This window comes from Poecilia reticulata, chromosome 2, assembly GCF_904066995.2.
Source record: "Poecilia reticulata chromosome 2, P_reticulata-male-v2, whole genome shotgun sequence".
NCBI lineage: Eukaryota > Metazoa > Chordata > Actinopteri > Cyprinodontiformes > Poeciliidae > Poecilia > Poecilia reticulata.
The window spans coordinates 18,261,266-18,328,870 of record NC_088831.1 but is presented as its reverse complement, the minus strand read 5'-3'; the positions used below and the strand labels follow the sequence as shown (position 1 = coordinate 18,328,870).

The following is a 67,605-nucleotide window of genomic DNA, read 5'->3' as shown; positions in this document are numbered from 1 at the left end:
ACTAAATATCACAGGGTGGTGAGTAAAAAAAACAAAAAAAAATCAAGATAAACAGGGTCACACCAAGGTAATAATTGTTTGCTGAAATGCAAAAAGTTTTGCTTGAAATCCAACTGATTCCAGTAGAGACATGTTTCACTCACGTTGTCTCTCCTTTCAGCATGAGGACAGATTTATCATTGCAGCTCTTTTTTTTCATTGGACTCCTAAAGCTGCTGAGACTGTGAAGGGTTTTGGTTTTTAAAAGATGTAAAGATTAATTTACAAATCTGTAAAAGAAACAAACAACCAAAAAAAACCACAAAAACCATGGATCTAGCTTTTTATACATATTTAAATATAAATATATTGATGTGGTTATGAACAGAATCCGCTCCAGTCTGAAATCAAGATGTCAGAATTGATTTCACTGGACTTGTTTCGAGCGATTCTTAAATACAGGCAACGAGATGCTATTAAATTTTAAATAGGTTTTTATTGTTTTACACTTGTGTAAATGTATTAATTAGTTTTATTTTCTAACCAGGTTGCTGTGTGTTGCAGATTTCTGCCCAGGTCCCTCCTGAAAAAGAGATCTAGGTCTCAACGAGGTTTACCTGGTTAAATAAAGGAAATAAAAAAAAAAGACAAAAACAAACAAACAAACTAACAACCAAACAAAAAACTATAATGGAGAGAGCACCAACATTTAAAAACAGCTGTGAATGAGAAGCTACACAAAGGAAATCACAAAGATGACTTTGAAAAGGAAACAAAGCTGAATTTTGAATGTTAAAGAAATACATTCATACGTTTACAGGAACAAATATCCAGATCAGAAATGTAATGGTCAGAACTAAATGTAAAAAAAAAAGAAAAAAAGATCACATTTCAAAATTATCATTTTTGTTTTAATCATCCCATTTGAAAACATATGAAGATAAAAGGTCTAAATACTATGCAAATTATTTGCAATTCATTAATTAAAGTTAAAAACATTAATAACACTGAACATAAGGTATAAACACTATATTTACAGTTAAATAAGAGCGCAATGATTATGGAATAAATATGTGCCATCAGAATTTGAATAAAAAATGCATCTGAAACTTGAATGTTGTATATTTGTGCTTACTTTTTCAATTAAAAAAAATAATTGTCATTATTTGTACATGTTTGCAATTTTCATTTGTTAAAAAAATTCACATTCCAATTTCAAAGTGATGAAATTTTCAATATATATATTTTTCAGTGTTTAAAAAAATTCAGCATATAAAAAAAAATTCAACTTTTAAAAATTCGAATGTACTATTTTCAGTGTCCTAAAAATTCAACTTGCTCAAATTCGCTGTCTCAAATTCAGCGTCTAAAAATTCGCTGTACAAAAATGGCGAGGTTACTTCAGGTCACAGACATTAGCAATCGTTGTCAGATTTCAACACCCAGCCAATCACATGACGCAAGTGTTATATTGAAGAAATACCAGCATCACCGAGGCCAGCGACCATGGAGGAGAGGCGGTGCTTCACTTGTAATCCTGACAAATAAGAATAGCTAAGAGAAGTAAATAAATAATTACAGTAATAAGAGGACATCGATTTGTTCACTTGAATTATTTCCTTTAAATGTGTTTTAAAGCGCAAAACTGACACATCACCTCTTCAAATACTTTTAAGAAGTGCAGAGTGAGACAGTGCAGTGCTGTGCCTCACCTCTGGTGGCGCTGTTTCACACGGTGAATGAAGCAGATGGAAAAACCCTGAGCCAACTGACCATCCTCACCATGAGACCGGAGACCGCTACGGGAGGTCGTTCCTGCCAGCAGTTTTGTCATTTTTTACTAATTTGGCCATAAAAATATATAAAGACAACACAAAAACAAAAGTGGCATAAACGAACAAGAACATCCCCACCTACATTTCCATCGGACCTGCATCTCTTAACACCAAAAAACTAAAGTTATTTTCGTCTCTGTTCGGCTGCCGTTCCTGAGACTTTCCTCCCCACTGTTACCCCGTGCTTGATCTGGCCAGGAAACTGTTAAAAAGCTAGATTAAATGCAACCAGATAGTTTTATTTTAAATACTTTTTTACTGTTTTACCTAAATATGACTATTTTTAATGGATTGAAATAGACTCTCTTCCTATTGGACTTAAACACTAAATGACGGGAGGAAACTTGACATCTGTAGTTTTTTTGTTTTTTTTTGCAAACTGTCTCAAAATGATGTTTTGTTGTTGTTGAACTTTAACTGAGTCCTTTTTGACTTGTAAATATCCTTTTATTTTAAAGTAGTAACAAGTGTGTGTGTGTGATTGGCCAGAAATCAAACTTGAACCTGTATAGATTGAAGTGAAGCTGAGCGACGTTCACACGTGATGAAGGTGTCAGCAGGTTGGAGTGAGCCACACGGGGGCGCTCTCCTCCAATGCTGTCTGCAGGCTCTCTTCCTCGTCGGCTCCCGACTGTCACACAAGTAAAAAGCACGCTCAGAATCAAAAAACAAACAGGAAGGAAAAACAACCAATGTAGCGTGTTTCCCTAAATCTCCGCATTCTTCTTCTGTGTTCCGCCTGAGTCACGGTGACTGTTCTGACAAATCATCAACAAGAAAGGTCAGCTGAGCGGCTAATTTGAAGCAGCGGTCAGGTCCTCCCACGGCGGCGCCTTGCAGGCATTCCTGTCACGCTTTTGACGCCTCGAGTTTCCGGCGTGGAGCGACTCTCCTCTCTTTTCGGTTGGATTGGCGGTCTGGACGCGGCTGTTGACGATGAGCAACGATGACTTGCCTGTAATAAAACCCAAATGTTTTGATAATGGGCAGGAGGAAATGGACAGGTGCTGTTTGTTTAGGCGACAGAGCTGCGCTCTTCCTGACAGGTGCTCTGCAGACCGGGCAGCGAGGGGAAACTCCGCTGCGCCAACGGATGCGAGCGCCTTTTGAGGACTCTGTTGACATAACATAATCCCATCACTTTCTTTTTTTTTTTTTTTTTTTTTTTTTTGAGACTCTGAGGTTGTGCTTGAAGAACCTGACTCTGTCTTGAAGATGATTCACTGATGTAGCAGAAAGCAGGTCGTTTTGCATGGGTCAGAACTGATTGCTGTGTTTAGAGAACAAATATGTGTGTGTGTGTGTGTGTGAGAGAGACTTCCTTTTAATAACATACCACAACATTTGGTCATCTGAAGTGCCTCCAGGACTCATCCGACTCTCCGGTCTTGTGGGAGAGTTTGGTGCTTTCCAGCCACTAATGTTGGATCAGTCACTGGTTCCTGATTAACCAGAGCTGCTCCCATGTTTCCCCTCCTACCAGCTTCTGCGGTAGGAGGTGTTTTTGGTCTAGTTTCTAGTGCAAATATATTGGAAAACTTGAAATAAATCAAAACTAACTTACAAATAACTTTTGAGCTAGATATACGAGTTTATTTTAAGTGAGTAATTCTTCAATATTGATGAAAAAGAACTTGTTCCATTGGCAGACTATTTCACTTATAACATGGGGAAATATCTTGTAAGTTATCTGTCAATGGAGCAAATACTCTTTCATCAATATTTAAAAATGATTGACTCCTATATCCTGCTGAAAAGTTACTTTTAAGTTAAGATCCTGGCACTGGAAACTAAACCAAAATTACTTGGTAAGATTCTGTGTGTGTTTTTAATGCAGTGCTCACATGACAGATGTTGTTCAGCAGCTGACCGGCTCCCGGCTTCGACCAGCCGTTGTCCCGGTGCGCGGTGACGCAGGTATTGCACAACATTTTCCCCGGTTATGACTGCCGTGACATCACCGGCTTATCTCCATGTCCACCATCTCCCAGAGCCCCCCTCCACCTCCAACGATCGCACTGTTTTGTGTAAACACAGCAAATATATCAAAAATGAACACTTGCGCACACACACACACACACCATCACCACTGCCTCGGGTCCCGACGTAACCAAGGGCGCACCTGTCGCACGTGACGTCACAGATGAGTCAGGTGAACGTATGCATGCGCGTGTGAAGCGGGTCGCTGCCGGCTGTGGGATGCTTTCATAATCGGCACACCTTGGTCACAAGGTAAACTTTCCACTGTGTCAGAGAAACTGGACTCCCCTTCACACTCCAGCAGTCTGATAAAGGCAAACTCCTTCCAGATGGGACTGACCACAGGTTCCAGCCTGGCTCCTTCCTGTCCGCACATCTTTGCGATGTCGTGTCTTTGAATATTTTTTTTGGCGTACTTTATCCCATTTCACTGTCTTCATTTTTCATTTTCAAGTTTATTTGTGTTTCACATTTTGGCAACGAGGCAGTTCAAAGTGCTTCCCGTCATACAAACACCAAAGTCATCAATTGTGAGACCAGCAATAAATATTACATTTTGTCCAATGCCGTCGTCAGAATCATCAATACACATCAAATGTGTTGATCAGTGTTGCAACAATGTTTACTGCTAATCCAAGACAACTTGAAACAGCTGGGGTTTTAACTTGATTTAAAGGAACTGGGCGTTTTGGCTGTTATGCAGTTCTCTGGAAGTTTGTTCCAGATTTTTGGTGCATAGAAGCTGAATGAATAGAAGCTGAATGAATAGAAGCTGAATGAATAGAAGCTGAATGAATAGAAGCTGAATGCTGCTTCTCCATGTTTGGTTCTGGTTCTGGGGATGCAGAGCAGCACCAGAACCAAAGACAAAGTAGGTTTTGCATCTGTGTTTTATGGAAAATTGCGCTTGGAAAGAAATGTTGCTACATCTCTACAATTAGAGACTGTCCGGTATGTGTCGCTTGTCTGAGGGATCATGTTCATGTACGGTTCTTTACAAAAGAACTACTGTAACAATAAGACTGTCAAGCAGCTAAAAACTCCTGGATGGAAACTGCAACTTCATTGTTCTCTGAGTTTTGTCTGTCTTGGTAAAAGCAAAACAGAGGAGGTTGAACTGCGACATGTAGGGACATGATGGGTGTCCCCCAGGTCGTCCGCGCCAGAGTATGACTGGTGTGTATGAACACAAACGGTCTGTAACCATGACATAACTGTGGAAGGCTTTACACTCCAGTAAAGATTACTGTTAGATCAGCTCAAGTGGTTGGAGAGAGGACATCTCTGGCTACAATAACCTCGCTGAAGGACAATGTCTCTCACCCCAGGCATTAAGCTGTTGCTAAACTCGAAAGCTTCTTCAGTTGGTTGACAAAACGTACTTTTATTTAGGTGATTTCACTCAGGATGCTGCACAAACAGACAAGGATGCAAACTAAACTTGACATTTTACCTTAAACCTTTAGATGAGGAAAAAAAAAAAAGACTGCGATGGGCATCAGCCGTTCACCATGACGACCAGCAGTTTTCAGCAAACACTTTATCCAAGATAAGTAAAAAGTGTCTTTTACTTTTTACTTCATTAGTATGTGAAGTTCATATACTACATTAGTAAGATGCAATCAAATGTTGCATTATGGAGAAAGTATGTGTCTAATCATTAGGAACCAGAAATGTAGCCCACCACGTACAGAAAAACTGGTTAGCATCTAACCTTCGATGACCTAATGGAGTGAACTCAGGCAAAGTCGGCGATCTGATCAAATCAAACGTCTGGAGGGTGAAAGTGTTGGTCGGTTTCTAAGATAGCTATCTATAAGCTTCTGACAGATTAGCTCAACTGGACCAAGAAGCAGCCATGACTACACTGACAAAAACAACTTGACAAAACAATCGCAATTCTCCCGTCCGTCACTGCCGACATCCATCGTAGCGTCTCAACATGATTCACTGACATAGTTGCAAAGGGTCTATAACCATCACTGCTCCAGACGAGCTCCATAAGTCTTTACGTCCTTGCTGGGATTGGCACAGTGTTTTTATTCCTTTCAGATACGCTGCCATGTTTTTATGAACAACTTTAAAAAGATCCTACTCAGTTGCACGTTTCTTGTTAAACAGAATATCCTTGATTGCACATTGTTATTTCTTCCATCCTATTTCCTAACATCACTAGAGGATGTCTTGCAGTGGGGAAGTTGTGGGTTTGATTCTTCCTCCATGCCATGTGTTGATGTTCCTCTGGGCAAGACACTTACTGTAACCTCAAGCTGCTTCTCTGTACATTGGTGTGTGGAGGTTTGTTAGTGTGACTGTGTGGATGTAACATTAGTGCCAGTCCATGTACTCTTTAAACTTAAAAAAAAAAAACATGGATTCTTTGGATTGAAACTAGTGCTTCTAATATGACGACTTAATAAAGCATGAATACTTCAGCTAGCTGTGTGTGTGGAATATTTTATTCTCTTTACCCAGATCCTTCGGTTGAAATGCATTCATCTGTTCTGCAGCTGCTTCTAGGAAGTCAGAATTCCTACATTTCTTCCACTTCTGTTCTTCCCAGATACCCTGAAAACGTTAAACTCGAGCAGCGTCCGCTTTAGGAGATACCACCAGTGCCTTGTCACGACTTAACCAAGCGACTAAGAACGGGATCCAACAGGAAACGCCGAACCGCTTTGTAATCCGATCAGCCGGCTGCTAATATTTCTTCTTACTTCGGTGGCTAATTGTTTTAGCAGTAGGTGACCTGCGGTTCACCTGGCCGGCAGACGTTAATGGACCTGTTGTGAGCCTGGTTGACGCGCACAGAGACCCGTCTGTTCCGCTTCTGTAAATGATCATAAGGCCGAGCCGAAGCGTCCAAATATAGACGGGACAAATTAAATTTAAATGACTCAGACGCCTGATGACTGAGACGAGCCAGTTCCCCCGCTTTGACCGCTCGGCAAGCGCGCGCGCCGACCCGGCCCGATCAGACCCGGCCCGGGCGACGACCTGCAGTCACTTATTCCTCTCTGCTGCTGAGGAAGTAGGCTGGGTGAAGGAAGGGAGGGGAGGAGAGAGGCTAAATCAGTTGGTGGGCAGGAAGCTCTGTCATATCCAGGAGGAAGTGTGAGTCAGTGCTCGAACATTTTTGAAAGCTGATTCAGCTCGGCACAGGAAGAGGGAAACGCTTACTGCTGAGCTTTGACACGGGGTGGGAAACAAACTCATCTGGGGTGGTGTAACCTTAAAAAGGGTCCCCCACGTAAAAAAACAAAACAAAACTGTTAAAAGGGAACAGAAAAACCAGAGTGAACAGATGTTGAAGGAGGAAAATCCAGTGACTTGAAGGAGGATTAAACGAGAGGAGATCGGTAACTCTAATGCAGCGGAGATTCAAGAGAGAAGAAGAAGAACGCCTCTTTGTACAAACAGAAGACGGGCAAAGAACCAGCAGAGAAGATGGGGCCAAAGGCTAACACTAAGGGTCGTCACTTTTTTTTCTTTTTTGTCTTTTGTCCTCTAAAATCTCCCCTCTCCTGCTCCCATCACTTCTCAGATTTCACAGTTCCAGGCACGGTGGCTTAACCCCTTATGTTCCGATGAAACGCCCCTCTGCTTCAGCTTCTCCTCAAACGACAACCAGTCAGAAATCTGGGGCTGTCAACGCATACGATTAATCTGAAAAGTTTAACATGTTAATATGACGTAACGCAGACTAATCGCGTTACATATTACATATACATAAAAGCCTCTCTCTGGCAGAGGGCTACGTAGTTCACAGCAGTGCGTTGCACTGTCTTGTACTGCGGTCAGTATTTCTGGGTCGCAAACGTGAGTGAAAAGATGAGCGAGGAAAGTCAGACTGCTGTGTTTAGAGGAAAAATAAAACTTTGCTTTAAAAACACAGTGGTTAGAGCGGGTTCAAGATCTCAATGTAGCCGTCATGAGTCTGAATCCTGTCCTCAGTTTCTCTGGCGCATGTCTTTTTGTCTCCTTCCTGTTAGATTTTTGTCCAATGAAGGCAAATAGTGCCAAGAAAAATCTTTTTAAAAAAAGCACCAAAGAACATTAGGATAAAAGTATTATAGTATTGTAGAACAATGAATTATCCCAAATCTTTTGTTGAACAGTACGAGTTATTTTTTTAATTGGCGTGTTTCACTTAAGCAAGTTTATTTTCATCATTTTGATTTGCACAATTTTCTGTTTTATAAATACAACAGCTACCGACTGAGCGGCTTGGTTCACTTTGTCTGCTGCCGTTGCTAAAGCTACAGGCAGACTACAATCATGGAACAGCACAAAAACGATCATCATCATCGTTCAAGCCTTCGGTTCACTGATTGGCCCGGTTGAAATTCTACCGGAGAGAATCCACTTCAATGGAAGAAATCCCAGACGGAGATGAGAATTGAGTGGAACTGTGTAGAAAGGTAACGGCTGGGATACTTCTATCAAAACCACAGTTAGAAAACACATAACAGTGAAAACCGTTCTCATGCAGGAGGTCAGAGAAGCTAAGGCCAGAGGTCACAATTCAACAAGAGGATAGAGACTAGGAAAAAGATGAAAGCACACAGGCAAAAAATTAAAATCACCTGTGTTTTGCATCTGAGCAAGTTAAACTCTGAATGATTACGTTTGTCCATTCATACATGGAGAGGTTTGTACTTTAAAATACTGGCATCAGAACAAACAAACAAAAAAAACTCCTTTTGTATCTGATCTGATTGTCTTTGAGATAAATCTGTATGATCTGAAACATTTGTTGCTGTAATGGAGCAAATGCTTTTTGTATTTTTATTTTTTTTATCCAGCGCCGTACATGTCAGATCCAGACCCGGTGACATCATGGTCGTATACAGGATGTCCCCCCTCTCACCTCACCCCCTCCCAGGTCTGTCCATCCGTGGACGGTCCGTCCCAGCCCAGACTTCCACGGTCACCGGCTCCGTCCTCGTGATAAAAAATGCCGGCTTATCACCCACTTTCCATTCAGCCTCTTCCAGCTTATGTAACATCGACCCGGGGAAGAGGTGCTACACACTCTCTGGACGAGGAATGCATAGGCGTTTGAGCCCGAAAACATGCGGGAAAAAAGTGTGACGACACGAGTGGAATGAGTTTCCGCGTGACTTTGACCTCACCAAACATATCGGAGTGGAAAAAGTGTTCTCAGCTGATTAGTGCAACACACAAGATCAACTTGTTCCCCGGTCTCCCTCACACTCCTTCTGAGAACACACACACACACACACACACACACACACACACACACACACACACACACACACACACACACACACACACACACACACATCCCTCTCACACTGTGTCTGCCCCGTCTTACACAAAACCGTGTTGTATTGTGAGGGTTGTTGCTAGGAGACAAATTCCAAACCTCTTGAAACAGAGGGACTTGCTCCTCATTTCCAAGCCGGCGTGTCGGCGGAGAAAAGAGAGCGAAGCAGAGGGGAGCAGAGGGACGGGATGAAGGGAAAGGGGGCTCACAGAGGGCAGGGAGAGGAGCTCTCCCACGCACAAAACCTTTCACTCTCAGCAGGAACAAGTCCGCAGCTTCATCGGTCTCCTGTGCCGACGTCCGCTCTGAGTCTGAAGAAGCAGCAGAGGGGCTGAGGGTACTCAGACGAGGCATCAAAGTACTGAAAGAAAAGAAAAAAGAAAAAAAAAGAGTTCTTTGGTGCTGCTCCTCGCAGCCGTTTCTGCCGCCTTCCTATGCAATAACGTTCGATTCTCATCTCCCATCAATTCTCCGTCAGGGATTTCTCCCATAGAACTAGATTTCGACGGTTGAATTTGAAGTTGGTTGAGTTTATTCTGGCCGACTGGCGAACAGTACAAAGTTGTGGATGATTTCTGCTCTGTTTTAGGTAATGGCGGCCGAGGAAGTGAACGAGGCAACTCTTCCAAATATCGAGCAGAAATATTATTTAACAGAAACACCACAATTGTGAACTTTAGTTTTGTCAACATTAAAGGAATATCAGCAAAGTTCTGTGCACATTTGTAATAGAGACAAATGTGTTAAGAACGAATAATCAGAGTGGGATGCTGGAAACTCTCCCAGTGCTTCCAATAAGCATACTGCACCTGCAGAAAATGAACATATTAACTAAATAAAAAGTAATTGATAATCACTCTTCAGAATAAACCCTGGTGACCCTCCTTCACCAGACAGTAAAATCTGCTGTTAGATGTAAATCCTGGCAGTGTTAGGAGCTTACAGAGCCGTGACCGGCGTAAATAAATGCCTCGTCATTCTTCATCAGTCATGCTTCCACATTCGCTCAGCACGAGCAGAGCTGAGAGACACTTTCAACCTCCTGTCATGTGCTTTTCTTCCCCATCAGGCCGTCTCTTCTGCCGCTGCATGTCTCTTTGTCTAAGTGTGGAACTGTCACAGTGCCTCAACTCAACGCCCCACAGTGTGTTTCCCTGCCGCTGCCCCTCCGGTCCACGATGTCGTGACGGCCCGAGGTCATCCGTCTGCCTGACATCGTATGGAAGAAGAATCCTTCATCGGAAAATTTGAAATACTATATCCTAAAGTTAGGGGTTGACGTGAGAGGCCAGTAAAAGGCTGCAGTAGCTTCACCTCTGACTCCTACCCAGGGGTCACCTGCCGTGGCTCTGTGTCTGTCCGTGTGTCACCTGCAGGGTGGAAGTCGGAAAAAAAGAAGCCCTATTTTTAGGCTGGTATCAGCGGACCAAGGCTGCCGCAGACATCAACACCCATGACTGATTTCTTCCGTACCGGTTAAAGTTGCAGTGCTTGTAGAGTAAACTCCTGTTACACAATGATAATTATAGCAGAGCCTTCTCGTTCCGCCACGTTGGACTTCAATGCGCCACCGCGGCTCTTAGCAGGTGCGGATGATTTGGAGTCGAAGTAGAGGTCATGAAAACGACTAAGGGACAGCTGCATCATTAGTCTGAAATCAGCAGCACATCCACACGTTTATATCCAACTCCAGTAAACCTCATTCCACTTAGACGAGTGGTGATCAGCTGAAGACACCAGTGATGTGAAAGGCTGGTGTGGAGCATACAAAAGCGGCGTTTCCATTACAAATGTGTACAGAACTTTGTATATTAATATCCCGCTAATGTCGTAAAAACGCGATTTGTAGTGGCGGTGTTTCTATTAAATACAAAACACAATTAAAATCTCACGTGAATAAGTTTGTTCATGTGATAAGTCACTAAAAAAATCATGCAGCGCCATGACCCTCCTACCACTTCCTGTCACCGTCTCCGTGGTTTGCGCCAGTGGCAACATTCAGTTGTTGATGGATGTTGCCACATTTTTTTGTGTGTCATGTGAAAAAAGTACTTCCATTGAGTTTTTTTTTTTTTCCCAAAAATTGGCATGCTTCCATTAAGCAAATTTATTTTCGAAACGTGAAATTGTGCAGTTGGTCATTCATTACCATCTTCTTGCCAACCTAAACATTGCTACGTGGGTAGAGAAAATGGATGAATGTAGACATTTCAGCGATAACTCGAACAGAAAAATGGATCGTCATGTTTTGTGGTGGCGAAGGGCTAAAGTGGTAACAGGACACATGTGAGAAGAGTTCATATTTTAATACACTAAAAGCTTAATAGTCATCTCCAAGGGAAGATGGTCAAAACCAGCCTGTTGTTCTACGCTCCGCTTCGTACAGAGGGTCTGGACTCTCAGCTACAGAGAAATAATTGTTCCTGGAAGCATGGATGTTGAAATGTAAAATTTTACCCAATTGCTAACTTGACCTTGACATGTGTAATGTCCCAATTTGATGCTATGAAGCTGACTGTGCTTCTCAAAGACAGAAGTGAAAAAACCAAACAAGGTGACTGTTAACGTTAATTCAATATTTGGAAATGTGGCCGACATGGACTGGACCAACGGCTTCATTCACTTCCTCCACTGCCTTCGCTAAAACTAGCTAGCAAACTAGACTACAGTTCTAAAACGGTGCAAAAAAACAATCTACATCATTGTTCATAACTTCTTCTGCTCACTGATTTACTGAAGAAATTCAACAGGAGAAATCCAAGTCAATGAGAGAATTTGAATCGAGTGGACTAGCGCAGGAAGGCAACGGCCAGGCTAAGGGAAACACGGCAACCAGGACAAAGATAAACTGACAGACAACTAGACAACAATCAAACACAAAGTTAAATACCAGAGGGACAAACTGAAAACACAGTCAACAAGAACACAAACAGGTGTAGATCATGATAAAAATGTCTTGAGTGCTGTGTCTCACAGGTGTAAGTCCATCGTTTTGCACACTGATCTCCCCGTCCAGTAGATCCCCTTTGGGATGTGGTGGAACCGGAGGTTCTGAATGAGGAACTGTGTGGTCCTCTTACATCAAAAGGGACCAAAATCTCATTTCCAACATCTTGTCTGACATCTTCCATGAAAACTGAAAGCCCTCCATGAAGGTAGAGCGGGGGTCTAACCTGGGGGTCGCGAGCTGTACCTAGTGATGCGTCTGGTGAGTGGACGTGTCAACAGTGATCCGGCTCGGGTCGGACAGCAGATGGGTCTCACACACAGTCCTTCCTGTGCCTGAGTCACCGGGTCTGGTATGTGATAATGAAGCAGAGAGGACGCTGCTATTCGCTTGACTCACCACTACTTTGAATTTCTGGCGGTCCAACAAACGTGAGCACTGGCAGAGTATCTGAAGCCAACATTGCACTCCAGTAATTACCTCTCCCTCTGGTTTTAATCGTGGCATTGTGTTACAGGTGATCCTTTAGTCATCGGTTCTGACAGTCTTTTTTTTTCTCTCCTCTCATGATTCAGCGTGTGTCACGAAGGATCAAAGGCGTTGACGCTCAGCCCAGCAGCGCTCCACTGTGTGTACGGACGACGTTTATTTATTTAGACGCAGATGTGGACGACCACGTTTACGTCCATGGTAGCCCTGGACTTTTCCAGCTCCGTCATGGAATAATTACACTTTAGTTTTATTTAATGTTAACTTAGAGCTCTACAATAGTATACAAATGATATCCTCCCCTCTACACACACTGGGAACTCAGTAGGAACCAAAGACAATGAATACTATTTTCTGTCGACAGGCAGATTTTTTTAGTATTTGTGTAATTTCTAAATGATAAAAACTAAAGCTCCTTTATACCACTGAAAAGTCATGAAACGGCCAAAGGCGACATTTATGTTTTTTGAAATGGCTTTTAAAAAGTGAAAGCAGCTCAAACCCTTTTTAATGTGTATAATGTGTTGCCATGGTAACGGTCTGTTTCCTGTGGTTCCAGCAAATCTCCAGATACGAACAGCAGCGCTGAGAAAAAGCAGTTCGTCTTCAGAAGCCAGCTGGTGGGACCTCAGAAATACAAATATTATAGAAATACAAACCGTTATTTAATAACTGAGATTCATTCCTTGACTTTACCGTTTTCGATTTATCAAGGATTTTTAAAAATTCACATAAACCCAGTTAAACATAACGGTGATGGTAGGGAGGTCTTCTACCTGTAAGGGCTCTGAGCACCAAAGATAAAATGTTAAAATATGCAGCAGCAGCAACAAAAAAAAAAAGAAAAAAAAAGAAGAATGCTGCAATAAATCGTAAAACATTAACCCTTCTTATAATTGCTCAACAATTATAAGAAGGGTTTGAGTGCTGTCAGGTATGTCACATTTTTAAGACGGTAGCAAGAAATTATTGCGTTTATGAGCAGTGAACACGTTTAAAATCAATTATAAGAAAGAAACACCAGGCGGGAATATGGACCAGTGAAGTTCAGCAGACTATTGTAATGCTTGTCATGGCTTGTTCCAGCCGCTCCTCCCACACTGATGGGATGCAGTTCATCTGTCATTTTCCCAGATGTTCACTATGCAGAAACTCTCAACTTTTTTGATTGAAATTAGGGGTAAATGTGGCTATTTTGCTGTTTTCTTTGTAGTAACCACACAGTTTCTGTAAAGGAAATTCACCTCTGCTCATTTACATGAAACATTTCTCTACATTTCACTGACAGTCTGCCGGATGTGAGTCGACTGGCCCACATAAGGGACAAAGACAACATGGAGATTAAGGTTCAGTGTAAAGATTTGAAAAAATGTCTCCTAATAATTTATCAAACATATTTAGCTTTTAAGGAGAGTAAACAAGTTAGTAGTGACAATAAAACGGTATAATCCTGTAAAAAGATCAAAGTTGGGTGAAATATTGAGGAAGAATGCAGCGAATTAACAAACAATAGAAATTATCTTTATGTTTAATGGCTTTTCATATGATGGCGTATGAGGCCCATATGAAAGAAAAAAGTAATAAAATGAGGAGAATAAAGTCATAAAAGTACAGGAATGAAGTCGTAGTTTCACGAGAACAAAGTCGGATGAGAATAAAGTTGAAATACTAGAATAAAGTTTAAATGATTTGAAAATGAAGTCAATATTTTGAGAATAAAGTAATATCAGAATAAAGTCGTAACATTACAACTTATCATTCCTCTCGTAATTCTTTATTTTCTTAGCATGGCCCTGATTTTTCATATAGTTGTTTGAACAAACCGTACTAAACTGTGTTGCTTTAACAAAGCAACACAGTTTACATCTTTAGTGTTCTTTACTTCTGATAATCTGAGATATTTAGCGGCAATCCGCCGTTTGTTATCGGAGCTTAAGAAGCCCGTTTAGGTCCACAGACGGTTGGTTCTGTTTATTGGTGGAGATAAACGTGGAACTCTGAAAAAAAAAAACCCTGACAAGCTATTGTTGGACCGTCAGAAAAGCCGGGTGATGATGGAACATTTCAGTTTTATCTCTTGAAAGCAGAAACTGACACTCCGTGTGTGTTCAACCCCTGTGACCTGAGTGAATGACACCATATAAATCCCACCAGGACCGTCTTTTTTCTTTTTTTCCCCTCTGCTAGTGAAGGCTTGCCTGATGGGGAAAGTCCTACTTGTAGAGGTCATTATGTGACACTCCAATGAGTTATTACAGCCATGACGCAAACAAGACAGGGACTGCGTGTGCATGTGTGTGTGTGTTTGTGTTTTTCACTCATGGGTGAGGCAACGGAGATGACATCACTGATGCCACCTTCAAATGACTGCACCTCCACCTTGTGCCCTGCCCTCCTTGGGAGTGTTTTCGTGTGCGATTAAGAGGAAGACAGATGGCCCCATCTGCCTTTCATTTGGCCGTTTTTCACCGTTTCCTGCCACCATCACTCTTTCTCAGAGCGCTGTGCTGTGCTGTTTTTTTTTTTTGCGTTCTGACTGTGCACGCACGTCATAAACGGCTTATCAAAGCAACAATAAACCGCCCACGCAGGCCCTCCCATTACAGCCCATTAGCAGCCATTTGCATTGTTGGGATTCTCGCCGAGCGATGGATCGGCGTGCGCTGTTGTCGCAAAAACACGGTCGGCGAAGATGAACCCGAGGGGCTCGCGTACCGGGGGACGTGGACAGGACCTGAATTTACGATCAAAACGAGCCTCGATAAATGCACATCCATTATAATTCCAGCGATTCTTGTTCCTGTAAAGCCGTATTTATGAGGCCATCTGTAGCAACCCGTGCGTTTGTTTCATCAAGCTGCAGCAGATAGATAGAAAGGATTCACTGGTGCTTTTTTACTTTATAATAGGCAGGGTGCTTTCAATACGCCATTGAAACTACGCTAAGTCCTTTGCTTACTCAGAAAGCTTTTCATGCAAGCCTTTTTACGCATGAGTAAACACATGAAAGCAGCACCGCTCACGTCATGTGTCGTTTGTTCAGGGTGCTTTGTTTTTTAGCCAAGCATTGCCATTCAAAGCCTCAGACATGAAGGATTGCTTCACCTTTTCCATCTTAATACAATACACACAAATCTGTGTGCACACCGTCAGACTGAAGGGTTCCTCTTTACACGCTGTTTATTCACATCAACTATTACGCTTTCAGAATGATCAACTTTTCAGAGCTTTATATGTTTCATTCCCACATTTGAGCTCAGTAAATATACAGTTATAGTACATAATAAATGTAGTTAATAGTAATGTAACGATGTAACATCATGGTTACAGGAATCCGTCCTGTAGCCATAAAAGATACGTTGTTCTACTGGCGAAGATGTTTAAAATCACTTAAAATATGAGCCGCTGATATTGCAGTGACATAGTCTCACAGTTAAGATCTTTGAAAGATCCACTTTTAATTGTATATTTTATCCAGTGACAAAAAAAAAGCAACATAGACACTGAAACCAACAGTGGGCGTTTTCTTCATATAATTTTTCCCCCGATGGTTTTCTCAAGATAAGTTAATCTTCAGAAAACTGACTGGTGTCTGTATTAAAGCTTATTCCATGTTGAAATGCATGCAGTTTTTCCTCAAGACTAATTTATCTTGAGAAAACTTTTGGGAAAAAGAATATGCAAAAAAAACCCACGAAATTACATGGATATCTTGAGAGAGAAAAAATCGTAAAATTAACTTGTTACCTCAAGAAAAAAAATCAAGAGAGAAACTCAAATCAATGAAACCATCAGGTTTCATTGATTTCATTCGAGTTATTCTCTCAAGATAACGAGTTATCTTGAGAAAAATGTTAGAAAAATGTATATGCGGAAAACAGAAAATTAACTAACCTCAAGAAAGCAATTGTGACATTAACGTATCTCGAGAAAAAAAATGGTGCATTAACTCTCGAGAAAACGATTGGGAAATGATCTCATCATCTCAAGAACTCCAACAGAATGCGTAAAATGTCCGCTCTCAGCTTCCATACGCAAAAACAACAATTCCTTATAAAAATGTTGTCTGTTGCATGTCTGAGGAAAAAAAATGCATGTATTCAACAGAGCAATAAAAACACTCCCCATGTAGTTTGAAATGGAAATAGAATTGGAAACAATGTAGTGTGCATTTCAGGCCTGTAGGAGGCAGTCACCCAGATGTGCAGCAGGTGTTTATATATGTTCCATAAACATACATCGCATGAAAACGCCTAATGCTAGCATTTTCAATTTGCAGTTGCATTCATTTCTCAATTTTTTGTGCTTTTGGCCAAAGTTACTTAAAGCCACAGTGGAGGGTCGTCTACGGCACAGTGGCAACCAACACATCACCCACGTATTTCCAGGTCCCACAAATTGGTTTCAAAACTGTAGTTTTGGACGATATCCGTCATCTATACCTGACTGTCCTCACAGGTTTGCGGTGGCTGGTTCCTGCCTCCAGTGGTCTGAGACGTGGGGTACGTCTTGGGCAAGTGTGTTGACATTTCAAAAGTTTTGAGGAAAAACAAAAAGTTCAAGTGTTTTCAACCGGAAGCTTTCAAGCAATGCAGTTTGCTTGAAATAGCAACTCTTTGGGTTTAGTTACTTCGACATTTTTCTTCTTGCAAATGTCAGCAGTAGAGCTGTGGCTCGAGATGTGATTCCAGTCAAGTTGCATTAATCTGTCACAAATGTGTCGCCTTTCCTTTAAAGTCAGACAAAACAACAGGCATGTAAAACTCTTTAGATTTAGGCATGAGGGATTTCAGTTCTGACTTGCAGTCAGAGATCCTTCTGCATGTAGGAACTTCTTTTTCTTGCCTCGCTCCATGGCAAGTTAACATTTCTTTCCAGGATGCTAGCGCAGACACAGAACACAACCTGTGCAATGGGAATACTTATTCACAAAGGTTAGGTCCAGACAGTCGATAGTTGAGGATCATTTGGTCGTCGGATCAGGAACGTTCTTTCATTCATGATGTGTATCTCTTGACCATAGGTGAGGTCAGCTTTTCTTCTTGGCTCTGCTCTTTCACTGATTGTATCACCACTTGTCTAGAAACCAAGCATCAATCCGTCTGTCCAGCTCTCGCTCTATCTTACCATCACCCGTGACCCCTGACCCAAAAGGAGCAGTCCACTATTTTATGGTTAAGAACCATAGACCCAGACTTGGAGAGAGTGACTCTTAACCAGACTCATTCTCAGCTGCATACCGCTTCAGTGGATATTCAAGACCACAGTCTGAAGATGTTGACAGTACCAGAACATGCAAAAATCAAAGTGGAGACTCTCAGGTTTTCAAACTAGACACCCTGCTCTTTACGTTTGTGGATCCAGTCCAGGAACACCACAAACAGGATCAGAGTCCAGGGGCAGAATCCAATGTGGTGGAAATAGTTCTCTTTTGTACTCCCAAGTCTTTAGTTATGCAAAGATGAGATCAGCACTGTTCTCTTCACAGCAAGTCCTTGACCAGATTTTCCGATCTCCTATGGAAGATTGGAAAAACTTAGAAGAGGCTGGCAGAGAAATCAGTTAAGTTCTTCTTTGAGTCCTCTGTTTGGCGGTGTTGTTTTGCCACTTTTGACTTTTTGTGGTGCTGCCAGTGACAAACATAAGATGAGAAACTCGACCTGGGAAGTGGCAGCAATAAAGATGTTCAGCAACAATTCGTCTATTTGGAATGTGAGGTGAGATGCTGGAACTCCTTGACTTGTAAACACAGGCGCCACAGCTGCGTTGGCTTCATTGCCTATTGGTGGTGCTGCTCATTGGAACCACTTGGTATAAATCTATGTCCTGATGGAACATCAGCCATTATTGGTCATTATTTATTATCCTTACAGACTTGGAGCAAGTGAGGCACCTTGATCGCACACTTCTGCACTGTTGGCATAATTTGGGGCGAATATCTGACCACTCCTTAATCTCAGTATTAACATTGAAACTGATTGTCTTCCTGCCCTGGGTTTTTTTGGAAGGCTAAATCCAAAGCACTTCCACTAGTGGTGAAACGGCAAAATAGGCCAACTCAATCTTTTCTCCACCATAAGCTAACTAGCTTTAGCTTATTGATGTGGGCAGCTGAAACTCTGAGTCGAGCTTCAAAGTGCTGCTTTTGGGAGGGTTCTCTCTCTCTTGCAGTGGTGGGAAGTAACGAAGTACAAGTACGTCGTTACTGTACTTAAGTACAATTTTCGTGTATCTGTACTTTACTTAAGTAGATTTAATAATGGGTACTTTCTACTTTTACTCCACTACATTTTACAGTAAGTATCTGTACTTTCTACTTCACTACATTTCTACAAAACTGTCACGTTACTGGTTACATCCAAGTCGTGTTGTGTTTTTTTTTCCCGTTAAAATGTGAAGTTCAGGGACTTAAGGTGGCGCCGTAAAATCCGAGCAATAACGTGACTTACGTGTCTGTTGTCACCCATCGGCTCCACCTTTACTCGCACGCGGAGCTCCAAGACAAGACTCCTGCATAAATCATAAGATATGGCGACATGTAAAATCAGCAGCGCTTCGCTTTCACAGACGGTGGGGACTTTGTCCAATTTTTAACGTCACTTGGAAGGAAAGCTTTAAGAAAGGTAAGATCTGTGGACGTGATGCTAGCAAAGCTAACTGTATTGACTGAGACACATGTTACATCTGCGATGACTGACATGTCGCAGATATGGGACAACGCTGTGACCAAAGTGCAATATAGTAATATGACATTCATGGACGATCCGATTCTTCTGGACGGATCTTGACTAAGTCCTATAGTACTGAAGCCTCACTGAGAGCCGTTCTTTGTTCTTGTAATGCTCTGCGTACACTGCAGTTGCTATTTTATTTCATTAAAATATATTTATATTTAATTGGTGAATAAATAAAACAAGAACGTAGGAACGCAGAGCATGCTCATTGCTCTTTGTTTTCGTCACCTGTCATGGTGGCAGACATTGCAGCAGGAGGGAGGATGAGAACAGTCACGGTGCTCCTCCTGCTTGGTTCTACTTCCTCCTGCTTGGTTACTTCTTGCTTATTGGGCCTTGGACAGTGTTCATAGTTGAGCGTTGTTAATTGCTATGTTTAATGGTGCAGACAATTATTATTTCTGACATTGGCAATATGGGCAACCGCACAGGGCGTTATTTTTTTAGGGATGGCAGGAGACCTCTGTGGATTGTGGCACAGAGATGAAAGCAAAACAGAATGAAGAAGAGTTTGAATTGTCACTGGTTAAATTTATTTCAGCTCTAAGTATTTAATATCTAGGTGGGAAAGTGAATCTTTCAGATCAATTTGAGAAGCAATTTTGATAGATGCACTTAATTTTATTGTCATGTAGCACGGGGTGCTGGTTTTGATTTGGTCTTGGGTTCAGTGGTCTAGACTACAACTCTGCTACGAGGCTCCTTGGTTCCATGTCCTCCTCTGCCAGTTGGATTTCTTTCAAAATAAATGTGTGGCAAAAAAAGTGAAGTTCATGTTATGTTAGGACAGGAGACGAGATGTTTCCATCCCTGAAATTATGATGCATAGAATCACATATCTAAGTCTAAACTATGTTACAGAGTAAACGCAATAAAAACATGTTTTATCTGTGGCATATGATCATATGATCGGTACACTTAATGATATTAGTGATTAGGTGATGCATTCAGCAAGTACTTTTACTTTTAACACTTAAGTATTTTTAAAAACCAGTACTTTTTTACTTTTACTTAAGTAAAATGTTAATGTGGTACTTTGACTTTTACTTGAGTACATTTTTGTCTGTGTATTTGTACTTTTACTTAAGTACATTTTTTGAGTACTTTCTCCACCACTGCTCTCTTGGCACTCTAGATGTTACATCAATGCAAAACCATAAACCAATTCATGGTAAGTCTAACCTTGTTGGTCCATGAACATCTTAATAAATGTCATTTTCATCTTTTGTAACTTCAATTTAAATTATGTGATGCTGGTGACTAATTGACACTTTGACCTCACGTAGAATAGTTTGAACTGATGATCTTGAAGGTGTTTAAAAACCTTCCCAAAGGATTCATCCGTTCTTCTGAGGTCTTCACAAACTTCCTTGTTGCTCCGACTGTTGGCCGATCCGGTGAGCCATGTCAACAGAAATGTTTATGGTGGCAAAGACAAAATGATAAGCTGCATTGGAAATGGATCACTAATGAGCAGCTGACTGATGTTGGTGTTTTTAAGTTAAATTACACTCGTGACCAGGAGCGGATCACATCAAGATCATAAATCAAAGGTCCGACTGTGGCAGAATGTGTTGATAAAACTTCATATTAATTAACTTAAAATAGAACTGAATCTCTGGGTTGGATGAATACTTCTTCAAGTTAAATGATATTGAAGATCTTTTGTCGTTAAGGTAATTTGTCGGTATGCAGATAAAATCTTTTTTCATTTGATTGATTACATATTTATGCACACAGCTTGGACCCTGAAGGCTTTATTTACGTGGCCTTCTAGTAAAACAATCCCAAAACTCCCCAAAACTGTGGAAATTGCTTTTCTTTTAATAAAGCAACAGTCTGAAGCCTTTTTTATATTTTGGATCTTTAACAATAAACAAATGTAATATCAGGAAATGGTTTATTGTTGAGCAGGTAAAACTACAACTATTTGCCTTTTTAATTTAATTAATTTTATGGTTTAAATTTGGACACGCTTCAGTCCAGAGGCTCAGATAAAATGATACGGAGGGCCGCTTCATGAAATATTAATCTGGATGGCCGTTTATATTCACGTTGAATATGCAGTGAGATCATTTTTTATTTGAAACACTTTTTCAAACTTGTGTAGAAAAACATCAAATCCACAATATCCGATTGTTTTGAACAAATCAGGAAAGTTTTCTAATTACATCATCGTTGCCACTTCCATTAAAAACCCCAGAGTCAATCGTGCATCCGATTGGTTGGACGTTAACTTCCATCTGGAAATCTGATGAAAGGCTTTTATACGCCTCCTCATTCCCAGGTCGTCATTCCCAGGTCGTCATTCCCATGTCGCCGGCACACAGAGGACAATCCTGCATCTCCTTCCATGTCTTGTGCTCCTCAGCTTCAGTGTTCTTCGTGTGGGCAAGAACACACACATCAGACTCAAACACACACCATGTCAGTGTAACCAGTGGATGTGGAGGGAGGTTTTGTGCTGTATATGATTTGTTAGTGTGTGACCTTCAGAGCTGTAAATGCAGCTAGGGATGCAGAGTTTCTTCTGGAGGCATTATGTGGAGCTTTGCTCTCCAGGTGCGTGAGTGTGTGTGTGTGTGTGTGTGTGTTGGCTGTGGAGAAGACAGTGCTGTCCCGCTAATAAGGAGCCAGTCTGACAGCAGTCTTGACAACACTCTGACAGACAACAAGCCGGCTTTGTGCTGACTTACTGGAATATTTCTGGCTTCTCTTGCTCAGGGTTAACTCCAGGGACACACAGAGGCAACGGTGAATCCGGTTAGATTCTGCACATTCGGAGATTTCTCTCCTGCTCCTCAAATAAATAGTCGCACAAAGAACACCACGAGTCATTCTGCGAGTTTAATTTGAAATATTTTCTCTTTATTGGAATCGTCAGGGTCAGACATATTTCGGTGACAGGATGCAGTGCAATGAAAACCCTGAAGCACATTTTCTGTTTATGCTTTTTGTTTTTTATGATGTACTTAAATGTTTCAGGTAAGAAAAACAGATTTGATTATGCAGTTTTCAGATGATGATTTCTTCCGTTAAGGGAAAACGGTTATGGGAAATAATTACCCCATGATACTTATCATAACTGGCAATCAGTATTTTAAATTGAGGTGTTGGGTTAAAGAACGAACAGCATGAGACTTTGACTAGTAAAATCCAAACCCTTCATTTTCTCTGGTTTTATTTTTGAGCCATTTACGGCTGGACGTCTTGATGGACTTCCTGTGACCATCACGTGTCTGACTGCAGGCGTTGTGTGGTTTTTCTGAAATGCCATGATAGATAGTTGTAAGCTAGGCAAAAGACAGCATTGAAAAAGATTTGACTCTTATCTCATGCGGCCACAGAATATTTGACCAAAATCCTGTTTTGGAGGTGAAGAAGAAGAATCTTTTGTCTTCCAGTCAGTCAAAGTTTGTTGTTGTTGGAAGCCCCTGACCACTCAGCTCTCAGTTTGTTGAGGTCTAGACAGATTTTTCTTTCCGGCTTTGTGGAACTGCCGCCTTCGACGGCTCCTTCAGACTAGCAGCAGCAGCAGTTAGCAAACACCTGGTGGGACTGCACATCTACTAAGCTTATTACAAGCTACTTCTCAGTGCAACGCTTTTAAAAATTTTGTTAAAGGGTTAATAGGAGCCATGTTGTGATGACTTCCTGATGGTGGAGGTACAGAAAGAGTAGGGGCTTCTTAAAGAGACAGGGGCCCAATTTTAAAGTGTTCAACTGCGAAGTCAAATTTCTTTTAAGTTATATTTGATCTAAACAACATTTTTATAACAACTAAAGGTAACATAGTTACTTGATTGTGCTATAATATGTCATTATGCGCCTGGAAAACACATAACACTGCCACTGTAACATTTGTTGGACAATCTGAAACATTTAAATATCACAAAACAACAAAAGCAGAATAAATCTTAACAGGGGCAAATACTTTTTGGCAGCACAGTAGATAAATTCTTACCTTATGGAGTAAAGGTGACCTTCATGTCACAGAAGCTTATATTGCTAGCCAGAAACCCAGCAGACAATGTAGCTGTAGAATTGAACCACACAGGAATCTACATTGTATGCCAGGTTCAGGACAAAGCAAATATCTGCCTAGTGTGGCTTCTTGGGCATCCGTCAACACCATTTTTATGAAATGTATCCGTTTGTAGCTTAATCAAAGTAAAGGGAATTCAATCAGAAGTCAGAAACTCAGAGACGCCAAATGAGTTTGACAAAACAGGAAGAAGAACAAATGTGATAATGGGCCCTGGTTGAGTTGTGACACCGAGAACATCCCATCACTGAACGAGCCCCCCAAAATCACAGCCGGTGGTGGGAGCGGGAACGCGCCGACGGACGAAGAACTTTGGACCGGGAAGCGGGCGGAGCTGTCAGAGACCCAGTAGCCAGATGTAGCTGCTGATTGCTACACAGGATCTACACTGCCTACTGAGCAGCTGACAGTCACCAGAGAGCCGAGAAGCAACAGACGGGAGTCGGCACACTTCTGCGGACGCCATCTGAGAACAGAGCGAACACTTCCGTTATTAACTCCCACCCAAAAAAAAAAAAAAAAACTTATCAAAATATTCTGTGCAACAAAGATGAGAGTCATGATGAACAGATGGGGGTTGTGGGGTGGGAGAAGGGGACAAGCAGATCAAGCAGAAAGAAGAAGAGCAGCCTGAGGGAGGGGAAGGATATGGGAGATTATCTGCTGACGAACATCTCCAAGCTTGGCATTATCAGCGGCAGATTCCTGTCATTCTTTCCCATTAGCCCTGAGGCACGGCAGGCGGAGGCCGCACCGTGTCGGCTCCAGCCCCGGCCCTGACACGTAACGGGAACACCAACTATAACACTGACCCTCTGCACACGACGTCACGCCGCGGCTTGCTCATGTGGACTAAAAGCTTTATCACGACACTCTGTGGTAAAATTGTGTTGACAGTAAAAGTGACCATAAGAACTGTATAGCTGCTCTTGACCAACATACCTATGTGTAAAACACTTCTAAAGGACACCAGTCATGTGTGTAACAAATGTATTGATAAGAATAATAGAGGGGTTTTCAAACATCATTAATCGTAATTTATTGTGACGACGACAAATCAAAATCTTATCATGACATGAAATTTATCCTGATAAGTGATAAACGATACGATAAACCCACTCTTCAGAATTTTGCCCGCTGGGATGCTATGCGGTCAGCTGCACAAACAGATAATGATGCAAACCAAACTTGTCATTTTGTTGTATAACTTTTAATGAGGAAAGAAGTCATGACGGACGGACAGCTGCTGTCAATCACAAGGACTAGCAGCCGCTGGCATATTTATGGACTTGCAGTCAACGCTTTTTACCAGGTAAGAAGATTAACGTTCATGTACTTCATAAGTAAGACTAGCAAGATACAATCAAATATTGCACTATTGAGAAGGTAGGAGCCCAATCATTAGTAATCACATAGAAAATGCTCCAGCATTATGTAGCCTAGCATGTTCTGGTGTAAGAGGAAACGCAGTTTATGACATAGTGATGATATGGGTCAGATTCTAAGCCAGCTATTTCCAACTGTTGTCTAAAACATGGCTATACTGGCAGAAACCACTTGGGCGGACGACGTCCATCATGGCGCCTCAAAGTGTTTAAGTGACGTTGCTGCAAAGAGTCAATCGGTGTCGCAAAGGGAGCGGAGAGGCATCCTGCATGGTTGGCCCTCTCAGCCTCTCTGCATACCTGAAGCCCCATGACCCTACCAATCAAACAATCCTCCACCAGCTGATGGTCACTTGACTCCAATTTCTTTCAATTAACAGAACTGTGCTGCCTTCCCTTCGCCTTTCCCCCACGGCCCGCATTCCAGCCTCTCCCGTCACCATTCACGCCGCGTCTTTCCGCGTTTCTACGCCGGCAGCAGAGATGTCTCACGCTCGCGTTTGAGGTTGCATCATTTGTCTTTCCCCAGCAGTTGACATATCTATGATAAAATGTGAGTTCTCCCACTGAGGCTTTGTACCGAGGGATTTGAAGAGGTGTAAAAGGATGTGGCCTGGGGCTCTGTTCTTTGCTGGAGGGAACGCAGTTTTTAAAAAAAAAAAAAGATGGTGGGAAGGGAAGTGTGGGGGAAGAAAGTGGTGAAGTAAAAAAAAAAAAAGGTTACCTTTCTTGGAAACTGCTGCGGGTCACATGGATGTTCGGTTATATTTTCGGAAAAGTCGTTGCAGAAGTGGCCTCCCTGTAAAACAGAAAAGAAAGACTTTAGACTCCACTCAGGCATGAGGTTACAGTACATACACTGTAAAAGAACAAACCATACAGGCGGCTGCATTCAGGTTTAAGTAGCAGCTCTAAACCAGTGAGCATGTGTAAGTTCCCAGGACTGCAGATAAGGTCATATAGTCTTATCTATGTCTTTTTTCCACTCTTTGGTGATGCTGCGGCCGCAACAAAGCAGAGAGGTGCACAGTGCAAACCAGAGGCGGACCAGTACATACAGGACGCAAAACGGGCCACAATGGTGAGGCCATCAACACTCGACAGAAATTATCAATATTTTGGCCAAAACTAATTGTCTTTGTTTTTTATTAGTGCAAACAGTAAAGCTTTTACAAATCATAAAGTGTTTAATAGATCAGTTTAGAACAGACCATTGCAGTATTCTACATTTTGAAGTTGACGTATTTAAATGTCGTCCAGTGTGAATGGTAAAAGTTGTATGCGCTGTTGTGTCGATGTTTGAGACTCTTATTTTGAAGCCAAAACGGAAGTAGCTCCTGGGTTAAGCCTGCTGTACTTGACTGATGAAATGTTTTTATCACACTTATTGACAAGACTGATACTAACGCAATGAAGGAGATTCTTCATAAAACTAAAAAAAATTACAGAAAACCGTCAGCAGCGTCTTCTTCATCAGACTGCTGTACAACAGGAGCGTTTTCAGAACCACTACAGGAAGTCCGGCCTGCCCATCGGCATCAACTTCTCTGACAACGCTTTGAAGGAAATGCGTAGTTTTGAATCCGATTGAAAGGCATTCACCGCTTTTAAATCCAGCTTCAGGAAGCACGTCTGGTACTTATTAAAAAAGAAATAGACTTCACCCAAATACTTTGTAAGCATTTTGAAATGAAAGCAGTTCGTCTTAGCTGTTAGCTGCTAAAGCTCCTGCTATAAAGCCGCTGCTGTTAGCCATGCATGAAACCAGCAATAGAAGGACGGGTGTGACTGAGATGAGGACGGTCACAAGATTCCTTCAAAGGTTTGAAATTTGTGCCCTTTTATTTTTACTTTCCTCAAAAATATTGCAAAAATATTGCCTCATCGTCTTGTATCGTTTTAAAATCCTAAGTTCTGTCTCTAGTGTTCACCAATCAGATTATTTTTTTACCCTCTACTAAAGCATTTTGTTTGTAGGACAAAGCTTGAGCTGGAGACATAACAGGAAAACTGGAAGCACAAAGTGACCAGAGTTTCCAACTGCAGCAACCAAAGACCAATCAGACGAGAATCCGGGCCGCAGGGCGCAGCGTTGCAACACGACCACGCTGGTCATCGACACCGCAAAGGGAAACGCGTGCCTGCAACCCCCAGCGTCCCACGCCCCAACCCCCCACCCCCTCAGGATACCAGCAACAGTCAAGCAGCTCGAACTTAAGAAAAAAAAAAGTTGCACCGGTTGAGGAAGGGTGTGTGGGTGGGAAGAGTGGTGGGGGTTGTGGGGGCTGCTAGCGTGGGTGAGGAGGGGCGAGGCCAGGCGTGTCATTCCATTCCTACTTGAGCTGGGCACTGCTATTCCTAGAGTGTGGTTACATGGCAGTTGATGTGGGTTTCCTCTTAGTTGCCTCGAAGATGACTGGGCCTGACCACATCCACATTCACACACACACACCAGCAACACATTCACAAAGTGACAACTGTGTGCACACATGCAGCACATACACACCACACAAACTTTCAAGGAGAGGGCAAAGAGGAACTGAATCATTGCCATGCTTTAGCATGAATGTCAGGGGCGGGAGCGAGGTGACCATTCTTAAAAGTATGTGTCTGTGTGTGTATGTGCACTGTAAGTTGCACTTCTGCTGCAAACCGTTTGTGTACATGTGCTGTTTGTTGCTCAAGTGTGTGAGTGTGTGTGTGTAGGATGTGTGAGCTGGGTGTGGATGCATTCCCCGTCACTCCACGTCCTGAGCGCGCTCAGCCTGCTCCTCGCTCCATCTTTAAGGTTTCCTTCGGCTGCAGCTCGGCGCTCGTTATCTATCAAAAACCTACACTGCCGCAGCACGTGTGTGAATAAAGAAAGAGGATCCAAAAATAGGCCTGGAGGATGATTGGAGTTCTTCCTCTTCCCTTTCTGCACTTACTGAAAGACAACTTTGTTACTTTCAGCGGCAGCGGTTAGTGTCTTCTTGTAATTTTCTTAAAAAAAACAAAAAACAAAAAGACAACTTTAACACCAGAGTGTGTCCACTTTTTGAAGAAGAACTGGTATTAAAGTGAATAATCAAAATTGTCCTAGATCAAAATGTTTTGGGGTTTTCTTTGACAGAGACGCTTCTTCTAGGTCAGGGGTGTCAAACTCCAGTCCTGAAGGGCCGCTGTCCTGCAGTTTTTAGATGTGCCACAGGTACAAAACACCTGAATCAAATGGCTTAATTACCTCCTCAGTTCTCCAGAGCCTTGCTAATGACCTAATTATTCTATTCAGGTGTGGTGCAGCAGAGGCACTTCTAAAAGTTGCAGGACACCGGCCCTCGAGGACTGGAGTTTGACACCCCTGTTCTAGGTGATAAGATGCAGTGAGCCCTGGGTGCTTCCTTCCAATAAAGCAGTAATCAATCAATCAATCGGGTGCACAGACCTCAGCAGACCCCAGACTGAGAGTCTCAGTTGACTGTGATTGTGAGTAAAAACTCTCAGCCCAAACGGAGAGAGAAAACCAACAGCTTTTTATCAATGCTGATCCGTCTCCGCCAGAAAGACCGGTGGGAAGTCCCTTATCTCCCCATCAGGCTTTACATGTCAGGCGCTCTTAAACGGCTCCCCTGGGTTGCTGCTTGATGGGTTTCACACAATTATCGAACTGACTTCAGGGTTAAAGCGTAGCGAGCGAAAGGCCTTCTCCAGAGAGAGCTCCAGCTCCAGAGGAGGAGAGCGATGTCTGCGGGCTCTTCCAGGAGGCTGGACTGATGGGAAAGAGCTGGCGAAAGGAGCGAGGAAAGCGAACTCCCTCCTCGAGCTGCTTTACGAGGGCCTGGCAGAAGTGCTGAGGAATGAAAAGAGGTGCAGCAAGAGGACGGAGGGGTGTCAGTTTGAGAGGGGATAGAAAGATGAAAAGTGTCCTTTTGTCCAACGTTGGGGGAAAAGAGGCACTTTGCCTTTGCTGGGTCACAGGGTTTACAGAGAACTAGGACTGCACCCTGGCACACGTGGCCATAAATCTGCTTCATTAGTCCCAACAAGCAGCAATGTGGAGTCTAGAGTTTTATAATGTGAGCTCTGGCTGGGAGAGCAACAACCTGACCGCTAATGTCTCAAATCTTAACGCCAACAGTTAAGAAACGGGACAAATGGCAGCAGGGAGAGTTTCTTAGGTAACTTCCCAAGAGTTTGACACTTGATTGAATGAACCTGCTAATCTGCTTCAGCATCAGACTGATCTTGTGCAATAGTCCCAATTCCTTTCTGACGTCTTCCTACACCGGCCACTTTGAATAATCAGCCAAGCTGAGTCATTGTGTGAACTGATTACCTTTGGAAAACAAAAGGAACACCTTAAAAACGCAGCTCTGCAGGCCTTGCCCATTGATCCTGGTTTTCCATGACGTGCATCCGTCTCCACTACCTTTTCCTCTCACACACACACACACACGCACGCACGCACGCACACACACACACACACACACAACTCCACGCATTTGTGTCGGTTTATACACACACACACACACACACACACACACACACACACACACACACACACACACACACACACACACACACACACACACACACACACACACAAAGAAAAAAGGCTGCCACTTATTGGAATTCAGTGTGGGGCCCAGGTAGGGGAAGCTCTGCCCATATATGAGCAAAGGAGGAAGAAGGCCAGGTGTGTGTGGTTTGAACACCGTTGGAACGACTGTTCTAGAGAACACACACACACCCGTGCACACACAGGAAAAAGCCCATTCACAGAAAGTACAGAGAAGACACATGCATACCGAGGCTGGAGCCAGCTCCTCCTGTTGTGCACGTTCAGCATTCAGTCCTGTGACGTGAAAGTCATGCCACCAAGCCTTAACTCTACGGTCTAGCGGAGAATGACAGACTTGTTGCTATATAAACAAAGAGAGTCATGTGAAAAGGAAAGTGGGGAAAGAGGGAATGAGTCAAGTCATAGTGAAGACTTCTTAACCTAGTTTTTGTTACATAACTCCACCAGCATTGGAGGAACTATGTCTCAATGCCATAGACAGCAGCCGGAGGTTTAGGCTGGATAGGGGTGACTTGCGGTCTAACTTCCCTCAGCCTTTCCCACCTTCAGGAAACATGTGCGTCTGCCACCCTCCGCTCTGGAGTAAGACAGCCGGTCATGACGGGAAGCCCTGAAGCAAAGCCCTATTCTGCCAGTCTGACCACGAACACTCAATGTCTGCTCCTTTTCACCCACAGCACTTTTCTGCACCTCAGAAAACGTAATATTACTTTCCTAAAAGTAAAAAAGTACCCCAACCCAAGATCACAGAGGTACAACTGCTCAACTTTGGTTTGTCAGAGCAAACACTGTCCATGAAACCAGTATCACTACATATATCAAGACAAAGTAAAATCCTCTAATCTACAGCTGATACATTTTAATATATATATTTTTGACAATAATTAACTTCCCGTGATAAACCTTATGATCCTTCCTTTCAGTCCAACCTGATTTTTATTGCCGCCTGCTAAAAACCAAGGCTAATTGCTGGTGTTTTATTTGTTTTCCACTACCTAATCACTTTATTCAGGTGAGTCAGGTTTAGGTTCACATCCAGAACACGTTAATTTTTTCTGAACAGGTCAACCAGCACACCGCTTATCTATTTCAGAGGCAAGTAGATGGCTATAGTTAGACTAACCAACTATGGTCTTACAGCATCGTCTTACTGTATTCCCTACTCATCAGTTAAACTTAAACCCCTCACACTGTTTGGCATTAATCTGGTTTTAGCTCTACATGTTGGTGCCAGGCCTAGAATAACCTTTATATATTTGGGTAGCAGCTAAAGCTTCTGCTTTTGACTTTAGCGTTGCAGTGTCTGCATACATAAACACGGCTACTTGAACAAACCCATCTCAAAGATGGCAAGCATTTTCCATCATACTTTTGCTTTTTGAAACACAGAGTAATGCAGCAGAAACCTTCCCCCACCTGTTGCTGAAAGAAGGTTGTGTCAGAAATCTGCCATTTACAAGAGAGACAAATTCATCGGTTTGGGGAACTTTCCGATCGTGCGGACACTGACTCCTGGAGCAGAAATTAAGACACTACTATCCATCATTCTTACAAAATAAAAGCTGTAGTTTTAAAACTACAATTGGCAAGCTCTGAGCAGCATGTCTGTTTAGCACCAATAAACTACACAACCCTGTCCTACTGATGCCACTTCAAGTTAAGAATGCAAAAAAGGTATAATGATGCAATAACCACCTAAAATGAACAGACTTAGCTTTAGCAACATGTCCTTTTGGTTTTGCAGTGTATGGCAGTGAATAAGATCATATTATTAATATTATGATGTATTCAGGTGTCATATTCATTTTTGTTTTAATTTTTGTGCGTAACACCTTGAAAACTGTTATTTTTTTACTCAAGGTTACCTTCCTATGATGATCTGCTGGATGCTCATGGGTACTTTAAACATGCTAGCAGATTATGTAAAATAATTTCCAATCTGTAATGGCAAATTAAAAAACACTGCAGGGTTATTGCTTTTATCCAAATGCTGGTTGTTGCTCTTGTCTTGTCTTAAATAGAGTGGCATAAAACTAGCATTAACAGACCTCATATAAGAAGTGGCCCATACTGCAATCACAAAAGCTGCTATGCATGGCTGGTCTGCATGCTAACAGAATGCTTGACCACTTGGATGGCCTTTCCCAATCCGTTTTGACTGATTTTAGTCACCAGGATGTGAAAGTAATGAGAAAAATGTGGGTTGCCTAATTATTACAATACTCAGCGATAATATAATGATGCCATGTGTTCGGGGGAGTCTCATCATTCTTCACAGAACGCCATTTTGAACTATGCAAGAACGTGATTAAAGTCCACTGAAGCCTTTTCACAAGATGAACTAAGAACTTACTTGCATGGTAATGCTGTTACAGATGGTATTACTGACTTTAGTTCACATAAGATTGCATCAACCCTTCAGCTTCGGAGTAGCTACCAAGGGCTAGCTTTGTTCAACTATCGACAGTCTGAGCCAAGAACTGGTTATAAAGTCAATGCAGAGTGGCAATGTTTATAGTTTTGCTTATTTAGAATAAATTTTGTTTCCTAAGTTTGATTGTCAAAGCAGTCTTATTACCTTTAAAAGGCCACCTTCTGAGTAGCAAGCTATGGCTAGCTAAGATTAGCTTCATTCGTTTAGCGAAAGTCTGAGCACAAAACGGGTTAAAAAGTCAGTCCATTTATCATTTATCATTTTGCTTATTTGGTACAAATTTTGTTTCTTAAATTTTGTTGTCAAAAAGGTCTTTAACTCAGAAGGTCACCTTCTGAATAGCTAGCTGGAGCTAGCTTTGTTCACAATTGACAGTCTGAGCAAAAACTGGCTACAAAGTCAGTACAGAATAGCAATATTCATTGTTTTGCTAATTTTATTTTCTAAACTTGATTGTCACAAAAGCCTTATTTACTTTAGAAGGTCTATTTTGCTTTATGATGGATCATGGCAGTATCTCTCTGTGTCTTCAGTTGTTGGGAAAATAAATATTACTGTCATGGGTAACTCCAGGTGATAACTATGACATGGAACCTGCTGAAGAAGACAAAAGACACACATCCATCTGCTCCCATATACAGTAATGACTTCATGTCAGGTCAACCATGTCAGACACCATGTACAGTAGATGTCCAACTTTTAAATTGTTGCCTGCACATTTTCAAATAAGAACAATGAACAATTCTCACAGAAACACCTATGCATTGTTTCAGAATGCAGAGCAACTTTACCTGGTGTGTAACAGAAGCAAAGTTTACCTAAATTACTTCCTGCCAAGAAAACCAGGTCAGGGTTCACTGTGTAGGCAGTTTGACAAGACAAAGGGGCAGATTCCAGGCTAATCTTCAGAGGAATGTAATCTCCTCCATCAAGATACCTGTGATGCATCTCACCGCCAATCTGCCCCCAATGACAATCGCACCGGAACCTTTCCCAGATAAGCTCTCGTGGATCCTTGCACTCTGAGGTGACAATTCCTTATCACCACTCCCCACACTCTTTCTCCGCCTCTTTCCCTCTACCGCACCTCTCGGAACAATAAACTACAGAGTTGTGTGTTCTGGAGGACTGACCCCCACGGTGACCCTGGGGGATTAGGGGCAAAACGAGACTGTGGACATGTCTTGTCGACGCACGAGGAGTGGCTGTCACATTGAACTGCAATGAAAAAGGCGCAGGGTATGCATGCCTGTGTGGCCATAGGCTGGGCTGCTGGCAGCGGCTCACGTGGCTTTGGAGGGCCTGGTTGATTTATGACCACAGACACGCACACACACACACACATGAAAAAACACACACCGATACATCAAGTTTTGACATCAAAAGTCTTAGTCAGAAAGAGTGGGAGATAATCTGAAGGACAACAGCTGGGAAGACGCATGAGAGACCAACACACAAGAACCACTGCTCGACTTGTGACTCAGCCCATCTCAGGAAAACATGTCATTCGGAACCACTGGCTCTGATTCACACAACTCCTTAAAGACATTCCCACACTACTACCCAAAGACAGAGGGGTTTTTTAGAGTCAGAGAGATGGTGGAGACTCGTCTAAACACTGAATCCTGGCTCACCGGTTGTAACGCCAGGCTCAACCAATCACATCAGCCGCCCGCAGTGTCCATTCATAAAGAAGTTAAACAGCAGCGTCCACACTGTGTGACACAGTATCCCCACCCACCTGCATGCTCAGTTCATTCATGCTGTCTGCTGCTGCTGAGCAGACGGACTGGACAGTGCTATCTGTGTCAAAGGAAAAGGGGGGTGGGGAAGAACCGAAAGGCAGTCAGAGGAAGTAGAGCCTCAGCATGAAGAAAATAACTTATTAACAGCTAATCACTTAGCATCAGGCACTGATAAATGAGACTACTGCATACCAAACGCTGCTTCCTTCGGGCTCCGAGGAAGAGGCAGAAGAATGAACCGTGTAGCTATGATTCACGCTTCCCTAATGCGATCGCAACGTGGCCCAAATGACCGGTTTGGACTTCAGGACCAAGCTGGAACTGATCTCACACACCCAGGCGTTTTAAAAAAACGAAAACTGGTCACACACAATTCAAAAGCTCATTCAGGCATTTCCTCTACTTCACCCAACACTGTCCGCCACAGCCTCCTGTTCTTTCTCTCAGCCTATGAAGGGTCTGGGAACCGTTTCTCAAACCTTAACATCCAACATATGATACCCATCAGCAGCAGCAGCAACTCTTTTTTTTTCTGGAAGTCTTTTGCTTTTTTTTTCTCTCCTTTTTTCACTTACCGTCTGGGTGGGAGTTTCCTCCTGGTGCTGACTTTGGAATGAGGGAACCCCCCTCAAGTTCCCCCCAGCTCCTCATCCTCCCTCCAATCTCGGGGTGTCTGGGTGTTCTTCGCTCTTCCTGAAGGGATCCTTGCGTCTTTAACTCTGCCTCCCTCCAGCACACACAGAGAGCGAGCGAGAGAGAGAGAGACCCACTATTGGGTAACAACGTCTCACCCACGTCACTGTCTGTAACTGTGACGGCAAGTTGCACGAAACTTCACTCGTAACTCCCTAAAAGATTTCATCCACATTCTTCTTTTCCTGTCATTTCCTCCTCCCGCTTGCATTCTTCTGAGTGTAATCAGTAACAGGCTTAAAGTGACAGCGGCAGTGCGCTGCATAACCGGCTCTCACTTTCTATCTCCCTCCCTCTCTCTCTCTCTCTCTGTCTTGCGCACACACTTTTTCTCACAGCTTGCGAGGCTCCCTCTGGGCTAAAGGTGCTTTCCCAGAGCTCTGGAGACACCACAGCCGTTAAACTCCCTACAAGCCCCGGCCAGAGTTGCACTATCACATGTTTCACAGTGCTCTCCCTTTCTCTTCCTCTCACCCTCCCTCCCATAAACCCTCCCACCCCTGCAACCAAATGAAAAGTACTGCCTGACTGACTGACACCGTCCAGCTCTCACACACACAAGTCCGACAGCACTCTCTCTTATAGCTGCACTGTTGGGGGGGAGGAGGGCTGAGCCTAACGCGGAGGGCAGTCTCTCCTTACAGAGCACTCCGTTGAGGTTAGGAAGAGGACAGGACCATTCAGAAAAAACGACAGTAAGAGGAAGGAGGAGGGGGGAGAGGGAGGTGGAGTAAATGTGCATGGGTGTGCATGCCTTGTGTCTTAAAAAAAAAAAAAAGGAAACTCCCCCTGCTAGAAGTCTGGGGCATCTTTACAAGGAGTTGACCAATCTTTAGAAGAAGGAGGCAGAAGGGTCTATATGACTTCCAGACTCACCAACATAAACAAACGCTCTTATGTGCATCACGTCTGGGTTCCTTCGTCGATTACATAGACCACAAAGAGAAAGTACTCAGGTTGCCAAGAATGGACAGCCTCATAAGCAAGTGAGAAACCTCATTAAAACCACAGGTTTTTCAAAGAAAGTACCTAAGAATTCAAGCGGTTCCTCTTGACTCTTTGCGGCGACCTTAACTTACCCCTCCCGGTCCTCAGTTCGCCCACGACCGCAATCCAGGTTCTTACCTACATCCTGCCTTTTCGCCCTAATTCTATTCCCCCACGCCATGTTCGCCAGCCACACCCGCGGGTGGCGGTCCCACCCTGCCCCGCCGTTTTACACCCTCCTCCCTGCTGGCGCGGGACGCAAAACTAGGGCAGGGCAGCAGCGTTCAATAGCAGGCTTGAACTTAAGGAATCGCATAACTGATTTGTTACTCACAAGAGGCCATGTGACTCACCAAAGGACACGCTGCGCCCCTGTTACGCTCCCATTACACACATTGTGGTGGGCAAACACAAAGTTACACACCAGCGTTTCAGTGGAGAGAGATTCCGGCCTTTGTCAGGCTCCGTTCGGATCTATTTAAATAGCTTCTGTGAGTCATGTAGCAAGTGGAATTGAGCAATATTTGACCTATATACACATGTTGCTATTCTGCATTGTCACTCCTGAGGGCAATCATTAGGGTCAAAGGTTCTCTAAAAATAATGCGACCTAACACCAAATGCTTTCTTAAGTCTTCAATCACGATAGACCATTAGGTCTCATCTGAGGAGCTAAATGGGGATAAATGCCCCCGGGGGGGATGTTAGGAAACATTTCCACCGCTCACAGTGATCTTATTAACCCAGAATGAGGTAACAAGCCAAACTGAGAAGTTCACAATTGTATTATTCAGTGTACAAAAAAAAAAAGATTGTGATGAAACTCTATGTAGACGACATTTATCTACTATTATGACCTCTAAGCTGATCTTAACTACAGTGGTTTGTTGTTTTTTTTTACATCAATGACGATGATAAAATAAGTGTAGCTCATAAAACAAATTCAATTACAAACTTTAGAAATACCTAAAGTTTAACATTCTGAACACTTGAGTACAAATTATTTAACTGAGTTTTTTATCTGTGTATTTGCCAAACCATTGATCAAACGTTGATTTTGACATAAGAAAGAGGAAATGTAATTAATCTTAATTAATTAAGTCAAATATGGGTGGGATTGTTCTACATGAAATGCAGTTTGTAAGCTCTGATATCTTAATTTTCCTTACAGATATTAAAAGCACAGAGTGTCGACACCTGGCAGACCTTTTTCACATCTTAGCAGGTCCAGTTGAACATCCTGACTTAAGAGACGAGCGATTCCCTTTTCTCATTTTTCAGTCAGCGACTCCAAACCCAAAACGATTAACGAGTCAGATTAAAAGTTTATCAAAGAGCAGAAACCTCATCTAAGAATAAATCAAGGAGTTCATGTTTCACGAAGTCCGACATTTATCTGTAAGATTTTGGAAAAAAAGATGTGTAGTCTGGAAATTCTTTGTCCGCATTGGTTTTTTCCCCCTGATGTATCCAGACCATGATAACGCTAAAACCCAATTTGAACTTTTCAACACTGTAATGACCGTAGACTGTGGTCCTCGGCGGCGTTCGCCGTCACACGTATCGACAGATGGATGTGGATTCGTTCTGTCTGGAGAGAGAGTGAGCTGGTCTGAGTGATTCACAGAAAATGAATGGTTATAAAGTCAAGCACTAAGCATTCTTGATGAATCAGAGCCTAAGTGACTCCAGACATGCTGACGGACAGCAACACTTTGGCGCTGAAATTATAACTCGGCTGGCAGAAACTGGTTGAGCTTCAGTCACATTTCTAAAAAAATAAAAAGTCTTAAGATAACTACAGACCCTTTTAAAACTTGTTGCGGCGGTTAATCTGCGACATGAATTTAAGATTTCTTGTACTGAATTCCTCTGAACCGAAACAATCGGGTTATATTTCTGCAGGGACTGGATCAGCCTTTCCTTTCTAACTACGACGCTTTCTACACTGGTAAGCTTTTAACAGCTAGCATGAAAACTATTTAAAAAGCTACAAATAGGAGTTGAAAACCTCTGAACGTTGCATTACATCGCCGCCATGTTTTGATGCGATCGTTAAGAAATGTTTAAGACAAGCATTGCCTGTTCTCGGGAAAAATTCTTGGGCTAGCTTAAGAGAGCAGTTAGCTTAGCCATTCACGATTAGCGCTTCGTTCATCCCTTTAATGCTACAGGCGCAGCAACAACTGGAGGGAGAGAAAACTGCAGCAGCTGAGAGCGTTTGGAACGCCGTGAGCTGAGCGCATCACAACTCGGTGGTCATTTGAGTGAGAAACATTTAGACGACAGGGCGGCGCGCGGCACAGAGGCTGAACGGGCGCCGCATACGCGGAGGCCATTAGCCCTCAAAGAAGCCGTAAAGTTTAATTGCATTTATGCCCTTTTTATGTCTATTCAACTGCAGTTTTAGGTATTTAATAAGGGTGTAACGAGATCCTGGGATATTGAAACGCCACAATGTTTCTTGTTAAAGTGAAGTATGACTATGCAGCAGCGACGTGCGGTGAGATTCCTGACTGGTGAGGCATTCCTCCAGGGTCAGACGTACAAAAGCCAGTACAGAAGTGTATCCTACAATCATACCTTTTTAGTCACTGGTTGTTTTTTAATTATTTGTAACTATTTGTCTTCAGTATTTAATTACAAATATCTACAAATGTGGACAGGGTGATAGTTTTGCGCTGTCACACATTCAGAAAAGTGACAATTATCCACTTAAAAAAAAATCATGTCAACAACGTGATGATTAATGTAACTGGATAGATTTGAAGAACTTCCAACTTTAAGTGAACGCTATTGATTTAATGATGTGATATTAAATCAATATTGTTGACATTAGTGATAAAATATAGACAAATTCAACTTAGTAATTTTCAGCTAATGGTATTTATGCAGAAATAAGCAATTACACAATTACAAATTTTACAAAATCAACATAGTATAACACCAAACTACATGTTTAGTACGAAGTAATAATTTTGTAAATGTTAATTTGGATTATTTGTTTACATAACCTTCAGAGGTTGGAGACGACGACTGACATCATAGGAAATGTCACTCAATTTCTATGATGTCACTACTAAAAACGTTTTTTTAAAGTTAGTCATTCATTTTAACCTGTAATGTTAAAATAATCGTACATATGACCAGAGGTCAACATCTAACTTAAAAAAAGTTTTGTTGGCTCTAGTGGCCTTTATTTGAAAGTATTTCGACAGGAGAGAGGGGGAAGGCATGCAGCAAATGTCGTCAGGCTGGGAATCGAACCTGCGACCACACCCATAAGGACCAAGGCCTCCATACGTGGGTCGTACTTTGCCCCTGTGCCACCACAGCACCCACATGTAACTTAAATTATCCTAATTTCTCAGATTCTTCAGCATTTACACCATACAGTAGTTTGAAGAAAATACAACTTTGCATTTCCTTCGCATGTGGCATCTTCAAAAATCTGGAGCACAATGCTCGTATGACCCATCGACCTCGCTTTGATACGAACCGGTGAGCATCACTACGTTGGTCCCTAAAAAGTGAATTTGCTCAGAAACTAAGGAGTGGACCAGTTTTAGTCTGTGACTCAGTCTATTGTGGGCACAAGGCTCGAACACTGCGTGCTCGCATTTTCTGGGTGGATACCAGGGCGGAGATGTGTTTCAACACACACGCACAACACAGGCGGGGGCCTTTCCTTCATGTTGTCACACCCACGTGCGCGCACGCACACACACACACACACACACACACGCACACACACACACACACACACATACACACAATGGAGACTGCGGTGGAAAGGAAGCTGGGGATTCCTGAGATTCCTGTGAACAAAAAGGTGTGAACTCAGGCAGCCGGGCCGGCTGGGAATCCCACCAGGTCGGCTTGAGGGGCTAGTTTATTAGCTGACCATACAGTCACCGGTGACACACACACACACACAGAAGAAAGAGATAATGTCAAGGAATTAAAAAGGCAGGAAAGCACAGAAGACAGAGAGCAGAGATTCCTTAAAATGCAAGAATTACCATCTGCCAATCAATCGTGAGGCTGGGTGTGAAACTGAGAAGATTTGAAGACAGCAAGTGTCCTCTGGTGTGTGTGTGTGTGGGTGCGCGTGTGTGTGTGTTTTCAACCTTTCTCAACCACCTATTGTCTTAGCTGCAGTGGTTTCATTAGATCTATCCAAGTAAACATTGTTGGAGAGATTGTGGGAGTCGCTGTGAGGGGGATACAGAAACACAAGCACTGACATTCCGCAGTAAGTTTCCACGCTATTGTTAGGTAACGCAGTGAAGCGTCAGGAAATAAGTCATATGAAGGCATAATGGATTTCTCTCATGAGTGAGACTGATTGGCTTAAAAAAACAAAACATTGCTTCATATTTCCACAGACGTGATGTTAGATGTAAAATTTCAGAGAAGATTCCATTCAGATTTTTTCAAGGGGTAGCCACATAGAATCATTTTATTTATTTCAACCAATTATGTAAAATGCTGCAAATATCAAATATGACTTCATAGATTTTGAAATTGGGCCTCTGTCTCTTTAAGAAGTTCCTGCTCTTTCTTAAACTCTGCCTTCAAGAAGTCATCGCATCCTTTAACCTTCAACAATATTTTCACAGAGTTGCTCTGAGAAGTAGCTCCTATAATGAGCTCAGCTAATGTTCCACCAGGTGTTTGCTAATTGCTGCTGGTTAGTCTGAAGGAGCTGAGTTGTGGAGTGGCAGGGCCGGGAGGGAACATTGCAGCTTCTAGGCGGAGCTTTGTCCTTGGAGGCGGAGCTAGGTCCAACCGGGCGTTCTGCACAACTAATTGGTTGCCATGGGAGATTAAAATGATTTCTCAAATGTGCATGAAAGAATCAAAGCAAAACTCCACGCATGTTTCTGATGAGTGAAAAGCATCATAACATGATGTGAAGCTTTACTTGCAACACTGCCACTTTAAAATGCCAGTGAAAAAATCTAGAACATGTTCTCCGCGTTTGTGTGTCTATCCATCGGACGATTTAGAAACCTTTCATGTCTATCGACAACCAACAATCCGGTTCAGTTAAAACACGATGCTTTAAGTAGGCCGTGTGTTAGAAAAGATAAGCGTGGCCCTTTTAGGCTCCGGTTACACGTATGACTTGGTTGCTTTCTCTGCCAAGTCAAAAAGGTTAGAGTGAAAAGATTATAATCGCATGACAACACAGAGACACAAACAGGAGGCTTTGGCATGTGAGCACCTGTCCGGGCCAAATTGAAACTCTCAACCCATGATGGGCAAGAACAGACGTAACAGTGACGTCATTTCATTCACTGAAGTTACACACACACACGCGCGCACACACACACACACACACACACACACACACACACACACACACACACACACACACTCCTTTGAGGAAACACATGCTTGCAGCCAACCAAGGACGGCGGATAGAACTTTGGCAGCTAGACAATAACTTCAGATCTGTGTGTGTGTGTGTGTGTGTATGTGTGTGTGCGTGTGTGTGTGTGTGTGTTCTGTACTGACTATATTAGGCGAGTGTGTCTGTGCAGCATGGGGAGGCGTGATGTCACGGTCACGCTGCAGAGGCATGACTCTACGTCTTATCTTGAAGCACTCTGCTTGTTCTTCTGCGGCTCGCCGCCGCCCCGCGGTGACGTGTGTGAGCGTGTGTGTGTGTGTGCGCTGCGAGAAAACCAGCAATTTTTATGACGCCCAGGGATACCAGCAGCGCCGCTGTCACACGAGTCGGCTCAGGAGAAACACACGCAGCATTAAAAAGCAGCGAGGCGTATCGGCGATGCCTGAATTTTCCATTACTTATGCAACATGTCTGATTAAGTCACACACAAATGCTTCTATTGTGACGCAAGGGTTAGTTATGGGGTTAAGCTATATTAAGCAAGAGCACTAATAGTGACGGTGGAAGCATTAAGGGATATTTTTTTTTTTTTGGTTTAGGGTTACGGCTTATTTCAACAATAAATGATGTCGAGTAATTGCAAAGACCTCAAAGTGACGTCACGTTTGACCTTTTTTGGTGCAGATTGTCGTAACATTATTATTATTATTATTATTATTATTATTATTATTATTATCCCTTTTACCGTCAGTCAAGGAGGAATGTTCGTCCTTTTCCTTAACTAAAGTGAAATGTGGACATTTCACTTCAGGAATTCAGGATGTGAATATAGTTAAGAAATTTATTTGTTTCTTTACGTGAAAATCAATGACCACTGTTTTGTTTTTAACCGTTAACAGGACTCTAATGCAACTTTTAATTATTGACATTTTTAAATTATTGACATTTTTCTGATCAGGATAATTGAATTTTGTTTTTAAGTTTCACTTAAAGTATATAAAGTATATATTTTTTTAAAAATCTACATCTTAGTCATTCATAAAGGGTTTTTTTTCACTTTAGTCACAACTGAGCAGTTTCTCTATTTGGAGTCAATGATCAATGCAAACTGCTGGGTTTCCTTAGACAGAAACTCTTCAAACTACTTTAATGAATTGAGCTTCATGCGCTGTTTGAAAACTGGGATCAGCTGGAATATGTGCAGGACTGAACTGAAATGATGGTTCTGGAAAACGCCTCAAAACGACATTTGTTGTGAATTGGCGCCATGGAGACAAACTGAAATGACTTGAATTATTTCATCCTTCGTTATTTCCCGTTTCTGTGCTTTGCTGGTCACATAAAAGATCATAATATTTCCCTCTATCAAGAGTTGGGGATCTAACTTGATTCAAACCTGAAAATAGAAACTTCTTGCTTTAAAAGTTGCTATTTCTCACAAACGAATACATAAAACATGCAAAAGGGTGTATGCGGATTACTGAATATTTGTAACATTATTAATACCAGTTTAGGATAATAATGGTTGACAGTGATGAGGTTTTACTGGGTCTTCAAATTTTTATTTCTTTTCTGAGGTACAGTGAAGCTACAATAAATGAGCAGATTTTTGACTAATATTCATATAAAACTGTTAGGCCTTTGCAATATGTACTTCACGTTTTGTCACAATAATTTGTGAAACTATTGTGATTATGATGAAAGCGACCATAAAAAAACCATTTCTTCTTTTTTGGGTAACTGTGACTGGATGATGCAGCGTTTACAGCCCCACACACACTTCCCATTTGTAATAATAATTCTTTACGACACCAGTCACATGAAGCAGTGCCATTTGTATCACCGAGTTGCACACAGTAGCTGCGTTTAATCACACTTTCAAGTGTATTGATATTTACTGATGCTGGAATTGAACAAACATTGGAGAAAAATAGTAAAAATACCCGCCAATACATAAACAACGTTTATCGTGCCGACCATAAATCAAAATCTTATCACGATAAGCAATGTATCACGATAAATGATAAACGCCCAACCCCAGACACCGAAAGGTTTTCATTTAAAGCTCTACGGAACATATTTAAAGCTCAAAGCCCAGAACGATGATACGTTTTTATTTAATAGTATAAACACGACAAAATGACTGAAATTATTATTACGCACATCTGCTTTCAGCAATTTAGCAAAAGCAAAAATAAATAGTAAATTCTTCAAAGCATCACGAGAACAGAGTAGAAGGGTTCGCATGTTCTTTAAAGGAGCCCAGAGGTGCCATCATGCGTACGCTCCCCCCCCCGGCTCCCCCCCCACCCCTCCTCTTCCTCTTCCTCTTCCTTTCAGAGGTGTCAAACAGAGGCTCTCCCTCTCTCTCTCTCTGTCTTTCTCGCCCGCTCTCTCGCTCGCAGCCACACAACGTCGGCTGTGTGAAGGCGGTGACTCCGCTGCTGGCTGGCCCACTCACAGGATATAAACGCTGCGAGCGCTGCCAAGGCGGTGAGGGGTCACACTATGGAGAATGTGTGTGTGTGTGTGTGTGTTCTGGCTGCTGGCTGTCTGAGCGGTGACACCGGCAGCAGACGCCCTCATCCTGACGCTGCCGTGGAGATGATGCCGGTTGTGAAACATTCCGATCAGGCCTTTCCTGCTGTCGCCCCTCCAGCATGTCCCACCCGGCGCCCACGGCGTTCCACACCCACTCAGCCCACGCTGAGCTCCGACGTCCATGGGGCGGCGGACCACTCCCTCACACCCCCTTCCTGCAGAACCACCTTCCATTATCAGAACCACCAGCTCGGCCCAGAAACCCTGGCAAGTGTCTTGAGGAAGCTGCTGGAACGGAACCAAAGCAGCTTCAGACGCGTCTCACCAGTCATCTGAGGGAAGACAGTTAGAGAGATACGCAACTCTGGAGGGATATCAGTCACTCTACTGCAACACAAAGATGGAGAGAAAGACACAGAAAGATAAAACCAGAAAGACTGGAAGAAAGAGGGAAAGGCAGAAAGACGAAACAGAAAGACATAATACAAAAACATAGAGATAGAACGATGGACAGAAAGAAGGAAAGATGGACAGAAACACGGACATAAAGACAGAAACATAAAGGAAGAAAGAAATAAGGAAATAAAGAAAGGGGGAAAAAACTGACAGACAGAAACCCAAAAACTAAGACAGAAAGACACAAACACAGAAGCAGACAGAAAAACAGAAACAAAGACTGACAAAAAACACAGAGAAGAAAGGAAAGAAAGAAAGAAAGAAAGAAAGAAAGAAAGAAAGAAAGAAAGAAAGAAAGAAAGAAAGAAAAATGAATAAAGAAATGTGCAGCTGCAGCCAGCAGACACCTGCTGCATCTGCTTGAGACGTTTTCCACCAAGCTTTTATTAAAACGCTTTAATAAACCTCACTCAAATTTGCCCTTTAAACTGAAAAAGAAGAACGATGTTTCTAGCTCTGTTCAAGCTTAAGGGGCCGGCTGTGCCAGGATGTGTTGATAAAACCCATCAACAAACTGCTGCAATATTAATAAATAGCTATGTCTGCAATAGATAATTACTTTGTAAAAATTAAATAATAATTAATAACGAACATCTTTTCACACTGATCAATGCCTTTGGGATTTTGCAGCTATATATATATATATATATTTCCCCCATCAAAATCAAAATTTTTGTAGAGCTAATTTTAAAATATTGTAATATTTGCTCTTGTGTAAGACGTTAAATGTGACTTTTTGTTACTCGCTGTATTGATCACGGACTAGAACTTGACATTAAGTAGAGTCATAAAATAAATACTGCCAACTATAGGTGGGAGTTAGCATAACTTAAGCCTAATGTTTTTGACTATTTTTGCTAAAAATGTGCAGTTTTTTACATTAGCGCAAAGTAAAATAAAGTAAAATAAAATACAAAATAATGCAGGAATCTGTCACAAAAAATCAGAGGGACTGAGATGTGAGATGTTTAAAACCTGGGATGTAGTTTTGTAATCTAACCCTGCTCCAAACCTCTGCTCCAGAGACATGCACAGAATCCAGATCTAATCTGGCTCTTCTGTTACTTTATTGGCTCATTTAACTGAGAAAAAGCTGATTTTGCAGTTATTTCTGTAAGCAACTCAGGGAAAAAAAAAAAGCTAAACTTGATCATGTCTCTCAAAAGGAAACAAAAAAAAACCTCTTTGCTTGGGACCAGAGACCTCTGCGTATGCATATGCATGTGTGAAATTTGAGCCCGTCATTCACATGAGGTTAAATATCCATCCAGTGGGAAGCTTTCTCTTTTCTCCTCAGAGTAAGAGAGGCCGAGCTGGTCCAGCAGATAGGGCTGGGGCTCAGAACACCATCTGTCCCTGACATCCACACAAATCTGGCTGAGAGGGAGCTGTACACACTGCAAAAACACAACATCTTACCAAGTATTTTTGGTCTGTTTCTAGGGGAAATATCTTAGGACACTTGAGACAAGAGAAAACTAACTTACAAGTTACATTGCAGCATGATGTAGGAGCTTGTTTTAAGTCAATAATTCCTTGATATTGATGATGCTAGTACTGGCAGATTATTTCATAGGAAAAATGTTAAATAATCTATTAGAGTAAGTAATACTTTCACTAATGTAAAGGGATTATTGGCTTAAAACAAGCTCCTGTATCTTGAAAAGGGCCAGTTACCAGAACCAGCTTGAAAACTGCCGGTATTAATTATCGGATGTTGATTGGGGAAAAGTTTCACGTTTTGACGACACCGCCAAGGCGCCTTCAGTCAGCTGTAGTTGTCATGTCAGGCCACTGGATGGCGCTGTGATTTTTAGCATGTCGTCGAACACGCATGCGCTTTTGACCCTTAGCTTGTACCGCGCTAGCTTCCACCTCACAGTCAACAGTATCCCGTCTTCTAAGAATGACGTGTTAATGTAACGCTCATATGTTCCTTATCGGGAAAAGGAATATAACTAAACAGGTTGAGTAGCAGAACACGGCACAATGCTGTCCGCCATTGCTACTTTTTAAATGTTTTTTTTTATGTAGAATAAACCCTACAGCCGTGCGTACTGCGCATGTTCGCGTTCTCACTGGCCGAGTAATTCATATCTCCGCGAGGGGATTGTTACGGAAAAGTATCACTCTGGGACCTGGTTTTTTTTAAAAACGTGACTGTCTCCGGATAATGGCGTCGCGTTAAGAGCGGCTGGACCGCAACAACAATGTCACGCTTTAAGAGGAGAGCGGCTCTCGGTGGTTTCATCCCATTACCGGCCCGAGCCACTGGTGGCGGCTCTGCCCTGGCTAACCCGGCGTGGAGTCCGGGACAACGAACTCTCCGGACCTGGACTCTCAGCTGTCCTCCTCCTCTCAGCCAGTCTTCAGGATGTGATGAGCACTCCTCCTCATAATAAAGCTGCTCTAAACGCTGACAGAGACACACACAGAGAGAAACCCGCGGTCTCGTCTGGGGGCTCAAACAGCAGGGTTGACTCACAGCCCCGGCCCACTCCTCCCCTCCCACTCAATCGTAGCCTCGTGTGGGAGGCAGCGGAGCCCGGGACCAGAGCCTCCGGCTGGGCACGCACACACTAACGCACACGCAGCCAACACGGGCTCTGGAGCTTTGGCTTTCAGTTCCCCCTCACCCACACAGAAACAAAACACACACATGCTGCCCACACACACGCGCGGTGCCCACGGTGATGTTTTTTATTATTTTTATTTTTTTTAGAGCACCTCTTTAATGATGTCATGTGCCTTCCATCTGAAGGGAGCAGAGGGGAAACGCGTGGGAGTGTGTGGGCTGCTGAATGCCGTGCGCGGGCTCCTCCCGAATCTGGGTTTTCGGTTTTATTTCAGGGTTCGCATCGAACACGCTCGAATCTTTGATGTCGACAGGTAGCGCCGGCTGCGGCGCACAAAGAGCGATCAGCGAAGAGATCCGTGGGTCTCCGCTGCAAAAAGGAACGTTTGGGTGGGAGCAGCGGGGCTCTAGAAAGTTTAGTTTCACTAAATTATTGATCTGAGTGAGGTGCGAAGTGGACTCGGAACAGAACCGACGAGCTGACCCCGCTTTCTGCTGACTGCATCGGTGCAGATGGCAGAGGATGTGAGAATCTTTCCATCGGGACTTGAATCCGCCATCGCCACTCCGCATGCAGCGCCTTTTTTTAAAAAATTGTTTTTATTATTATTAATTAATTTTTTTATGCTGATGTGCCCGGCGAGGAGCAGGAGCTGTGAAACACAGGTGGCAGAGGAGCGACTCCCTCACTTCATATCTAATCACTGACACCTTTAGAAACTGATACCAAGTTAAAAATTTTTTTTTAAATCCAACAAGAAATGGATATACTTGCACAATGTGACACATCTTAGAAAGCCTGCACTGTGAATAAGATTCAGAAGGGCCAGATTGCTCATTAGAATATCTCACATTTGTGTGTGGGCGAGCTTTTAGCAGTCCTTCTCCCTCTAGTCCCCGGTGCTGTTCCAGAAAAACACTGTTCTGTGTCCAATCCCAACCGGGATCCTAACCTCAGTCTGTCTGTTAAAAACAGTAAATCAATGCAGGAACTTCTGCCCAAGTTGCAGCAACCAGAACATGACGAACGGTGCCAGCTTGGAGATGACACACAAACACACACACACACACACACACACACACACACACACACACACACACACACACACACACACACACACACACACACGCACGCACGCACGCACACACACACACACACACATCACGGAGCAGCATGAAGCCCAGGCTGCTGGAGATTTCTGATTAGAACATCAGAATCCTCAGGGATGCATCTTCCTTCAAGTTGCATGTCAAGTTTAAAGAAATTCAAATGCTTTCTGATGATGCTCATGACTACAGTAGTGACAACATGAATCACCTGATGGAACCCTGCCAGGTGACGTTCTGATAGAATCGGAGAACAGATCGTCGTCAATCGTCGTTCCTGCGTCAGAATTTGCCATCCTCTCTTCTAACGTGTGTATAAGTGCGTATTCAGAAATGAAACGGTTCAAATCGATTCGATCGCGACTAACTGATTATGGAAGCAATCGTCAACTAGTTTAGTAATTGATTAATCAATAGCTGGAGTATACACAGCCTGAAAGAACATCACAGTCAGAGCAGTAATTACGCAAAAAACTCTAGAAAAAAACCCCCAGACATTTTGCAGTTGAGATGAAAAAAACGTCTCTGTCTGTGAATCTGTTGTGCTCAGCACTCAAGTGGCATTTTCACCTTCACTTGGTTCAAATTGCGTTAAAAAAATATTTCCTCTCAAATCACCTTTTACATTCATTAATCTAAAAAAATGAATCAACAGACTAGCAGTGTTTTTCAGCTCCAGATGAAACCTTTAGCACAAACGATCAAGCGTTTATTAAAATGCCTGGTTATTGCATTTTTACGCAATAACATTTTTATTTTTCTATTTAGAAAAGCAATTGAATAATTTGCTTAATTGTATATTTTAATGTGTTTATAATACTGTGTAAAAACAGGGCTAAGTGGTTCAACAGAAAACCTGCAGAATGTGTCCGGTTTTACGCGATGAATCGATTAATCATCAGAATAATCGAATAATGAGTACTGAAATACATATGTATGTATTGCAGTAAAACTGTGTACAAATGATGCAACCATGTCTCGCTGGTGATGACGGAGGTGGTTTCCATCAGCTGTATGAAGTCAGTTTTATCTCTGCACCGTTATCAGCTTCATCAGCAGCAGAATGGAAAGAAGAGCAGTCAGGCTTTCAGCGCCAAGCAGACGAACGGTCCGCTCTTTACAACCGAGGCTTTACAACGTTACCGAGACAAAACCGCTTTCCATCAAACCATTTCAACATTTTAACGTCCGTTTTTTTCATAAAGTCCTAGAGAGAGTCGTGACGTCATCGTGAAGAGATGCAGAATTCCTCCAGCTGGTTTTAATGACTGCCACTCAGCTGGCTGAAAGAAAGCTTTGGATCTTTTCAATCACTTACCAGAAAAGAATATGTTTTAATATTTCCATTCATGTAAAACATGGGCATTTATGGCAAGCAAAGCAAACGGCCACCACCCATTTACAGTTAGCCAGCTCCAAGTGAGATGACTGTGACCAGATAATGTTTATATTAGAGATGAAAATGAAAACTTAGAACATCTAATATTAAAAGAGCTGCTTATCAATATTCACTTGTAATTAATATAGATTTTGCTGCCCTTTCAACTTCTGGAAAAACAGCAACAAAAAAAAACACAGACCACTGCTTCAGTTAAACTCCCCACAATCCTTTGCTGCATCCACTACCACATGTCACATGACCAAACAAATACCACATGATCAACCACACCAGAAACTAACTGCAAGAAGATGAAAATACATATCAGCTGTTAATATCAGCCCAGTTTAATTTATCGGACAGATACTGATATTTTTTAAAAATGGCTAATACCGGTCGATACCGATGTTAGAGCCGATATATCGTGTATCTCTGCTTTTACTACTGTTGTTATGCTAATAACAGCAGAACGACACAAATGTATATGTTACATAAAAATCATGTTAACTTGAAGAATATTATTTAGATTTCAGTTTATATTTTTCTCAAGTGTCGGTATTAAAATCAAAAGCTTTGCAGTTTACTGTACATTATTAGAACTGTAAAAATCAAAATGGCCGCGCACTTTTGCAGAAGAAGGAATAATTAATTCTTTGAAATAAAAGCAATAATATCAGGCTATGCATTTCTGTCCGGAAATGTAGCAAATAACCCAAAATGCATTACCATAGCAACATTGCTTGTTTTGATAAACAACAGAATCAGAACATGGAGCCCGACCCAAAACCAAAACAGCTGAACGGATTCAGTTTTCCACATACAGACTGTTTACAAAACGATGCAATGCGATCATAATGAGAACGTAAAAAACTAGCACATGCATTAAAATTGGTATATGTTCATAAATCTGGTGATTTATGTCTGTTCTCGGTTTTATGAAGCATAAAGCTTTTAGCAGTTACTTTATTCACCTCAAGACATCACACTCTCATAAACAAAGGTGTAAAGTTACTTTTAGAAGTGTTGGTCTAAAAAGGATCAACTCAGAACTGATACATATTTTAATTTACTTTAATATTTACTTGTTAGTGGATTCAAATCAGATTTGTTTGTTTTTGTGACCATCAACCCAAAGTGACCTTTTTGTGCGTTTTGGCCTTCCATAACCGAACAGAACTGAATTTTGTCCTGCAGAAAAGAGGATCTATGTGTTGATCATGTATTTATGTTGCTCTCTAAATACTCACAATTGGACACCTGAAAATATGCAATATCTTATGAATATCGGAGAAAAAAGGGAGAGAAAAACAGGACCCTGCAAAAATAATTTTTTGCTTAAGTATTACATTTCAAATTTCAGACATCGCAACATAAAAAACATCTGAAATTGGAAGACCCTTCTATTATCAATGTAACCCTGTCCAACCTGTTTTTTCAATTTCTTAACTTATTGATTTTGAGTAAATTAAAAAAGATATTAACTAGTTTTTCTCTCTCATGCTCTTTTATTTCAATTTTAAGTATCAATCCCCATCACTTCTAACTGGTTTATCACAGCAGTCTGTATTTATCACATGTTAATCTGAGGTTTTCTGACTATGGAGAGCCAAAAGTGCCATAGTTCAATAAATAAATGAAGTTTTAAATTATTGTTTTAAATAACGACATACATGATTATTAAAATCAGAAATCAATGCATGTAATTGGTTATGTCATTTACATAAAAACAAGCTAAAAGTGTAGTGAGAATATATTGATGAAAACACATCATGAACTGATTTAATCTGCCAAGGTAAAGGGGGCGGGGAAAATATTGTTGACCTGGTCAGCCAATCAGATGTCATTCACAGTGGGAGTTTAATTACATAGCGCCCTGCTGCATATGAAATTATGACATATAAACAAAGACTGAAACAATTAAATGTAATACATTCATATTGTAATTAGTTATTTCTCTTTTAAATACATGCTTGATTGTTAATGACTTCAAATAATTACAAATATTTGATTTAGTCATTCCAAAGAAGGCTTTAAGTCATTATATACTGAAGTAAATATTGTTTTAACTGGATTGTGACTCTCTGTGGTGATCAGGTTCACCTGTACGTCGATTACCAAACATCATGTGACATAAGTGCCCCCTATTGGACGCGTCGCCCTGTTAAAGGGCATGGGAGACAAAAAAAAATCACTAAGAAAAAAAAGGAATCAGCATAAAAAAAAAAAAAAAGCTCCGCTCCTGATTAAATCCGCGCGAACTGGCGTGACTGGAGCCGAAGCATCTCCCATCATCCGCGGCCAGCGGGGATGCTGGCGGCGGCAACACTGCATCATTCAGGGAGTTCTTAGAAAGCCGCTGCAAGCTACAAAAGGTCAGTCACTCAGTGCGCTTGCTACACCCCCCCGCCCCCGCCATCCTTATAACACACACACACACCCCCACATACACACACACCACCTTCTTTTTCTTCTTCTTCTTCGTCGTCTCTGCGCCTTTCTTTCCCCCCTCTCCGCTCCCCCCGTGTCTGTCCCGCAGTCACGGGGTCTCACATTCCAAAAACACAAGAATTTCCTCCAGCCCGACTCGCATACCACCCCCCCCCCTTCCTCCATCACCCTCGCTCTCCCTCTCTCTCTCTCTCTCGCTCCCTCACACACACGCACACACACACACACACACACACACGCATAGAAAGAACTCACAATGATCCTGCCAAAGAGGACCACACACTGTAGCAATGCCATCTTCAATCCGCACACAAATCTCCTTTAAACCAAACTTTTAAGTTTACGACACACAAAATAACAGCGAAGAAAAAAAAGTCCTGGTCTGCAGGCTGACTTCATCACCTCAACTCAGGTTTTATGACAGCCAGTAATAAAATAATCATAATAAAAAGTTGAGTTGTAGCATACATTAGCTCTTATCGTCTTCAATTTAAAATTTAGATCGATTCCGGATCAACTTAAATTGTATAAAGTCACTCGCTGCTTCGTATATATGTTCAGTATGCATTTGCAGAAACCAATACTAAACACATTTCTCCGCCGTAATGATGAGTTTTTAGAGCGGTTGTACCTGCAGTCTTCGCGGGGCCCCTTCCTTCCTTCCTTCCTTCCTTCCTTCCTCCCTCCGCTGCAGCAGCAGCAGCAGCGACCCGAACCCCGAAACAGACCGAGCGGAGCTCCGACACATCACCGATGAGCCGCGAGGAAAGTGTCCGCGCGGCGACGCTCAGCCGCCGCAGTTTATACGCGAGAGGGAGAGGGGGGTGGGGTGGGGGGGGGAGAGGAGGAGGTTCCGCTTATCTCTCAGCGAAGAAGGGGACATTATTACTCATCCGGTGCGTGTGGCAGTCCCTGCTCTGCATCGCTCTCTGTTTCACTAAAAAATGCCACCGAGCCTCTGACTGACTGACTGACTGACTGGCCGGTTCTCTCTGTTAGAGACCCGCCCCCTCTCCCCCTTCCCGTCCTCCCCACAACTAAAAAAAAAAACTTCAAAACCAGCGCCGGACGCATCTTTCGGTCGCATCGGCTCGGACCAAGAGTCGACCTCAGCCCGCAAGAAATCCCCCGCTGCCTCCCGGCCGCCCCCTTCGCGCTCCAGGGACGGTCCCCCCTTGACGGCGCGGCCGCGGGGACTCGCACTCAAAGTGATGCCACCCGAAATCACCTGCATGCAGCAAGTCGAAGTGAAAATGAAGGGGAAGAAGATATTCTGACACATTAGTCACAACTAACAAATGAAAAAACACACACACACACAAAAAAAAACAGAATTATTATGAATCACAAATATTAAGGTGTCCAAAAATTATAGGAAATGGAACTTTCTTTTTATTTATTTTTACATTTCAAGATAGTTTTTTTTAGTTGAATTTATTATTCACTCTCCAGTGATTGGAGAGTATCAGAATAATTAATTAGTGAGATTAATAATAAAAGCCATCTAAAAACACTCCACAAGTTCATGTGTTATGAAATCCAGATTCCTGCAAATTCAGCTCCATTCAAATTACCTCCAGTTCAGTCCAGACAGCCAGATCCGTTTCCTTCATCCAGTCAACACAGTCAGGTCTCACGCACGCACACACTTATATACATACACATACATGTATGTGTATGTATATACACATATACAGACATATATGTATTTACATATGTATATGACTATTTTATGAAGTCAAAAAAAATCTATTTTATGACTACATAAACTATATATATATATATATATATATATATATATATATATATATATATATATATATATATATATATATATATATATATATATATATAAACACCACTAAGTTTATGTAGTCATAAAATAGATTTCAAATCAATTTCTGTATCCAGAGAGAAAAAGAGAAATCCAAAACCCTGTCAGTCTGAGGCTGATGGAGCTCCGGAGGAAAAGCTTCCATTTTGGACTTCTTCTCATACAGATTGTGTGCATTTTTTTTTACTTTTTTCACAAAACAAAACAAAAAAAACCCCATCAGAATTCTACAGCTACACCCCTCTACACACACACACACACACACACACACACACACACACACACACACACACACACACACACACACACACACACACACACACACACACACACACACACACACTGTCTAAAGTGACACATCCTGCAGCATCTGAGAGAAACCCTGAGATCATCTCTGCCTCTGTTTGGGGGAAATACACCTGCGCTGGGATTGTACCTGCTTGGCTAAATTTGTATAAATTTCCGGTGAAATGTGCAGAGAGATGATCTGTCATGGCTCACCTGCCCCTTCCACTCTCTCACTCTCTATCTTTCACTTTCTTCTTTTCCTTCTCGTGTGCTCCGTCTCTCTCAGCCTGTGAGAGTGAGAGTGATTTGCTGCAGCGGTCTGGGAAATTAACAAATGTTTTCACCCCCAGCTGCCAGTGGCACACACAGGTCGAGGAGCTGCGAGGTCTCTGAACCGCACTGACAATATTACCAGCACCACGACTGAGGCTTCATATTGTAAAATTCCCTGAATAAATTAGAGCCCACTCGTTTTCTTATCTGCTCATGAGTCTACGGTTATGAGTTCAGTTTCTGGTATTTGGGATGGGTTTTTTCTTTTTGTTGTTGTTGTTTTCTTCCTTTTTTTTCTTCTTCGATGCAAACTTCCCAGAAAAATGTTCTATGAACTTTTTATTTTTTTCCTGTAAACTTTCTGCAAGCTTAAATGAATTAACCCTTTACATACGTGCAGCATCTTTGCAGAATTAGAATTGTGTTCTTCACCTTACATTGGGATTTTTTTCTTTTTGCACTTTCTATTTTAAATATTGTCGCAGTCTGTTTGTTTTTGTATGTATATATATATATTTTAAATTGTAAAGTAGAATTCAATGCAAATTTGTTTTATGAATTGCTAATTTCTTGTGGCGTTTAAGCTGGAGGAGGACCAACTGTGTAGCAAAATATTTTGAAAGCAAATTCCCAGAAAATGCTTTAGAGGTTCCTCCAAAGGGGTGGGGGTGGGGGGGCACTGCTGGTACAATCACGCTTAAGAGGCGCAGCGATCGGGGATAAACCCATACTTTCCCCTGCTTGTTTCTCAGCAGAATGGGGGTGTGGGGGGTGTTTCTGATTCTTTATCTGTTCTGGTCTGAGTCACAGTGAGCAGAATGAGCTCAACGTCGACCCTGCCAGCCCGTCCTCCCGTCAGAGGAAAAGGACGTAGAATTGACCTGGAACATCCCCGTGAACTCTAATAACCTCCCACCTCCACCTAACTTATCTTTTTGTTTCTCTTGTCTGCCCCAACATGGATGACAAACACCTGACGAAATCTCAGCCTTTGAAGCCGCAGGTAAACAACTTTCGCAAGCCGCGCGCGTGTAAAAAAAACCCATACAAAACAAACAAAAAAACAAGGAACCCCCCCCCCACACACACACACACCTCCTGCTTTGTTTTGTTGCTGTTAGTTTTGTCTCAGAAATGGCATTGCTTATTTTTTTATTTTCTTTATTTGAATCCTCTCCTTTTGACTTCTCTGCAAATAATCTACAAAAGAAAGAAAGAAAGAATAGAAAAGAAAAGAAAAAGAAGAGGAGGAAGAAGCCGGGTTCTCTTTTGTCATGCTTTGGGAATTTCATCTGAGAAATCCCTTTCTGAAACTTTCATTAAAAAAAAAAATCAAACCAGTGCTGCGCTCTGCAAGGCACTGGTTTACCATTGAAGTAACTGGTGTACCGCAGTGGTAGCAATGTGTGTGTGTGAGAGAGAGAGAAAGCGAGAAGGCTGGTATGTTGGCTCCAGGTTCGTATAGTGTATATGAAGGCAGAGGTGCAGTGAGTGTTTTCACTGTCTCCTCCCTGGGAATTCCCCTCTGTTCCAGGCTCTAACAGCCTGCTGGAGCCGCAGCTGTACATATGTGTGTGTGCGTGAGTATGCGTGTGTGTGTGTGTGTGTGTGTGTGTGTGTGTGTGTGTGTTGGGATGTATGCACATTCACAAGCTCTGTGCATGGAGTTAATGTGAGCATAGATGTGTGTGTGTGTGTGTGTTTCCTCTCTTATTCCCAGGGTTCTGCGGAGTTAAACCCTCTTAAATGTCCCCCTGGCTTTTGTCCTCACGTTTCAGCTGAATTTCCCCGCATTCATCCGCACCATTCAGACTCTGTGTGTTCGAGTGCTCAGGAATGCACTGGGTTTGACAGGCGTCTGAACTCTCTCTCTCTCTTTCTCTCTCTCTGCGTGTGTGTGTGTGTGTGTGTGTGTGTGTGTGTGTGTGTGTGTGTGTGTGTAAATGTGCATACAACATAAAGAAAGACAGAGGTTTTTGGAAAGGCTTATTCCCCCCACCCCTCTCCACTCCCACCTCCATTTTTTTCCCTTTCTTTTTTAGCAGAGGTGACTCGGAAACACGCAGTCGCCTCACCTTTTGCACGCACAGGCAAGCTAACGTTCACCTTTCTGCACACGCACGCACTCAACACCCCCACACACACACACACACACACACACACACACACACACACACACACACACACACACACACACACACACACACACACACGGAGTCACATGTGCTCTCACTCAAAGAGAGCTCTGCACCCACTCACCCTGACACCCACACAACCACCCACACACTCACGTGCACTGCCAAATAGCTCTCACTCTTTAACCCCCCCCCCTCCCCCCTCTACCCCCTAAGCCCCGCCACCCCCGCACATCCACCCATCAGCGCCAGAAACGCATCGCGCGCACACGCCGGTGCGCGCGATGCGTTCTTTAAAGTGAGTGCGCCCGATCTGGTTTCCTCTCTCTCTCTTTTTTTCTTTCTTTCTACTTTCTGCTTGCGACCCGCAGTGATAAAATAAACACAAATACGTGATAATCACATTCCTGACATTTCTTTTTCCCTGCCGGTGGGAAGTTTCAACAGTTTTTTTTCCTTTTCTACATGCAGGAGTTGGTTTGAGTGCGCAAAAAAAGAAAAGAAGAGAAAAGAAAAGAAAAGAAAAGGAAAAAAAGGAAAAGAAGTGAGGAAAAAATGGAGAAAGAAAATGAGAGAGAAAGGGAACAAAGAGATCTGGGGCGAAGTCTCACACATTCCACAGTCTTGCCAATAACCTACCAGTACACCAGACCATCACAACTCAACACACACACACACACACACACACACACACACACACACACACACACACACACACACACACACACGCGCGGAATGACAAGAGTTGGCCAGATCGGAATAAAATCTCCTCATTTGCACTACATCTGCGGTATCATTCTGACTCGAACACTTCCACGTTCTCTCTGCTGATCGCATCACGCAAACGTTTCAATGCTCGACTTGCAAAACTTGCGCTGGTGTTGGCACGAAGGAACCAGGGCGACGAAAAGGCAGCAAGCCGACTAACAAACCCAAGCCGATAATAATGAAAAACAAAACAATAAAGCTGTGCAAAAAAAATAATATATATATATTTTAAAAATGCTTTTGCACGTGAAAACATTAAATCTTACCTTTTGGGTTTTTGACGGATTCCCTGCGTGACAGAGGAACACGGCGGCGCTGCGGGGAGCGGGCGGTGAGGCGGTGCGTGCGGCTGATCTGGACGGGAGCTACCTGAGCACATGGCCCCGCATGGCACGCACACTTCCTCGTCAACACGCTTTGTTTCTCCTCCTCCTCCTCCTGCTCTTCCTCCTCCTCTTCCTCGCTGCTGCTGCATGCTTCTCCTCCATCTGTCCGTCTCTCTGTGCCTCTCTTCTTGTCTTTCTCGTCCTCGTCCTCCCTCTCCCTCCTTCTATCACTCCCTCTCTCCTCCCCCTCTCCTCTCCTCTCTCTTGTTTTCACTCGGCGGTTGCTCTCTTCTAAACTTCTTTCTTTTGAAGAACAGCAACATGGATGTTTTGTCCAGCACCAGGGAACTGCTGTGCGCTAGTGAGAAGTAAAGAGGGATTTATTAATCCGGTCCTTATCCCCCCCTCCCCTTCTCCATCACCAACACTTAGTGATGCGATCGCTGCCTCCCTGCCAATCTCTTGCTTCCTCACATCTTTTTCACTCTGACCTCACAGGTTGAGAATTTTAAAATGTGCGATCACTCTGTACTGACGTGGCAAAAAAAAAAAAAAAATGTTGACAGTAAAGCCATCCCGTACTTCTTATTTATTATATTTCTCTCAGAATAAAAATGATGCACATTCGACATGCGTGATATGGACTTCGATTTTATCACGATATTTTGTGCTACTATTATGATGACGATAAACCTGACGAAACTGATTCCTTTTTTTTTTAGCTGCGTTTCCGTTACAAATGCGTCACAAGTCTTTGTCTATGTTCAGTTCATATTGAGAAAGACAACAACAAAATGTTAAATTAAATAAGAAATGAAATTAAAATTACAGTGATTAAGTTTGTTCTTGTGATAAGTTATTAAAAATCATGGCAAACAGATGTAAACAGTTGCATGAAATAATCGAAATCACGATTTTTTTTTTTTTTAAATGTACACTTCCGTTAAGTAAATTTATTTTTGTCTGTTCAGTATTATAGTTAATGGAAATTTTGCAGAAAACCTGTGACATATTAACTATTGCACCAGTTTTATGATATAAATACCACCTTAAAACAAAAATGTTTTATACAAACAAATAATGAAAAATTCAACAGAAACAAAACATTACTTATAAAATAAGAACTATTTTTTTTAATTATCACAGCAATAGTAAAACAGTAAAAAAAAATACAAAACATGCAATCGAATAAATGAGAAAAATTAAAAGAACTATTTAAATGTAAAACTAAAATAAGATCCAACATAACCTATATGATCTAGAAATAAAATAACACATTTGAACTAACTCAGTTAATAAGAACACGTTCAGTTAAGTAATTCATTTTAATAAGATCTGGAAAAAACAAGGGAATAAACTGAAAATGAGCTGATAAAATGTCCTGCAGGTGAGTTGACTGGCTCAGATGACATGTTGTGTTAATGATGACAGATTATGACTGAAGATGAAACCAAAAACCACTCTAACCAACGTCCTGCTGGTAGATATTATTTATTGGAGTCACATCATCTCATTTCCTTACAATACACTAGAATTAGAAAATAAGTCAAAATCAATTACTGCCAAAATGTCCCCATCTGGGACACAAATGGTTGGATTGCAGGCACAAAAAGTCCTTTTTGCATATTGTTCTGTTTTGTGTTTGGAAAAGTCGGACATGAAACTATTTAAAAAGTAAAACCTTTTGCAGGAGTGAAATAAACAACAACCTACAAATGCAAAGTCCAGAAAACGCAGACAAAACTAGATCTAAAGAAATTAATTAAATTGAGCAATTTTCAAACAAGATTGATTTTAAGACAAGTTAAAATTCAGAAAACATTGAAAACCAAGCAGTGTTTGCACCAAGTTCATGGTTTGTGTTTTTCTGAACTATCGGCTGGGCAGAGTTTCAGAAAGAACAGGAGCTTCTTAAAGAGACAGAGTCCCAATTTAAAAGTGTTAAAGTACAAAGTCAGATTTCTTTGAAGTCATATTTGTTATACAGCATTTTTATAACGATTGAAGTTTACATAGTTACTTGATTGTTGGATTATGATGTCCATCTCAGAAAGAAAAATATCAGCAGCAGCAGCCATAGATAATTGTGGAAACATGTTGGTTCTTCTCAAACAGTGAGCCTGAAAAGAAAATTGTCTGTATGTCACCTCTCTTCACAAATATAGAAGACAGTTTAGAAAAAGATTAATGCAACAGTTTCTGCCAATTCAGGAAAAGTCTCATCATTTCATCACCGTATCCATAAATAATCAAATACAGATACACGAAGGCATCTCTGCCGTCTAGTTAAAGACCAAAGTAAGCATTTCCTTTCTCACAGCCAAACCCAACTGAATCACGTCCAGGTAAATGGTCACGTTCTTTATCTCCGGAGATGCTGGAAATAACAAACGCGTAATGACAGAAATGATTTCCGTCGTGTTAAGCGCAGAGTATCTCAGGCTCGATGCTTTAATAAAAAAAAATAATTGAAAAAAACCCGCTCAGGTTGAGCTTGACAACACGGCGACCTTGTGCTGAGCTGCTGCACAAAACTGTATTCATCTGTGAGCGTTGGACCCGTGGAAACAGCCTGTGAGGAGAGTCTGCATTTACTTGCGGGTGAAAAGAATCACTTAGCATGTCAGCAGTCGTCACTGTTGTCTGTGTGGATCGTCTCGCTCCTGATTGTCATCTGAACTGATCACAATGCTTCTTGTTAGTGTACGGCAGGAGTTTTAGTATTCGCTTGTTTTCTCATTCAGTTGATAGAGAAATGCTTTATTTGTCTCCGAAAGAGTGTCTTTCTGTCCTTGACTGGAGCCGTGTTGATGTGGACGTCACTCTGTTCCCAAGGTAGCCTGAGCTGCCCTGAAGACTGTGGCTTCTTTTTCGTTTCCGATTGCCCAGAGTGTTTGGAACTGGGCTGGATGTTGCGGATTGGCTGAAATGTCTACCTGCATCTGGTTTCGGGTGAGTTTTAGGGATGGGGAAAAAAGAATTCCCAAAATGTGTTGATAGAATTCCAGTCACACCGTCATCCATTGTCTAAACCAGATTGTCCTTGCAGTCGGGATCCAGTGGGCGAGAAGTGAGGGACACTCAGCTCCTCCTCGGAGCTGCTGTTTCCAATACTCCGCTTCACAGAGAGGTCGTCCCTCGTGACGCCCTCACTCAGCTCCTTCAGACTAGTCAGCAGCAATTAGCAAACACCTGGTGGAAATGCACTTCTGCTGAGCTCATTATAGGAGCTACATCTCTGTGAGAAGCTGGTAAAACATTGTTAAAGTTTTACTAGAGGAACCATGTTGTGATGACTTCCTGAAGGCACAGCTTCAAAAAGAGCAGGAGCTTCTTAAAGAGACAGAGGCCCCATTTCAAGCCGTTAAATTACAAAAAATGTCATTCAAATCATATATATATATATATATATATATATACTTTTTATAACAACCGAAGAGAACATAGTTACTTGATGGTATTAAAACTGAAACTTCATAGTCCTGCAAACAAGCAATGCAATAACGCATTAACATGCACTTTTATATTGGATTGTTGTTCAGTTTGTTGTTGTTTTCTCAGATAAATAAACTGCCCACAGAAGCAACAAGGCTCTTCACTCAGGTCAAACCCACCCTCATATTGTGCTGGAAGTAGATATGACTTTTCGATGACACCGATTACTTTCATTCACTATGCTACGCTACTCTACACTATGCTACGCTATTCTACACTATGCTACGCTATTCTACACTATGCTACGCTACTCTACCCTATGCTACGCTACTCTACACTATGCTTCGCTACTCTACACTATGCTACGCTACTCTACACTATGCTACGCTACTCTACACTATGCTACGCTACTCTACACTATGCTACGCTACTCTACACTATGCTACGCTATTCTACACTATGCTACGCTACTCTACACTATGCTACGCTACTCTACACTATGCTACGCTATTCTACACTATGCTACGCTACTCTACGCTATGCTACGCTATTCTACACTATGCTACGCTACTCTACACTATGCTACGCTATTCTACACTATGCTACGCTACTCTACACTATGCTACGCTATTCTACACTATGCTACGCTACTCTACGCTATGCTACGCTATTCTACACTATGCTACACTACTCTACTCTATGCTACGCTACTCTACACTATGCTACGCTATTCTACACTATGCTACGCTACTCTACACTATGCTACGCTATTCTACACTATGCTACGCTACTCTACGCTATGCTACGCTACTCTACACTATGCTACTCTACACTATGCTACGCTACTCTACACTATGCTACGCTACTCTACACTATGCTACTCTACACTATGCTACGCTACTCTACACTATGCCACGCTACTCTACACTACGCTACTCTACACTATGCTACGCTACTCTACACTATGCTACGCTACTCTACACTATGCTACGCTACTCTACACTATGCTACGCTACTCTACACTATACTACGCTACTCTACACTTTGCTACGCTACTCTACACTATGCTACGCTACTCTACCGTACGCTACTCTACACTACGCCACGCTACTCTACACTATGCTACGCTACTCTACACTATGCTACGCTAACGGGCTAATTCACCACCTTCAAGAAATCTGGACTGGATTTAAGCAGTTTTGCTCAAAATGTACTTCAATTAGATAGCAATACAATAAACAGACATTTATTAAATGTTTTCTTTACAAATAAAAAAAACAGCAAAATATAATTTCCTCACTTCTTTGACATTCAGACTGCCTTGGATAGAAACAAATGTTTCGGAAGGCTGCAAATGATTACTGATACGTGGCAACCTCTATTCTCACTAGTGCTAACCGTCTTCGAACAAACGTCCACCAGTATTTAATAAACCAATGAAAAGTACAATTACTTGTTTCAAATTAAGTGTTGTAGTGTTTTTGCCTATCTCAACCCCATTTCAATCACCCCCATTTCTTTTTTTTTTATATATTTTGAACACCAGAGGCCCGCCGTTCTAAGTTTGTATGATCACGTTCAGCAGGAGTTTCCCTAGAGAGCTCCTCAGATATTTATCTGCAGTGCTCTCTGGAACCCAGGGGCCATGAGAAAATACATAGCTGTTGATGTTGCAACTTGAATTCCTGATGTGGTTTACCAGGGCAGCGGCGACCCGCACGCCGTCCATGGCTGCTGCTGGAGCCAACGCAGAGCATATCCTGCGCTGTCTTTTCCAGTCCCAGGCATCGCACAGTGGAAGGGAAGTGGATGTGCTTTCTGGGGAACTTTTTACATGTGACACACTGCAATGTAAAAGTGCAATCAAAAGCAGATTCATTATCTGTCTTGACTTTTGTGCCTTTACTCATTTTTCACACCCATTAGAAACAGTGGGGGTCAGATTTGAATATTCTAATTACATAAGAAAGGGGAAAATAAAGATTTGACACAGAAGAGACATCTGAGAATATGCAAACGAGCATGACATCACCAGGTCCTCGCACACATCTCTATGAACATGGGACAAAAAACAGGGGCATCCTCCTTTATAATCAAAAGAGTAGTCAAAAATAGGACTCAGGTAGCAACATATTCTTACTCTAGTATGAGTAAAAAAGTATTTTGTGCTAAGGCTACTCGCTAAATATGCCAATGATGGAGAAACAACTTAGAGTTGCAGAAAAACTGTTTATCTCCTTCATGGGTGGTTATGCTAACTAGCCTTAGGATTCATGACAGGCTATGTATGGAGAATAAGCTGCAGCATAGTAGAGAGCAAGGGGGAAGGTGTGAGCAGAAAGTACACAAGGGTGATTGACAGCGCTAAGATCCTCCTCCTGGCTCTGATTGGTTGTTTATGACCAAGTGGAGTATTTCTGTAGTTAGCGATAAAAAAAGGTAGAAGAGTGGGAGTATATATATATATATTTGTTTGTTTGTTTTACAAAAGTTACACACTGCAGCTTTAAGTCCAATCAGGTGTTTCATGTTATATTATTAATGGTATTACCACACTGACGATTTTTTGTGTTTTTTTATTTTGCCACTTTCCCTCTTTTTCTGTTTTTTTTTCATCAGATTGTTTTATTTATCATATAAATCAACACACAACATGCTCTGTTGTACAGATTGATACTTTCTGAATGTCATGCAGGACACTGTTTTGCTAATGGAGGCAAATAGATAAATTAACAAAGAGACGCTTTCACTGAAATTCTTGCCGTTTAAACCGACAAACGAAACTCATGGCAGCAGCTTGGCTGGACCGCTGCCTCGCTTTGCACGCAGCCTATTTTACTCTCCCACTGAGAGGATTCATTCTTCCATGTGTAACTAAAAATCAAGACAAACAATAAACACCTGCACAGTCGTGTATGGAGACATTTACCAAGACAAAAATTACATTTAAAAAAAAGTGCAGAATATATAAAACATGATTCCCAATACCACACGCCTGAGCAAGCGAGAAGGCTGCGGGTTCGAATCCCTGCCTGCCGTCTTGCCGGGGTTCTCTCTGCGTGTCCGTCTCCCACCCACAGTCCAACGCACTGCAACGCAGCGTTATGTTTTCAACATTTTCCATACGTGCCGACCCGTCCGCTCCCCTGTCTCCATTTTTCTCCCTAAATCATTTGAATTTAGCAACAAAAAGGCGAGACGCTAACAAGAGGGTTGATTTGTTGTGTAACGCCTGAAGTTGCCAAGCGTTCAAGCCCACACCGGCGGCAATCAAGGCATAACGCAGTCAGTGACTTCATCTCTTTTTCTGCCTTTGTGCTGTAAATTAGCGACTCTTCGTACTGAATAACCATCCTGCTAAGCCCACCTATTCTCTGAGTCCGTACCTCTTCCCCAGGCCAGCCGTGTGTGTGTGTGTGTGTGTTGGCGTGTGCGAGTGTGTTTCTACATGTGTGGGAGTGTGAGGGTGAAGGAGGAGCACTCTGTGTGGGCTGAGCGGTGCTCGGGCTTTCTGTGCTGCCGTGTTAATAGGCCTTTTTCTCCCCTCAGCAGGACACAGAGAGCTGTCATTTACATGGAGGTAATGGAGTGATGGAGAAGTGGATGGAATGTGTGGGCGAATGATGATGATGATGATGAGGACCTCGCACCTCTCTCTTTCTTTCTTTCTTTCATTTCATTTTTTTCCCAGCTCTCTCTCTCGCTCTCTCCCACATTACTCATCAAGAGGCCGCCGCGTTTGAATTCGTCTCAAAGACCCGGCAGGTAAACATTAAAAACTTTGTTCGAGTCCGATCCCGCTCGAGTCGAGCCGGAAACGGGAGGCACCGAACGTCCATTCTCTCTCTCACCGATCATATTAATAATCGTTCGGTAATCAAAGGGTTTGATTTATTTATTTATTTCTGGTCTCCGTTGGCAGCAGCAGTGAGTCCCCATCCAAACACATGGAAGAATGAATCCTCTCAGTGGGAGAGTAAAATAGGCTGCATGCAAAGCGAGGCAGCGGTCCAGCCAAGCTGCTGCCATGAGTGTCGTTTGTCGGTTTAAACGGCAAGAATTTCAGTGAAAGCGTCTCTTTGTTAAATCTGAAGTTAAATCTGGTGAAAACTTCCATCCAAAAGCAAAGAATGCTTTGATGCCGATGCAAAAATGTCGTAGTAACCAGCATGACTGCCAAACGGCTCGACTGACGTACTAAGTTTTGTATCGAACTTTCATTTGCTGCATTGGGGTTGAGGGGTCGACTCTGGGTCAGCATGGCTCACGTGGGTTTTTGATAATCAGCTAAGAGCTAGAAAATTAATTTATCTTTGCCTTTTTGTAAAATAATATTTTCTCTGTTTAAACATCTACAAATTTAAAAGATTTGCGTCCTTGTCCCGATTCGTAGAATACTTGTGAATAAAATAAACCAAATTCTTACAGCCAATAATATCCAAATCTAAACTGGTCCTGGTGCAACTATGACAGCTTTGTGTGGAAGAGGATTAGAGCCACTGAAAAGAAGAATCAGACTTTAAAAGAATCCTGACTTTATGCGACCACTTAAAACTTCACTTGAACCCAATGTGTTCCTCCAGAAACTAACTTCTCATCTTCCCAACTCAGATTTCTGTCACTGAAGCTTGTGGCTCCTATTTACTCTAACGGGTATATATATATATATATATATATAAACAAGCTAAAACTTTTTAAAAACACAGCAGACATACAGACTATCGGAGTATGTGTCTGATGAGATCCTGTGATTTTTAGATGCCAGGTCCAAAAGGTGTTTAACGGATGTCTGACCACGACTGGCTAATCAACCTGAAGTTAGCGTCTGCGTCAGCACTTCCTGTCTGCACTAAAGGTCTATTTCAGGTTTTATAGAGTCTTGATTACATCTGACATCCTCAATTAAGAAAATAAATACTTTCAAGAAAGCTTATTTCAAATTTATTTAAAAATATTTTCGAGATTTAAAGAGGAAAACTGAAATTTATAAATAAAGCAACTCAATTTTCAGGAGTTCCACAGGGCACAATCCTCGGATCACTACAGATAATTGCTGATAATGTGACACTGATCTGTTTGTAAATCTATTCATGCTTTCCTGCCCACAGGGGTTTTCAAAAAAAAATTTTTTTTTAGCAAAGTATTACATGAAATACAGCTGGAAAAAAAACTCTTTTAAAATGAGAAGTTTAATTTAAAACCTAAGAAAAACGACTACGGTACGTTGCATTTATTAAACATGCAGCTTTCATGGCTTCTAAACTTTTTATTTTAATTTCTCAAGATATTTAGAGAACAAAAATGAACCAACATGTATTTTTTTCTGCTCCAAAGCAGTGAAGCGACACATTTCAGAGAAATCAGATGCTGAGGCGCTCACAGGCTTTTTAGAGAAGGGATTGTCCATGGGAAAGTTTAGGATGGCCGTGATGACAGTACACAACGCCGAGCGGGTTTCACTGCACTTATTTGCTCTAAATGTACGGATGACCTGAGCTTCAGAACTGAGCAAAGTTGTGTATCCAGGTCATTCTGTTAGTACAAGAGCAGAGCAGTTTCTTGTACATTATGAAAAAATGTCTTTTCAGCTTAAGCTTTTGATGGAGGCTACATAGAAACTCTGCAATATTAAATGAAACACAAACAGAAACCTGTCAATCGTGTCACATTCACAGCACGTATTGATGGTTTTAGCGTGAAAAAGCAGCCGCTAATACTGTTGGTATCTGGAGACAAAGATGGGGCATTGAGGGGGTTCTCCCCTCCTCTGGGAGAAAGGTGGTCCCATTAACTTGTCACTGACAGGAAATACTCACCACAAACCGTCTTCTCCCACCCAGAGAAAACACAGAGGCACATGCAGAGGAGCCATCATAATGTGAGCTCAGCCTAAATACGCCAGCCTTTACTTTCACACTTACCCCTGCGCTCTAAGTGCCTGCGTTGTCGTGACAGCGAGGGGGAAATACTAATGCGAAGGTGACACAAATATTACTTGCGTGTGCACATGTATGTATGCTAATGTTTGTGTTTGTGTGATTTCCCTGCACCGGGAATTCCCCTCCGTTTTTATGCGCCGCAGAGGGACGCACCGCTTGTGTCCCGGCAGAGAACACACCTCTCAAAATGACTGCTGGAAACTTTTGAGATTCACTTTTCACTTCCTCTCAAACCTCCTCATCCAGAGCTCTGAAGTCTGCTCAGTGATATTAACACGGTCAACCCAAACACAGAGATTAACTCACCAAACTGCGCAGCACATCCACAGGTTAGCATTGTCAAAGTCAAGCTAGCCTAACTGACCTACTCTCCACTTTCTCAGTTCTGTATTTTGTTTGTTTATTAAAACCTTTTCGTGACCTGTGAAATGTGATAACCTTTGACCTCTGTCGTAGTGTTGACAATTAATAGCAAAACACTGCATGCATCCTTTTTTTTCCCCAGATTCTTGCCAACTAGCAACACCTAGCTTCCTCCCTTAAAACAGATCGGCCATGTTGTATATTTAAAACGAAGGGCAGGAGAAGAACTACATGCATATGAAGCACCATTATGAATTATTTTACATGTTAAGGAACAACCAAACGCATTAATTGGTTTTCAAAAATTAAGATGTTATATTTATTAAGTGTGACAATGGTGTACCTTTTACTGGGTTATTACATCATGCAACTTATCGTTGCTACGCATTGAGTCAGGAATATCGGTGGTCGGGAAAATAACACAGTGACGCAAAGAAAGTGAAGAAACGATGCAATGTTCTGCTATTAATTACCAACACTATGACAGCTATTTAACAAGGTTCAAGGGTATCACAGATCACGCAAAATGGTTTAATAAAGACAAATACTGAGAAAGTGGGAAGCAGGTCAGTTATGCTAGCTTGATTTTGACAACCTTAACATGTAGACGTGCTGTGGAGTCCGGTGTGTTTTTGTTCATTTAACACTAAAATAAAGTGGCCACCCACTCTGACATGTCATCAGTACTAAAATAGCTAATCAACCAACTATTACCTATAACGGTATTAGGATGAAATATTTTGCAAAGCGGCTAATTGGCGATGTCCAATCCAGTGATATGTACCAGTGGGTGAAAGAAGCTTAGACATTTTTATCCTGAATGTCTTGGTGTAGTGAATCCAGTGGCCTGAGAACTGCTGGTGCTGCACTACAGAAAATGTGAAACAACCATTTGGAACTGGAAGCACAACAATCGTATGTCTAAAAGTAGCTTAACTTTCTGAAATGGGTTTTAACATTTAGTTGAGTTACGGGTAAGATCCAGGTTATTAAAATGGTTTAGATTTTTTGTTTTGTCCAGTACCTAAACTATCAGGACAGTTAACCTTAACTTTATGCTTATTTATAAAGCAATGTTGTGACATTTTTTTCAGTGTTTTTGATCACACAGGAACTGTGCAGGCATTGAATCCCTTCTGGCATTTACGTCGTTAGTTTCATCCTCAGAGCGGTTTACAGTAGGTATAAAACTCAGTGTTATCAACATACGTTATTACTTGCACATTTCAACGTTAGCTCGTCGACGGAAATGCTAAAACCTCTTTTTTCCATCTGT

At 42.1% G+C, this 67,605-nt stretch overlaps 1 long non-coding RNA gene across 1 annotated transcript; it reads right to left on the bottom strand.

Annotated features, from left to right (window-relative positions):
• Positions 1-22,100: 22,100 nt before the first annotated feature.
• Positions 22,101-37,966, bottom strand: LOC103481689 (uncharacterized). Its single transcript, XR_001776401.2, has 2 exons — positions 25,409-37,966; positions 22,101-23,765 (listed from the first exon to the last, which is right to left on the bottom strand). It is a non-coding gene; the product is annotated as an uncharacterized LOC103481689 (long non-coding RNA).
• Positions 37,967-67,605: the final 29,639 nt, after the last annotated feature.